Source organism: Hakea prostrata, chromosome 6, assembly GCF_041222555.1.
Source record: "Hakea prostrata isolate BN-2017 chromosome 6, UWA_Hpros_2, whole genome shotgun sequence".
Taxonomy (NCBI): domain Eukaryota; kingdom Viridiplantae; phylum Streptophyta; class Magnoliopsida; order Proteales; family Proteaceae; genus Hakea; species Hakea prostrata.
The window spans coordinates 22,666,438-22,738,526 of NC_142605.1; the positions used below are offsets into that span (position 1 = coordinate 22,666,438).

Here is a 72,089-nt window from a genome sequence, read left to right on the forward strand (position 1 = left end):
TTAGCAAAACCGCTATCCGAATCCGAATCCAGAAGAAATTTAGAGAAGACATTCGAATTCGAATCCGAAACTTTATCGGATATCCGATAATAATTTGATCAGATAAACTATCCGATTATTGATTGGTGATTGTCATTTTTTTATTTCTGATTTCCAATATCCGATTACCAATTACCTGTTTCTAAATCTGATTATTAGCCCATTTTTAGAAAAAAGTGTATAATATTTTATTTTAACTAGATAATTTTCGTTTTCTAATCATCCGGTTACCGATATCCAAATCTGATTATCATCCATTTTCAGACAAAAAAATGTTAGAATATTTTACTCTATCCGGATAAATTTTTATCCGGATATTACCCGATTTGATAAGCAATTTTTCAAATCCGAATCCGGTTGCTTAGCGGACCGAATACGAATATTTTCCGGTAAAAAAATTCCTAATACAAATACCCTTAAACGATTACGAATGTGAATTCGAGAGGTGGATTTCGACTATCCATTTAAAGGTCTAGAAGAGACGTCATTGTTTGACTACTTTGTAAATGGAAACCCAACTTCTTCTCATTTTTGTTAACTAAAATAATTGGTGGTTAGTTTTGTAAAAAAATACATGATTTTGTCTAATCTTATAATTTTTCTTCGTTTTCTTGTGTAAGTGATTCTTTGGTCATTTCATAGAGTGCTTGGGTTTTGTTTGAAAACTAAAACCCCATGTTTCCTTCAAAACTAGGTATGCTCCATTTAAACCTGATGGAATCCGATTCATATGGGCTCCCTTTCTTTCTGTCTTCCTCGTCTTTCTCTCAGGGCTCCAACGACTCCGATTGAATCCAATTAAATATATATTTGTTCTTTCTTTAAGCACTCTTTCTTGGCAAAGGTGAGGTGGAAAAAATAAATATGCAAAATATGTAATGGGATAGGAGAAAAAAAAGAAAATGAAAAGGATTTTGTGAAAAAAATTCAAATGTGAGTCTTATTTTTGTGGTTTTTCACAAATTTTTCATTAACTTATTTAATAGGACTTTGAAAATGAATGGGTGAAAAAGTTAGCATGCTATGTCAACAAACAAGCTTTCTAATAAGGAAGTTTGTCCCTCAATTTTCCCATCTCGATCAACCAAACAAGCCACACTTTGAAAAAATTTTACTTTTTCAAAATTTTTCCACCCCATTTGTCGCACTCGCACCCCACTTTATATTCAAGAAACAGACGGTGCCTTAGTGTTTCTTCGTCTTTCCTCTCAAGGCTCCAAAGCAAGGCAAGTGTATTTCAGCGGCACTCCCTGCATAATCAAGCGAATCAAACTTGATTTCTACTAGCAGACGCCATTCAATGGAAACCCAGTGGAAGAACCCCTTTAGAAGTATGCAATAGCATGCCAAGAAATCATATGAGACTGGTTGCTCAAACCAAGGCTCTTCCCTTTCAACGACTAATGCTTCTTCTTCTCCAATTCTTATGTGTGATCCGGATATATTCCCCTAACAGTTGCCTGCAACCCACATTGAAAAATCTGCAAATCAATACACAAGTCAAACAAGAACGACAGGCTTGGGACAGAAGGTGGGTTAGTAGTTTAGGAAAATTAATAATCCATTTATGCAGAGCTTAATTTTTCAAGTGGATTCTTCTAGTTCTTACTTCCCAGCATTTGAAAATGTTCTTCAAGCACTCTGAACAGTTCTCATGATTATGGCACTCTTCTATTTTTGAGATAATTTGGTTGCTATCTTTGGAGCCCTGAGAGGAATATGAGGAAGACAAGAAGGAAGGGAAAAGATGTGAATCCGATCTATCGGGTCTAAATGGAGCATACCCGGTTTTGAAGGAAAATGGGTTTTAACTAGGCCTGTAAACGGACCGGATTCGGCTCGGAGACAGCAGTATCCGAATCCGAATCCGATTAGCAAATCTGCTATCCGAATCCAAATCCGAATCCGGCAAAAATTTAGAGAAGGCATCCGAATCCGAATCCGAAACTTTATCGGATATCCGATAATAATCCGATCCGATAAAATATCCGATTATTGATTGATAATTGTCACTTTTTTACATTTTTTACTATAAATTTCTAATTTCTGATTACCGAATACCGCTATCCGAATCCGATTACCGGTATCCGAATCCGATTATTATCTATTTTTAAAGAAAAAAATGTTAAATACTTTACTCTATCCGGATATTATCCGATCCGATAAGCAATTATCCGAATCAGAATCCGGTTGCTTAACGGACGGATACAGATATTTCCGGTAAGAAAATTTTCGGATACGGATACCCTTAAACGAATACGAATGTGAATTCGGATGCGGATTTCGGTTATCCATTTACAGGTCTAGTTTTAACTGATGTTAGAAGTAGGTTTTTTTTTACCATCACCCTTAGATAAGAATAAATATGGTAGCTCACTGGGCGCTCCTTGGAAGATTCCCTTCGTGGAGAGGAGCCAATCCCCTCTCTCCTATCCCTTTGGTATCCCTTTGGTCTGATTGGAGACTTTAATGAGGTGTTACTTAGATATGAAAAGCAAGGTGGGGCCCTTTCACTTACCCGCTCTGCTATAGATTTGGATTTCTTCCACCCAAGTGCATGGTACACCCAACTTTCCCTTCTCATAGCCCACCTAACACAAGCCACCCTAGGACCACCTGTGTCAAGTGGGCCATGAAAAGGAAAGTTATGTGCACCGTGCACCGTGCACCCTGGTGTAGAGGATCTAAATGTGCACTCTGCTATTCAATTACTAGACTTAATATTCCAATTCTCATTAGTTGGCATTCATTAACCTGGTCAAGCTTTTACATGGACCAACAAAAAGACAATTTCAGTTGGGAAAATCTTTTAAGGGTTGTTTATTCTATTGTTCTCTAGTTCTTTTTTGGTTTCTAAGGACCTTCATTTTTTTGTATTTTATGGCCCCTCAGAAATTAGCATGTAAAATTTTGTTTCTTGTTTCTGCCCTTAACTTCTATACACTTCGATTTGTACATAGAGTCCAAAACTTTTTAGCTGACTTCCTTTCTGTTAGAGCTCATAAGTTAAGGTTTTCAAAGGTCTGGGTTGGTTCTCCCCTAGCTTTCAAAACTTTTTCAATGCTCTAAAGGCTTTTACCTTGAAAGTTTTTCTATAATTTTATTTTCAGCTGAAAAAAAAAAAAAAAAAAACTCAGCTTCTTGTCATGGATAAGGTTTCACAATTGGGTTATACACTTATAGAGTGAGTAAATGAATTCATGTCAAATCACACCCCTTTGGAGATTTTCCTACATCCACCAAACAAATAAATAACCTATGAGATTTCGTTACGAAATCAAATGGGAAGACCAACCTAACCTTACTAATCAAATCTCCATTGGTTGGACCTCACCTAACTTAGGCTCCCCTTCTTACAAGCTTCATCAAAAGATCAAGAATTGCGCCAAATCCTTAAGGCTATGGAGTAAATATACTTTCATAATGCCTCAAAGGAAATTGTTCAGTTATCCCAACTATTAGAAGTATGTTGGACCAAACCTTTTTCTAAGAACTTTGCTATGGAAGAAATTGACCTAAAGAGAGAAATTGAGAAACAACTCCTAGTAGAAGAAAAATTTTGGTACCAAAGATTTAGAGTCCAATGGTTGAAAGAAGGTCATAGAAACACAGAGGAGGCAGGAGATTTCTATCACTAAAATTAAAGACAAATTAGATAATTGTCTGTGTAGTGCTGGGAGATGCCACATCTCCCTTTGTGATCCAACGGCTGGGAACAAATCGCATGATTCTATATTTTGATTTTTGAACTTTTTAAATTTACATTAAGTACCCAATACCTTAAAAAGGTCAGTGATCCTTGCATGAGAAAACCCTATTTTTCCAACGGTTTCCTTAAATAGTGTGACAAAGAAGCTACTACAGATCTCCAACGGCGATCTGAACCTTAAGTGGCTGCCTAGCAAGGAGAAAACAAAAATATGTAGAGCCCTTGTAGTTCTAGGTTGTGATGATTCACGAGCAAGAAGGGTTGCCTCGAGTTTTCTTGCTGCAATTTTTTTTTTCTTTTTCATTTTCATTTTTATTTTTGGTAACACTTGCTAGCAATTTCACCCTTTCTTTCTTTTCCTCTCCTCTCTTTACTCTGTTTTCTTGACAAACTACATTTGTTAGACACAATGAAGGAATATCTTAAAATCTGCAAAATTTGGTTGTTCATAAGATTGAAGCTCCGAAAACTTGACTCGAAGGGCTTTACCAACATAGAGCTATTTTCTTGATTGAACTGTCCATAGCAACGAACGTAACCACCGATCAGGAAAATTTGGATTGCCACCTGCCGGAGACAAGGGCAGCAAGTACAACAGCTATGGCGAGGGTTTAGAGAAAAAAATCTCTTTTTTTTAGTGCATGGAAGAATGTTGGCCTCATTTTTGTGAATTTAGAATTGTATGAAATCTAGATAAAAAGGGCCTATTCTATAAGGATGTGGTTGTAATTTAAAAATATTTTAAACTCATAAAACAAAACTTAACTGTTGGATTATTTACAGGACACCATTGTAAAACCGACACTGCACGGATAGATATCAACACAACTGCGAACAAAAATCCAATGAAGAACCCTTATCAGGGTCTTAAAAAAACATTTGGACTGAAAGTTTTTTCTTTCAGAACTTCATAAAAGTTGAAGAAAAAGGAGGGAAGAAAGTGCATACATTCAAGGGACTTATCAAATAGACTCCTCCATCTCACATATTAAATATATAATATAATATACTAAAAATGAAAAATAACAAACAAAAAAACTACCCAGAATAGTCTCATAGAAGCTCCATAATAGTCTTTCACTATCAAATTTGAAGGCTGACTAACTAGATAAACATAATTCCTAACCTTTTTTTTTTTTTTTTGTGGGGGAAAAATTTTTTTTTTAACTTAAAAGGAAAAAAAAACAAAAAAAAAAAAAAAAAAAAAAAAAAAAAAAAAAAAGAAAAAAAAAAAAGGGCGGGGGAAGGGAAGAAGCGGGTAAACGAAAGGGCGGGGGGGGGGGGGGGGGGCGCGGCCTCGAGAGGCGCCCCTCACCCCCCACCCCCGCCCCGGGGCGAAAATAATATGCCAAATGGAGAGGAGCAGATGACCATCAACAAGAGACTCCCCCCCCGGGCCGGGGGGGGACCCGCCCCCCCGCAAACCCGGCCCACCCCACACAACCCCACCCCCCCCCCCCCCTTTGTTCCGGGGCCGGCCCCGCGGGGGGCGGGAGAAGGGGAGAGGGGGGGAGGATCGCGTTTTTTTTTTTTCCCCTTCCGGCGGGAGAATAGAAAGAGGAACAGACAAGGGAAACGACGAGCAGAGGAGGGAGAGACGGAGAGGAGAAAAGAGGAACGGAAAGGAGACAGAGACGAGAAGAAGGGGGGGGGGGGGGGGGGGAGAAGAGACGGAGAGGAGGCGGGAGAGAGAGGAGAGAGGAGGCGGGGAGAGGAGAGGAGAAGGAGGCGGAGAGACGAGGCGGCCCCCAAACGGCGAAGGTGGGTGGTTCAGACAATCTAACAAAATATGCCAAATGGAGAGGAGCAGATGCATACAAGAGACTAGATGAAAAAAAAGATCTGGTAAACATGACCACTTTTTAGCAGAGGCGTCTACACAGGGTAACACCATCGCCAATGGAGATTTGTGATAATTCTATACGGGAATCAGAAGCCAAGTAGGTATTGAAATCCATGGTAGCCCGTCTGAGATTCCTGTGTATCCCATGGGCCTTCTCTTCATCAACAGCAACTGTGCCATACCATAGTGTGTTATCATAAGCAATAATCCCACCAATCTTCACAAGCTTCATCAGTCGTTCATGGTAATTAATGTAATTGGGTTTATCAACATCAACAAATGCAAAGTCGAACAACTCCATTCCACTGCCGGTTAGCATTTCATCCAACACTGGTAGAACATCTGAATTGATAAAGTTGATTTTGTGCTCCACACCAGCTTTTCTTATGAAAGGTAAACCAGTCTCATAGGCTTCTCTGTCCCTATCAACTGCTGTTATCTGCCAAAATCCCATAGATATAAAAAACCCTAGAAAGGATTTGTGGTCATACAATAAATTAACATTTTGATGACGAACCCAAGTACCCAACCCACCTTGGCATCATTTGGAAGTGCAAGGGCAGTGGTTAAAAGAGAATAACCAGTGAAAACCCCGAGCTCCAATGTGTTCTTGGGATTCATGATCTTCAAAAGCATGGATAAGAACTGACCTTCATCAGCTGGAATTAGCATTTCGCTCCTATTCAAGGATACAGAAAAAGCAGAGCACCATCAACAAGAATCTAATTAAGTTGCAAGTTTAAAGATGGTTGCAAGAACTTACCGACGGCCATACTTCTCAATGGTCACCTCTCTGATCTCCTTGAGCAGCTTATGCTCTCTTGGGTAAGCATTTGTCTCTAAGATGTACTGCAATTAAAGAAGAAAATGATGAAATGCCCATTATCCATAAAAATAGAATAAAACACAATTAGGGTAACAGATAGACCTGATGAAGAGCTTCAGTTTGAAGGATGCCTTTACGAGGAGCATCGGTGTCTCCCATAGTTGAAAACTCCATATACACTGAGAAACCCTCTACTTTGATGGATGGATTGAAGAAGAGAGTGAGGAAAGATATATATGGCTGAATAAGAAGAAGCAATAACCTATCTCGGTTGCAGAAACTTGGATGAAAGTGAGAAGAAGACTATAAACGAGGGGAAAGTGATGAATGCATTCTTTTGTCATTTTGTATTTGGTAAGACATTCTTTGTCCTTTCGATCGAGTGCTTCAGCTCATTAGCTGTAGGGGTGTAAACGGATCGGATTTGGATCAGATAGTGGTAATACAATATCTGCATCCTATTATATTTGGACGGATTCGGATAATATCCAATCGGATTTCGGACGGATTCAGCCGGATTCGGATGATAATCAGATAGTTATTTTCTTGAATAAATTATTCTAAATGGCAATGAATATAGATTGAATACAAGTTTTCGTCTACCTAGTAACATCTTTACCACTTTATTTGTGACGGTTAGGTTTCAAACTTAAAAATTTAACAACTTTAATAGTTATTTTAGCAAAAAATTTAGAAAAATACTCACATATTTCAAGTAAAAAATACATAAAATAAGAAAAACAAATCCAAATAAGTAACTTAATCCGATGGATAATAATGGGATAGAAAGGGGTATACCATATCCGCATCCTATTAGTAATCGGACGAATTCGGATACCTCTAAACAGATGCGGATGCGAATTCGGGAGCGGATTTCGGTTATCCATTTACACCCCTAATTAGCTGTAGTGTGGGTTTCTTTGGAAATTAGGGTTTGTGCAAAGGGGTTTAAAGTTGTAAAAACATCCCGTGTGCAGCGCATATACCATCTATTTTTCTCTTGACGAAGGATACATGTTCATCAATCACATCTAAAGGTTGAGGTAAGATTTAAAAAAATATAATTTTTTATTTTTAATTTAATCTTAACATTTGGATGTGATTGATGGACATGTGTCTTCCATCATTTGAATTTGACTAATGGACATGTGTCATCCATTTAAAGGAAAATAGATGGTCAATTTATGTGGACCTAATAAAATTCTTAGTTGGAGGATCAGTCCACCGACTTTGGAATTCAACTTACGCTTGCTGATAGTGATTCCATGCCTAGTTAAAAGAGCACACAAATTTTCAGTATGAAAAATAGAAAAGTAAAGAGAATTCAAACATGGGACATGGTGACTAAGGGTGTCAATTGTACACCGAAATCATTTAACCATACCGAACTGTGTTGTCTAAAGTCACACCGTTCAAAATTCGGTACGGTACATACGGAAATCGAATTTTGAAATTCGGTATGACATGATATTGGTTTCAAGTACTCATACCGTCCATATGTGCCGAAATCGTACTGATTAGTATTGTACCAAATTAAGGGACATAAATATAATTTTACAATTAAAACACTTTACCTTTGCCTTATCCCTAATTCCTCTTTTTAGTCTTTTGTTTCATCCTTCACTCCTAAGTTTAGATTTACTTGCTTCGTCTCTATTAATATCATATTCTATCAATTGTTTGATCGCAATTTCATTAGGAACTAAAATGGCATGGGTTTGTTCGTACAAAAATTATACCGCACTAAATACCATGTTTAAACTGTTTTTCGAACAATTTTTGCAAATACCGAAATCGTATTGAACCGTTTATGCAAATACCGAAACCATACTGTACAATATAAATTCAGTACGGTATGATTTGGTTTTCGGTATTCAAAGTTGGTACCATACCGAAAAAGACACTAAATTACTGAAACCGTACCGATTAACACTCATTGGTGACTGCCAAATCACATGAGAGTGAGACAAATGGAAAGTGTCATTTTATTTAGACTTAACATGAGTTACACTAAACTTCAAGGGTCCGAATGAAAATTAGCCATTGATTATCTCACACGTTCTACGTGGAGTAAAGGTGAATTCCAATCAAACGATATCCCATATGATACAAAATTTTCACTGTAGATTCCAATATAACGCGCTTTATTGGCTACCCACAGCCAAGGGTCCTGAAGCACTTTCGGTGGCCACATTGTTCAATTCTGGACGAGAAAATGCCAGAAATACAGAACTGACAGAATCTTTACAAACTGTGTCTGAGAGAGAGAGAGCGAGAGGGGGGGCGAGATTTGAGATGGGTTCTCCTTCTTCGGCTGCTTCTTCCTCATCTTCAACTGGGAAATGCAAACAAGGACTTGGATGGATGGAATGGCTGAGAGGGTGGTTTTATGTGATATACGAATTTATTTTTCAAAGAATTACAGCGAGCCATCTTCAGAATCCAATGCCTTTGTCTCCGCTCAACGATCTCACCTGCATCATAACCGGCTGCACCAGTGGAATTGGCCTCGAAATTGCAAGGTGACTAAACCTCTGCTGTATTCCAGTTAATCACATTTGAACCCACTCATCATTTCGATCACTATCTCAAATTTTCTCTGTTTCTCTTTGTATTGAGCTAAGAGACTATTCTCTTTATTGAACTTATTTGGTAGTGAGCTACTGCGGGTTCGTTTCATATTATTTTTTGCATTCCTTTTTTCGGGTGAACTGTTTTCTAGTGGGTGACATGGTTTCTTCTGCACTGAAATGTGGTGGGGGTTGGATCAATTATTGATATATGGTGATGGTGAAGTTCTAAAATGCGATTCTTTGATTTAACAGGCAGATGGCGGAGTCCGGTGCACATGTTATAATGGCGGTGAGGAAGCCCAAAACTGCTCATGAGTTGATCCAGAAGTGGCAAAATGAATGGTCTGGAATGGGACTCCCTCTTAACATTGAGGTATCTTCTACCCTCAGATTTGTACAAAGTATAAGAACTATTTAAGTTGCATTGGATAGGAGCTTAATTTGTTAGGTACTTCGATTGGCGTGTTAAGTTTCTAACATGTCCTTTTGGATATATTGTCTTGGGGGTGGGTTTTTGTAGCATGTCCTTGATATGCTGCATTTCCAGCTGTCTGGTGACAAAAGATTAAACCAAATATATTTTCTTTTCAACTAATCTGTTTTTTTTTTTTTTTTTTTTTCTGTATGACTTTTAAACAATTCAGTCTCTGTTTTTCAGGATGGTTTTGAAATTTACTTCGATAAAAACCTACTCCAAATCTTCAATGTTTTATGTTGATACGATGTCAAGGCTTCTTGCTTCGAGCATATTTCTGTAAGGTTTTTCATGTCTAGCTGGTTGTTGCAGATGCCAACCAGACAATCTTTCAAGCACACGTGTGGGGAGAGGGGGGGGGGTGTTGGTGGCGGTGGGGGTTGGGAGAGGAGACACTCCTTAACTTTAATGGTCAAGATATTGAGAGTGAGCAACCAATGCACTCACTTTTTAGAGCTTCTCAAAGTCTAAGTAGAAGTCCAAGAGGCTTCCTAATCATGGACTTACTCTGTCAATACTTCTAGCGGCAGTTACCAAGATTAAGTTACCTTCATTTTCTGCTACTATGTTTTGCTTTGCCATAATCTTTCATCCACTTAGCTTTTTCCATCAGATTCTTTCTTCTTTTGGGAAAAGGCTGGGCACACTGCCAGGGCACTCACCATGTGTGATCCTCTCTCCTTCCCATTTTGAAAAGATCCCCTTGCCCTCCTGGGTCAGCCTTATGTTGGTGTATATCACTAGCTAACTGAAAGCCGGTGTTGTGCGCAACTCTCTCGCCTTCTTTCGTTCATGATTCGTTTCTTCCTAACAGCTACATAATTGGTCTAATTTTATCTGTTAACTTTACAATTTTCATTTAAAACATCCTGTGTTCCAGAAAAGTTTGGCAACCCTCTTTATTGAATCAACAAGAGGCTCCCTTGGATTGATCCCATGTCGAATTTCCTGATACCAATTTGTCATCTGGTCCATGTAGCTTTCAGATATCCAAGAAGTAGATGCTGTGGCTTAGATATATGAGAAGGCTTTAGGACACATGTATTTATATTCACCTGTTATCCATCATCAAGGCCTTTCAGCCTGATCTTAGGCCATGACTAACCCTCCATGTACAGACCTTGTGGAGGAACCCTTAGGTTTTTGGGGCATTGGACTCGCAGTTCTCAGTGTTTGCACTAAGTAATTCATCAGCAATCAATTACATGTTCCGTGTTCCAGCTACTGCTGATCAACTTTAATGATGCATTTAGGAGAATCAAACATCTAAACGCAAGCGCCATCAAATTATTGAGAAATGGAAATGCAATGAAATCATGATCTTGTGGCTTTTTCATTATCTGGCCAGTTAGCATGTTCACAATGGGCTGACTGACAAGACTATCATTGATGCTCTCATCATAAGGAAAGAAGCAATTTTTTGCTGAAGAAGACAAATTCTAACTTTTGAAAAGTAAACTTATCCATGGATAGAATTCCAAAACCAAAATTGATGCAGTGTGCTACCAACTCTTGGATTTCACATTGCTCACACACGTTCCCTAGTAAAATTCTATTTAACCATGTAATTTGACAAGGTATATCCTTGTATAAAATTCAAAAATAATGTTTGAGGGGGCACGACTCTTTAAAATCTAAGAGAATTAAATATCCATTGTTATTATGTAAACTAATGGATCCCAGGCTACCCAGGCTACCCAGCTCTTCTAATTGCTAAATTAGCGTCCATGAGATTACTCTAGCTGATTTACTGCACTGATCTTTTTAACTTCCATGACTATTTTAACTTAATGACTGTCTGCAATTTTGCATTGCGTTTCTAATCAAAGCGTTCTAGATGCCTTTAATGTTATGTCCTTGGTAGTTGTACTTCAAAGCTTGAGCATCATGGTCCACAATGAAGTTACTAATCCTGCTCTGTTGGTGGTTGAGTCATTTGAAAAACTATCAGTCAAGCAACCATCTTCAAAAGGTTGGAGAACTTTTCATTTGTCAATTGAGACCATGGGTTTGATTATGTGAAATGTCTGGGAAGGCTCATTGAGTTTCTCTAGTATATTAGGAAAGGAAACTAACCTCTTCTGCATAGCCATGCACAAAGCTCCCACCATAGGGGATCTGGGGAGGATGATTTATGCAGCCTTTCCCCTGCTTTGTGGAGGGGCTGTTTCATGACTCACACCCGTGACCACTACTAGCAGTGGAGGAAACTTATCATAGTGACAAGATCTGTCCTCAGTGTTGCTGACTATTAGATACTTAATTTATGTATATGTTGTACTATCATTTACTAATATGCTGAAAAATGTAATGTTCTGGCAAGGTGATGGAGCTCGATCTTCTCTCATTGGATTCTGTTGTGAGATTTGCTGAAGCATGGAATGCTCGTTTAGGACCTCTGCATGTTTTGATCAATAATGCAGGCATCTTTTCTATTGGAGGTTTGTATGGACTTTGATAATTTCATTATTGAAGGGTATATGTTGAATAACCATCCTAGTTTCTTTTTAGTTCTTTTACTAAAGTAAAATATATTCTTCTTAATTGTTTAAAACTAATGGAGTAGTTCCCTAGGGAATGGTGTTCTCAAGAACCTATTATCTTTTTTCTGGTGGAAACATGAAATACCCGAAAAACTTCTGCAGCTAAAGGTCTTTCCTAGACATAAACCTCAGCCAAAATTGGGATCAGTTTACAGTGAGTTACATTCCCCCCCCTCCAAAAGTTAAAAAGGGTAGAAGAACACAAAAGGAACTGTACTACTCATCTAAGTGGAATCATAATGCTTCTTCATTGTCCTGAAGCCATTCATATGGTAAAAGAATCAAATTTGTGGTCTTTTTATTTTTATTTTTTAAATATTGAACAATCAGAAAATCCAGAACAATTTTAGTTTTGAGTGGTTAAGCATCTGATATAGGGGTTCAGTTCTGGACTTGGTGCCTCATGAATTCTTTGATGATTAGTTTTCCTAGCTAGCTGAGACTTGTGGGCCAGTCACCTTGTGGGATTTGGGCTTGCTGGACCTGTGTCTTCGCATATTTTATTACATTTCTTTTGTTCATCCTGAAGATCATGTTGGATTGGATTGGATTAATTGTACATTCATAAAAGGGAAAATGTATGTTGATGTAGTATTGGGTTGGGTGGAATGATGGAAGTACTTGCTGTTAAGGCTACCAGCGTTTTTGAAAAATACACAGAGATGATAAATTCTAATATTTAGCTACCAGAAATTTCAGAAGTGGAAATCAATCCGGAGGCTTTCTTTAAAATTGCTGGAACTTGTCAAGAATAAAGTATACTTCAAGGGGAGCAAAACAATGTCTTGCGATAGAAAATTTGATGTGTTAAATGACCCAAATACTCAAGAAGTCATTAAGACATTAATCCTGTCACACTGCCTAGTGTGAACTCATGTTGAAATTGGGTCAAATAAAGTCCATCTGGTGCTATGGCACTTATACAAAAGTATTGACACATTAAATTTCAAACCAAGCTGGGAAGTCATTGTTGGCTGTTGCAATTTTGTCTCCTGATATCTGCTAAATTAAATCTTCCTGAATTCTGCAAAGCATCTGAGAAGCTTGGGACTTATTGTTTGACAAAGTTAGCTATGGATCAGATTAACTGCAAAGGTTGAGCTTGATTTGATCCACCAGATGCAGGCCCCAAAAAAAAAAAAAAAAAAGTGGGACATCCCGCAGTTTGATTATTGGGATATCTTCAATATAATGTAAATCTGAAACCAAGTACCTTCAAGTTTGGGGTGCTGCAAGAATATACATCTCCTGCTTTGTTTTCAAATCAAAATAAAAGAGTTTAAGGATTTTGAATCATTCTTTAGTTCAAATCTTGCAGTAGGTAATCTTATAGCCTACATTTAATCTGGCAGACTAGTATTGGCAAATATTATAACCTCATTTGTAGGTAAGAAATGAGAACTTAACTAGATTTTTTTTGATGTTAAATTAAAGCATTTCACAAAATTTCATAATTGCTCCTAATAGGATATTGGAAGCTAATCAAATTAGAACTAGTCTCTTAAAAGTTGGAAACTGAGCTGTTAAGCTACTCTCCTACATGGTTCCTTGAACTGTAACCAAATAGCAGTTGCCCAACGATCACCGAACCCTCTTACTTATTTCTGGAAATTTACAACATGGATCTGAGAATTTTTCATAATAACTCCAGATAATACACTTAGTTTGTAGATCCTCTGCTCTTATTAGGCACTTGGGCAGATGCCCAAGGGTCTCTTGTGCTTTCAGTGGCAGGACTGCCTTTGTGTCTGCAGTTTTGCGTCTTATTTCTGATGATTCTGCTCTTTTCTCTGAAATTTGCACTGAGACAGCATCCAAGGGTTGATCTCCTAAAGTTTAAACTACAGAACGTTAGGTTGGGTCTTGGATGTGGTTGTACCAGTCTGTGTAACCGCTTAAATTTAGTTTTTCCACTAATCACCCAAAGCATCTGGATTGAGAAAATTTATAGAGGAACTAATCCCCCCACAATTTTGTTTCATCCCAAAACCCCTAGATAAGTTCTACCCAGCATGACCAGTTGGTCACTATTGGAATGAACATTGCTCTTCCCTTATAGAACAGGCTTCCTATGATAAAGAATATAATTATGCTTCGATGATACTAAATATATTCTATTATTCAACTTTTCCTCAAATGACTCATTGATGAGGTAACTTTTAGTTTTTTCTGTTAAATTGGTGTACGCTATCATTGTCAGAACCGCAGCGGTTTTCGAAGGATGGGTACGAGGAACACATGCAAGTGAACCATCTTGCTCCAGCATTGCTTTCGATATTGCTTTTGCCATCTCTTATTAGAGGTTCTCCGAGTCGCATTATTAATGTGAACTCAATTGTAAGTTACTTGGCTATTGCATCAATCAGATCTAAATTTGTTGTTCCCGTGTATGCTTGTTCAGTTGAAACTTCCAAGTGCATTTGTGGAACTTCACATGATTTCCTATGTTCTGGAACTTGTTCCTACTTGTCAAAGCTGATGGGCTAGAATTCATCTTTCAAGGCAAAGGTTTCTCAATGGTTGAGAAGCCCATTTTGTTATGATGAGTCGATGGACTGCTGCTAGATAATATTTGCTTAAATACTTAAATACTTGTCTGATGATGTTCTGCCATGCTGGCATTGAATGGTATGTCAATTGTCAAGGCTGTAAATATTATAGGGAACTGCCTGATTTGCCACATAAATTCCCCTCTTCAACCCTAATTACTTGTCAAAGCACATGCATTGGGACCTGATACTTCTGTGCTTGTTTAATGAACAGTTATTTGGGGAGAAACCAAGTGTTACAATCCTCTTAGTGGTTCTCATATTCCCCTATGTTCTAGTAAGATGTCCTTCAGAGTTATCCATGTTTAAAGTATATTAACAGAGTATTTATTCTCACTTGCTGTCTCCATTTTATTGGTCAATAATGTCTTAGATGCAGAAAACTTCTGACTTGAACCACACCTTTAACAGTCCTGGCAAGTTATGTTCTTAATTTAGGAATTGAAGGTTGGTATGGAATTTCTTATTAAAATAATGGAAATGGAACATCAAAATCCTCTCAAGTGCTAGCTGTCTTTGCTTCTCTGCTGTAAAAATTGTGGGATTAGGTGATTGTTATTGAAGATTAAGCTGATTTCTTCTTCTACTGTTAGGAGTCTGTACAACTTACTGTGTCTATAAACTTTTTGATACTTGATAATGTGCTCTTACAAAGGAAGGCTGACATAATTTCTTTTCACTTTCTAGATGCATTTTGTCGGCTTTGTTGATACAGAAGACATGAATGTTGTTTCTGGAAAGAGGAAGTTTACAAGTTTAATTGGATACTCAAGTAGCAAGCTAGCACAGGTGCCTTCTGAGTACATTTTGTTTATTCTGTTGATATTTGCAAAGGATAGACAAATCCTTCTTCACTTTTACTTTCTAATAAGTCCAGTAGTACCATAGGTAAGCCATGGTCATTATTGATAGTTATCATGTTATTTCTGGATGGTCCAGAATGCCTTACAACTTAAGGCTTTTTTTGGTTTCAGTTTTTGTTCTTTTTTTCATGACAAAATAACATTTTTGAAGCGTTTGGTATCATTTCTGAATCTTAATTCTTTTTAAAATTGCTCAAAATAATCGAAAACCATAACAGGGTCAAGGCCTGTTTGTTTATTATGGCTAAAATCAATTTTGGTCATTTATGCGGACACTAAATGGGCACATATTCCTAAACCCTAGAGCTGAGGGTAAAAATAGTAATTTGGCTTTGTTATTGGAAATCCATGCCATAACATTGGTTGTCTTTTTCCTCCTGCAACCCCACTTGTTCCCCACCAATACATCCCCCTGTTCTTGTCTTAATCAGACTCATGCTAAGCGATGATGCAAGAATTGGTGAAACAGAAGAAGAAGCCTGCTTCATGTCAGGAACATTTTGCTGTTTGGAAGCCAAACTGGCAGCAAAACTATGAATTGCCATTGGTGTCTGCTTCAAGGAAGTTGTAACTTCTTTCCCTTCAATCTCCTTCTTTTGCAGTTGTAGCTGCTACTTACGACGGCTCTTAATGTTTGTCTGTCGACAGCATTCCAAAGCTTCTGTTTCTGCGCGGTGTTCATGGATTTCACCTTTTCCTTGTCTGGGTGGAGAATCAGAATTTACTGTTCCGTTGACAAACTTGATTTCTTTGATGAAAATCTTCGTTTGAGATTCTGAGAACCATGTTTAAGAATCAGAATTTGCACTTTTTATTCCAGCCCCACAATAGCCTCAGGACTGCTGAATCAAATGACAGAAAATGATCCGACTCTGAAAGGAAAAATTGCCTGACTTCAGAGTGGAAGAAAGAAGCAGAACCAGTAGCAGGGACAGGGTTCTCTGAAAGTTAGAAGTAGAAAGAGAGGAAGATTGAGGAAGAGTAAGCGAGGGCAAGGAAGAGAGGTTTGAGAGAGAAGGCGGAACTTAGACATCTCAGATTAGAGAGAGAAGAGATGATAGGAAAGGAAGGAAGAGAAAAGGAGACGGAGACGGAGAGGGAGGAGACAAAGTGATGCAAGCCTACCAGCTAGGACCAATTCAAATCAGCATTGGATGCCAGTTCAACCAGCCAACTAGTCAAAATAGAATGTCCAATTGCTCCATAACTTTGACCAGTCAATCGGGATTGTGACAATAGGAGAAAACATGAAGAAAGAAAGCCAAAACACTGTTCATGTGAATAGCGTCACAACCCTTTATTTGGTATTTTGGGAATGTTTCATAGAAGATTTGTGGGTTCCAACATTAGATGTTATGAAGATTTTATTTTGGGAGATTTAGGACCTTAGTTTAGTTTCTATTTTAGTTATTTATGCATATGGCTGAAATATAAAGCCTAGTAGTTTCTAATTTTAATTAGTTTTTATTTCCTTAAGATTTTATTGTCTTTTTTTGGTAATCCATAAGCTATTGTCACTAATTACTAGGATATTAGTTTATATTTTTAGTCTACTAAAATTTTATTTCTTGTAAAGCTTTAGCCAAGCTATAAATAGGTCCTTACATTGCAAAAGAAAGAAGACTTATGGAATAGAAAAAAAGATGAATTGAAGGTTTAGCTGTGTGGGTTTGCAGCTCCCCCCTTCTCTCTCTCTCCTCTTGTCTTCTTCTTCTTAAGAGTATTCTTCTCTTTCTTCCTCTTCTTCAAGACTGATTCTTCTCAGATTTCCCCTTCTTCCCCCTATCTTCTTTATCCTTTTTTCTTCTCTATTCTGGCCCCTCATTACAAAGAGAGATGGGAGTGGGCAGAGAGGAAGGAAGAAAGAAAGAAGGAGATGACAGGTGGAGACAAAGGGAAGAAAGGATATGTGCTTGACAGTGATATCCCCCCCCCCCCAAAAAAAAAAAAAAAAAAAAAAAGCATACCACGACAAAAATAAGGCCTAAGGCATATCCTTTGAACAAATTTCCGTAATTATTTTTTAAAATAGCATACAACAATAAAAATGCAGCCTTATCCTAAATAAGTGGGGCTGGTTAATCAGCTCTACTTGAGGTTATATTGGATATAAGGCCTAAGGCATGCTTATCTTTTCTCACTTCTTGTAAGCTTATTTTAGGTCTTCCCCCCTATTTTAGTTCCTTGAACTGGGGCATATAAAGGCTTTCTGTGACCATGGTTATGCTACCTCACAAGGTGCAAAGTATCAGTATCACGTATCATATTGGTTAGCTTATTTTAAGAGACGCATTGTCTCGTATCGAGTATTATATTGTATTGGCCAATGCATTTTAGTGCAATCCAAATAAAGAGATGCATCGAGTTTGGATGCCTAAAATAATCACCTTGCAGAAACTCCTTATCAAGTTTTACCACCTCATTATTTGCAGAAACTTGTCTCCTTATCAGATGCCTAAAATAATCACCTTGCAGAAACTCCTTATCAAGTTTTACCACCTCATTATTTGCTTAAAAATGTCAAAATTATGCATTAGATATTCCATCTTCATTAAACTTAGCTTAAACCCTTTTTTATTGCAAAGTTGATCCCCATAACCCTGACTTACATTAATTGTTGTTTGTGTTTCATCTAGCAAAACAATATGATCAGCAAAAAAAATACCCCAAAGAACCTTATCTTGAATATCTTTGGTCAATCATCCATGATAAGTGCAAATAATAAAGGCTTAAAGCTGGTTCATGATGTAACCCAGTTTAAAATAGCATATAATCAAAACAAAAAATGATACTAAAACTAGTCTGAATTCTTCTATAAAATAGAAACTATTGTAGAACTTAACAAAATAGAAATTAAATGCTGAATCCCCTATAGGATTTAAATACCAAAGCACTTGGGATTGGAGGATTGGCCTTATTACAATAGTGAACCCAAAAATATTAAGCCATGCTCCAATGCTCCATATGTGATCCACATGAGACCAAAATTGTATATATTTGTCATTTTGTCCATTCTTGGTCCAGTTTTTAGTCCTGATTTGCTGCTTGCCTTCTTGTCTATGAAATGAATCACTATGCCTCATCTGAACTAGTTGGTTCAGCTACTTGAAAACTGTTTGCTACTCCACTTGAATTGATGCCAGACCAGCTGTTGTTGTAGAGAAATCAAACATAAAGATAAGGGAAAGATAGATCTAAAAGCCTAGTCTCAACCAACAAATAGAATTTTGAGATATCTCCTGGCAACACTAACTGCATTTTCTCTTAATTTTGTCACTGATCAATTCACATTGTATCAGTTCACTTCAAAAGTTCAAAGTACAGCCACATGGTCAAAAGTTGTTGCTTTCCACATGTAAATTTTATTATATATCACAAACAAGGTAAGAAAAGCATTTTAATAATCATTGAGGTTGGATATATTTTTTCCAGGTTATGTTTAGCAGCATCCTGCAGAAGCGCCTGCCTGCTGAGGCTGGCATTGATGTTGCATGTGTCTCACCTGGCATTGTTCACACAAATGTTGTAAGTCTCCAAGAATATTTTGATCAATATTTCTATTGTTTCCCCGTAATTCAAATGAAGAGGTCATGCTTTTAGCACTCAACCAATTCAGTGTAAACAGTTAATTCATTTGATTCTTCAAACTCAGAACCCAAACCCCCCTCCCAATTTTTTTTAAAGAAAAAGGAAATTGGTCTGGTTATGTGATCTATCTTTTAGTTGGTTGTTCTATATAAAATGGGATTACAGGATTTGATTGGGCTCCATCTATAATAAATACCTCTTATTTCTTTTACATAGTTATGGTTTATAAAGTGAAAATGAAACATATTTTGATGTGCTGTAATTATAATTGTTCCAACTCCTTGATTATTTTATCCTACTGATTTCTGGTCATGTTCAATCTTGAAAAGTTAACACACTTTCCATGAAGCAGGGGTAAGGCTGAAACTTTATGGGCCTCCTGCAGGACCTGCACTGGATACACCCTTTTTGAGGCGTGAAAGTTTTAGTTTTTATGGTTTGTGCATTGGGATTGCCTCGTATTCTTGTGCATTTTCATGATTTATATGCTGGAAATGACTCGATAATGAGCTATATTTGCTTAATTTTTCCACTGCTCAGATTTTTCTGTTCTTGTGGCCTTGTGTGGGTGGGGTTGGACTTTGTAAAAATGTTCAGAGGAAGATGTAGGTGGAAAATGTTGGAAACTGACACTTTGTTTTAGAGCCTAAATTTCAAATTTTCTTTTAAAGTCAACTTTCTTGATGGATAAAATTTATCCTGGAATTCTTTTTAGTGACTGGGGTGTAGTTGTATACAAAGCTGTAGGACATAAAACACTTTTGAGCTCTGTATTTTTTTTTTGGGGGGGGGGGGGGGGGGGAAGGGGGGGGGGGTGCAGCTGGGTTGGTTTTGGTGGTCTTATTGAATGCAGATTGATATACTTGAGAGATACATCACAATTTGCAAAGTTGCATTGGGAAGGGATGGAGAGAACATTTTTGGTGTGAAAGAGTGAAGTCTTTATTGCAGGGGAGTCACTCAATGGATCTCTTGATGACTTCTAGTATATTCTTTTGTATGTCCATTAGTCAGGACATTGGATTTTATGAAATGGAAATACTTATTGAAAACCTTTTTTGAAGGGGAAGGGTGTCAATGGTAAGGAGGACATGCAAATATGATCTTGTGAAGGTGACAACTGTTTGTGAAGTGCATGTTAACCAACAAGATTTGGAGGCCTAGGCGTCTGTTCCTGAAGGAAGGTGAATAAGGAGTTTCTAGTGTGATGCTGTAGAGGTTCATCCATGACATCTTAGCATCTCAGAAGGAAATACTGATGTCCATGTCTTGACTGATAACGGTGGATGCAACTTAAATGAGATGAGCACACCTGATAAGGTGGCTGACAGGAAAATATTATAATCAGTGACATTTCATACAATATTTTGATGATAAAATTGTTGTTTATGTAGTTAAAGTTACCAGAGTAGAATCTGGGAGGATGAGCAGGTTGGGACTGTCTGCTCTATGACTTGCATCCAATACCATTTTGTCCCTAAAAACTGTAATGTTGAATCACTTGATGGTTTTACCAATTGGACCATATTTGTAATGGTGTCTAGGCGAGCAAGGTGTCTGAGAGGGGAAAAAATCAAGGCGACACCTGGATGTCACCAAAGCTCCTAGATGCCTAGGAAAGTAGGCGACGCCTTGAAAACTATGATTTGGACCACAAAATTTAACGGGATTGTCTTCCTCATTAAAAATTTCAGCTTGCTGCTCTCCTGTGATCCAGAAGCCACAAAATGTTTATAGATCTAACTAGCATTGAATTCTTGTGCAAACTTTGTTCTCGAAAAATCTGAAAAAGAAAACGATGTAGTTAGAATCTGGAGGAGTAATGATTCTCTGAGGGCAAAGATATCTGCATGTGTGGTACTCTTCTTGAGAAGCTGTTAGCACTTGTGATATGGAGAAAATATGACCGAACCTGGTTCATTCTTGGTTCGACCCTCGACTCCGGTCGGGACGAAAGAAATCGACTCGCTTCCGAGCGAGCCGTGTCCAGGAGATAGCTTGCTGAGGAAGAAAACTAACTCAGTCACAAGCACGCACTAATCCGATATGATCGGAATAGGCTAATCAACCCAAAGGCGGCTAGCAGTATTTGGCGGCTGTCACTCATCGCTATTATATGGATAACTACCATATAACGATCGTATTATCAAAGGAGTCATCTACTAGTCCAACCTAGTAGAGATCTATCACTTAACGGATCTATCTGTTAAGATCCAACGACTACCCGAAGAAGGCTCAAATACATCCAATGACTACCCGAAGAAGGCTCAAATACATCCAACGAAGGAGATTCGAAGGTACATTCTATATAAGACATCACCTACCCACAAGGTAGAGGATGGACAAACACACATACATAGATACATACAATCTGAATCGGATTCTCGTTATTCATTCCTTAGCTCTGTGACTCAACAGAGCCGTTTGTGATTAAGTTCATCAACTGACTTAGCCTTCGGAGGTGGACTCCCGATCCCAGCGGTCGGGCCACATCTGACTTTCGTTTTGCAGGTCATTCTCAGGAGATCTAAGGGCTAAGCAGATTTTGGATGCATCATTTGGTGCCGTCTGTGGGAAACGTTTCTGAAAGCTATGGTAACTAGATCAGCGGCAGCTGCAGCAGCTGCTGCGCCCAAGGAGAAGGCTGGCGTCCAAATTCCCAGAGTGAACAATCCGGATATTCCAGAGGGAAGTCGACCCCTTGAAGTAGATGGTGGTCAGGGGGGTAATAATCCTCCAGATCCACTCCAGTATCAACTGGATCAATTGAAACTCTAGATGTTGGAGATAAGTCAGGCACTCCGTGTGCTAACCAGACAATTGATGATACCACAAGCACCCGATCATGGTGATGTAGAAAGGCGTGCATTACAACGGGATCAAAGACTGATCGATGAGCAGAATGTCGGTCAAAATTTCCGGGAAGGTGACCGATTGCGAGAAAGAGAACCTAGGAGAACTGGAGATCTCCCTAGGCGAGACGATCGGTTGGACGGACTGCAAGGAAGTACGACCGGTTCAAATACAAGGTTGGTTGCAGGAGTACGTACTCACTCTCCAACTATCAGGTGCGTTGCTCGAGATAATGATCATGTTGCTCAAGATCATGATCGTGTCATCGGAGATCGGTCGGCACATATTGGTTAAGAATTGGCCAATATCAATCAAAAGCTCGGACAATTGGCGAGAGGGAGAATAACCGATGATATATATTTGGTTATCCGAAAAACTCCATTTGCTGGCCCCATAGCCGGATATCAGTTTCCTCATAATTTCCGTTTGCCAACTTTTTCCACGTTCGATGGTTCGGGAGATCCCACGGCCCACATCAGTTATTATCAGCAGACTATGGCAGTCGTAGGTAATTATGATGAAATCCTTTGCAGGGTCTATGGTTCGTCTTTGACTGGAGCAGCAAAAATGGTTCTCGAATCTCCGTCGGGAAAGATTGTGGATTTTGATGAATTGGCGTGCAAATTCATAGGACGATTGCAAAGTGGAATCCAAATAAAAAAGACCAAGGATACCTTGTTTACTATTAGACAAGGGAAAAGTGAATCGATTCGGGAATACCTGAAAAGATTCAACAGGGTTACAATGGAGATAGAGAATCTAGATGAGCAAGTAGCTAAAACTGCTTTGTTCACTGGACTCACTAACCGACGACTCTTGGAGTTATTACTTCAAGATATACCTACCACTTATGCTGAACTGGTACACAGATGCCAAAAGCAGGCAGAGGTCATGGAGATCCTAGAAGCACGCTGGGGGACAATAAAGCCTTTACAAAAGAACAGAAGGCTCTTGAGAACAAGCAGAAGCCGAAACAGAATGTTCGCGATCAAGTCGGAAAGCCTAATCAGGCGTGGCGGCAAAGATCTCCCGGTAAAAGTGAGTATACTCCACTAAATACTCATCGGGCTGATATTTTAAATATTATCAAGAAACAGAATATCTTGAAGTGGCCTCCAAAGCTTCCCACCAAGCCTGGGGAGCAGGATCGAGAAAGGTATTGCCGTTTCCACAAGGATTACAGTCATTACACCAATAATTGCAGGCATTTAAAAGCAGATATTGAGAGATTAATATCTCAAGGACACTTGTCCAATTTCGTCAGAAGAAGATGAGAGGAACCGCGAGACGTAGGTAACAAAAGGGACCGTTTGGTTAGCCCAGAACAACCGGCGGAGGCTCCTAAATCTAAGAAAGGTAAGGAGGTGATCGATGCTACTCGATCACCCATCCTAACAATATTCGGAGGTCCTGAACCTGATTCATTTTGGAAGCTGAAAGCAAAATCCAAGTTCGTTGGGACCGGAGAAACGCACAAGCGTAAAAGGCCATTCGGTGAGGGTTCGATCACCTTCGGCGAGGAAGATGAAAGAGGCGTTTGTTTACCTCATGATGATGCCATAGTCATCAAGGTAGAGATCTCGCGCCGTGAAGTGCATAGGGTGTTGGTTGACACCGGGTCTACTGCAGACCTTTTATCTTATGCAGCTTATCAAAAGCTTAAAGTGGATGAAGACTTGATGGAGCCATCATCCACACATCTATATGGCTTTGCAGGATCGTCTGCAATAGCGGAAGGATCGGTACAGTTTGGACTGTCAATTGGAAGCTTCCCCAAGGAGGCTACCGTTCGGGTAAACTTCTTTGTGGTTTGAGAGCTCCCGGCTTACAACGTCATTCTCGGGAGACCATCCTTATCAAAGTTAAGCGCTATCGTTTCAACGAAGCACCTGAAAATAAAATTCCTGACAGAGATGGGGATCGGTCAAGTTTCATCTGACCAGAGAATTTCTCGGCAATGTTATGTTGCATATTTAAAAGATAAGGAGGGCCCAAGAAAGGTGACAACGCTACCAATTAAGGTACAAGATGATCGGGACGAAGTAGAAATGCAAAGACCCGAGCCGGTAGAAAAATTGGAACAAATCCAATTGTATCCCGATGATGAAAAAAGAATTACTTATATCGGGTCTGAGCACCGGGAGAATTCAAAGAGGAGTTGAAGTCTTTTCTTCAACAAAATAGTGATGTGTTCGCGTGGTCTGCGGATGACATGCCCGGAATTGATCGGCAAGTTGCAGAGCACAAACTCTGGATAGATCCAAAGGTGAAACCAGTTATTCAGAAGAGGAGAAATTTCTCCATAGAAAAGTACAAAGCCGTTCGGGGCGAAGTTGAGAAACTGAAGAACTCTAGTTTCATTGAACCCATTGAATGCCCAATCTGGTTGGCCAACGTGGTAATGGTCAAAAAGGCAAATGGCAAATGGAGGATGTGTACAGATTACACAGACCTCAACAAAGCTTGCCCTAAAGACTGTTACCCATTGCCCAGGATTGATCTATTGATAGATGCAACAGCAGGATATGAAACATTGAGTTTATGGATGCATACTCAAGATATAACTAGATCCTCATGAACAAAGAGGACGAAAAGTTTACAGATTTCATGACCGATCGTGAGAGCTTTTATTATAAAGTCATGCCGTTCGGCCTGAAGAATGCAGGGGCTACTTATCAGAGAGCCGTCAACAAAATCTTTAAAGACTTGATCGAGAAGAACGTGGAAGCATATGTTGACGATATGCTGGTAAAAAGCACTTCGAGAACAAAGCATATTGAAGATTTAACAAAGGTATTTTCAGTACTGCGAAAATACCAAATGAAGCTGAATCCGGAGAAGTGTGCCTTTGGAGTTTCGTCGGGCAAATTCTTGGGCTTTATGGTATCACAAAGAGGTATTGAGGCTAATCTAGCCAAAATACAAGCTTTGATTGATATGGAAGCCCCCAAAACTGTTCGGGATGTGTAATGCTTAACGGGGAGAGTAGCCGTGTTGAACCGTTTCATCTCACAGTCGGGAGAAAAGTGCCTACCTTTTTTCAAAGCACTCAAAGATTTGAGGGGCAGTAAGGAGGCAAAATGGACTGGGGAGTGTTAGAAAGCTTTCAAAGACCTGAAGGAGACATTGGGAAGACCACCGCTATTGTCCCGACCCGAGAAGGGAGAAATTTTACAGCTGTATTTAGTAGCATCTCCTTCGGCGGTAAGCGCAGTCCTCGTTCGGGAAAAAGACAAAAAGCAGTGGCCAATCTATTATGTCAGCCATGTACTACTCGATGCGGAGACACGGTATTCTCAGATTGAAAAGCAAGCTTTGGCTCTTATGATAGCAACTAGAAAACTATGGCCATACTTTGAGGCTCATCCGATTGAGGTATTTACCACTTTTCCCCTTTGTAAAGTTTTTCGTAAACCTGATTTGTCTGGAAGAATGGTAGCTTGGTCGATTGAACTTAGTGAGTTCCATGTAAGCTTTAAGCCTCGAACGGCAATTAAAGCTCAAGCACTGGCCGATTTCGTAGTAGAGACTACTGCACCGATGGAGGAAATTGCCGAACCCACTATTCCGACCGTATGGGAGGTATATGTGGATGGTTTGAGTAATAAGCAAGGAGCAGGGGCTGGAATTCTCCTGAAGAGTCCAACAGGATTTATTATTCGATATGCATTAAGATTTGCATTCGAAGCAAGTAACAATGAGGCAGAGTACGAAGCCCTTATAGCTGGACTTTGATTGTCAAAAGCATTGGCGATAGGAGACGTGACTATTTTTAGTGACTCACAACTTATTGTCAATCAAGTACAAGTGGAGTATGGCGTTAAAGAACCCCAATTACAGAAATATCAAGAGATTGTGCAAGCATTGCAGAAAGAATTCAGGAATCTGAAAGTATGTCAGATCCCAAAAAAGAAAATACAATGGCAGATGAGCTATCCAGATTAGCCAATGCCAAAGAAAAGAATTTAGACCCTTCGGTCTACATAAAAGAAGTAACCTTCCCAAGTTGTCGGGAGACGGAAATATCCTATATTGAAGCAGAGCGTTGCTGGATGGATTTGATCGTAGAATATCTGAGAGATGATAAACTACCAGAAGATCCAAAAGAAGCAAGATTAATCAAGGTGCGCTCCGCATGATTCGTAATGCAGAATGGAAGGCTATACAGAAGATCATACTCTGGACCCTTGTTGAGATGCTTGGGTCCCGAAGAATCGGAATCAGCCCTAGCCGAGGTACATGAAGGAATTTGTGGTGCTCTCATGGGCGGTTGGGCCCTGACACAAAATTTTGAGGCTCGGGTTATATTGGCCTAAGCTCCAACAGGCGGCTATGGAATATGTTCGTCGGTGTAGCAATTGCCAAATCCATGCTACACTATCTAAATGCCCAGCTGAAACCTTGACTTCGATTCTGGACCCCATCCCTTTTGCGATGTGGGGAATCGACATCATGGGAAAATTCACCAAGGCGTCGGGCGGAAGAGAATATCTTATAGTAGCAATTGACTACTTCACCAAATGGGTCGAGGCAAGCGCCCTGGCAGCCATCATTGAAAGAAAGGTGGAGAAGTTCTTGCTCGAGTCAATCATATATCGGTTCGGGATGCCAAAAATAATCGTGACCGATCATGACACTCAATTCGATAACCCACAATTGAGCATCGTATGTCATCAGTGGCATACCCCCAAAGCAATGGCCAAGTAGAGGTTACAAACCGAACGTTACTTGAGCGGATAAAGAGAAGACTCAAAGCTGATAAAGCCTTGTGGGTCGACGAATTGCACAATGTACTATGGGTTTACCGAACTACGGTTCGAACACCCACAGGGGAAACTCCTTTTAAGTTGGCTTACGGATCTGAAGCATTGGCACCTGTCGAAGTAATGGCTAGAACACTACGGGAAAGAGAGTTCGAAAAAAAGCGAATGAACAAGGACTGCTAGATAGCCTTGACTTGTTGGATGAAGTTCGTGCAAAAGCAATAGCGTGAACTCAACATTATCAACGAAGGATAGCGTCACATTATAATTCCCGAGTAAGGAATCGTCAATACATAGTAGGAGACTTAGTATTAAGAAATACCTTACCTTCAGATCCGCGCCATCAAAAGAAATTGGACCCTTCATGGGAAGGTCCATATATGGTTATTAAACCGGTTGGTTCGGGAGCTTATAAGCTAAAGAACATGACAACTCAGAAAGAGTTGTATCGTACGTGGAATGCCAGGCATTTGAAGAAATATTATCCTTGAAGAGATTCTCATTTTCATTCTTGATGTAACAAAATTCAACTCAATCAATTCAATTCTCAGTTTTCAACATACTGTCTTTTGATTGGGGGCATCACATCACATAACACTCAAGATCAGATCCAGTGACAAAATCAAAAGGCATCGGTTTAAAACCCGAGTGAGTTCTTTCTCAAAATTATTGAATTTCTCCGGAAATTCTTAAGTAAAGGCATCGGTTTAAAACCCGTGTGAGACCTTCTACAAGGCATCGGATTATAACCCGAGTGAGTTCCTTCTCAAACTTATTGAATTTCTCCAGAAATTCTTAAGTAAAGGCATCGGTTTAAAACCCGTGTGGGACCTTTACAAGGCATCGGTTTAAAACCCGAGTGAGTTCCTTCTCAAACTGATTGAATTTCTCCGGAAATTCTTAAGTAAAGGCATCGGTTTAAAACCCGTGTGGGACCTTCTACAAGGCATCGGATTAAAACCCGAGTGAGTTCCTTCTCAAACTTAATGAATTTCTCTGGAAATTCTTAAGTAAAGGCATCGGTTTAAAACCCGTGTGGGACCTTCTACAAGGCATTGGTTTAAAACCCGAGTGAGTTCCTTCTCAAAACTTATTGACTTTCTACGGAAATCTCTAAGTAAAGGCATTGTTTTGAAACAACTAAGAACTACTGCAACAATGACTTAAGTGACTGACAAAGTTCAAAGTTGAAGTTAATTCTTTATTCCTTTAAACGACTAGAAGGGGCCAACCTTTACATTAAGTACACATATGAGATAACAAGTGTTGAGATACAATCTTCGTTCAGTCAAAAAGGAAAGTCATCATCAGTGATCGAAGTAGCTTTGTCAGAAGCAACACAGAGTCAAGAAGCAACACAGATTCAAGAAGAAGAAGAAGAACAGAGTCAGGAAAACATATGTTATCATTTGTTTATCTCCCTCGGGGATTGCGAAGCATTCTGCAAGTACAAAATCCTCCGTAATTCTATGCTCTTTATCCAGCTTTTCCGGAAGAAGTCTGATCTTTGATCAAACCAGCATTCACGGCAAGCTCTTCATAGCTAAATCCTTTAAGAGGAGGATAGAGAGGAGAGTCGTCAAGAAGATGCATTATATCCGGATCTTGAGGTGGAAGATCCGTTGTATCTTTGGCCCAGGCAGGAAGAGGAAGTCCCAGTTTTGCAAACACTTCAGGATGACAATTGGCGCGGTGGGGAGTCGTGTTGAAATAAGGATTTCTCCTTAATATCGATTCCATACCTCGTTCTCACCATCCCGGTATGCCTGCAAGTTATAAGCATTCAGCATGTCAACAAAATGCTTACTGTGCAAATAATTGAAGATGCAAGCTCTGCGAACATCAGTTGAAAGAGACTAGGGCAAAAGGGTAAAAGCTTGCCTTTTGGGCGTTGACACGCTTCAAGACCCTTTCGCCCCTGCTGAAAGCTTTCCTACTTCCCGCTCCAGCTATCGGATCTTCTCCCTGGCATCATCCAAATCCGAACGAAGACGCTCGTTCTCGGAATTCTTCTCTCGGGCAATCTCCCAAGCTTGGTTTCCAAGATGAGCAACCTCAGCATCTTTGACTTTGGATTCTTCCCGAAGACGCAAAACTTCATCACTCAGTCTACTGAGTCTAAAGGCTGCTTCCACTTGATTATGGAAGTTACCAGTGAGACTCCTGCAACAACTTTAGAGTTAGTCAAGAGCAAAAGAAAAATCTTCAGAACGAAAGGTAATGAAGAAAAACTTACATCACCAGTGATTTCATAAAATCCCTGTCTGGGATCGTTTAGAGGACTATGCTCTCGGCAGGCATTTGAACAGCAGTGCACCATTCTAGTGCCTTGTCAAAATCGTCTGTCACCATGTCAGACCTCTTTAGTGACCAAGAAGGATGGAACACGTCATCGGCCAACCGAGGGCGCTTCCTAGTGGCAAAATCCTCCGGCTCCAAGGAAGGAATGGAGGAGGATGCCAAACAAGCACTAGAGTTGGAAATATGAGCGGCACCTGCGGGGACCACATCTTCCTCAGATGCCTGAAGGGTCTTCATCATGGAAGAAGACTCCAGCGTAGTGCCAGCAGGGACGTCAACAGTGCAAGCGACGACGGAGGGAGCCACATCCTCCTTAGAAGACCGAATGGTCTCTCTAGGCAGAGGAAGCGTGGGGGAAGCATCAACAGAGGCAGTGGAAATCTGATCTGAAGATTCACCAACAGCAATCTCCCCACGTTTAGAAGATTCACCAGCAACAATCGCTTTAGAGGGAGCAACTTCCGTTGGTACTAAGGTAGTCTTCTTGCAAGATTTCGCCCTAATAAAGTCCAAGTTAATTCTTGGAGGCACTGCAAATAAAAGAAAAGCAGCATCAGTACGAGAATCCAACAACTTATAGTAGAAAAGGGAAAACCCTAGATTTCTGTCGAACAGATTAAGTTATGAACACCAATCAGGGAACTTCCGTAATGAGTAAACCCCAAGTATGAATATTGTGGAGATTACTCAGGGAGAAGAAGAAGTTCATGACAAAACTGAATGACAGAGCAGAAGACTTATTTGTTCAGGTTCTGATCGAAGATATTGTTGGAGGACAAGAGTACAAAGACAGCAAAGGAAGACAATATATTACTTTGCAAATCTATTAGACAGAAATAACTTATAGATAGCGAGATAAGGATGAAGCACCCTTGAGGAACTTAAATAGCCTTAAGGAGAGATACGACGGTTGAAAGCCCAAGTTAATCAAGGGGCAGGATGGAAGAGACGTTTCGAATTCCTAAAAATGCAAGATCAACGGTCTGGAGATAACGGCGCTTAAAATTCGGAGCTTGAAAGCTAGACTAGGTTTCCACGTGGAACAATGTGCACCTAATACGAGGATACTGCCAAATACCAACTGTCGCACCAGTATTAAATAATAGAGTATTTCCAATTCCTTGGGAAGAGCAATTGGTATACGAATACAAGGAAACGTTTAAGCTTCGTCATAAAGAAAGAGTGGTTGGGAGATAAAGTTCAGGTGTCACAAAAGGTTCGGAAGAATCAAATTGACCGAACACATCTCTCCCGAACGCATTTCCCTGATGTCCCGAACATTGTCTTCAATTAAGGTACAAGTTAATCTATATGATAACTTATATCATTCTTATATCATTCTTAAATATCTCTTATGAGAGGGAATAGACAATTCCCTGGGTATGATATGAGGAAGCATTATGGCAATCATTGGAAGAGTTCGGGAAAAAGAAGACAGATTTCTATTTCATTATAGAACACCGTAGGGGGCCAACCCTTACAAAAAATTAATATATATATATATATATATATATATATATATATATATATATATATATATATATAGTGATGGCTTCCTATTGTTCTTCCTCATTGTCGGCCGAAGAATCTTTATCTGATGCAGGCTTTTGAGGTTCTTCAGGAATAGGCGGCGAATCAGCAAGATAATTCTCGATATTTGGGTCTGCTGGAATGGGGTCCTCTTCCAAAACCCAGTCAGGGAAAAGCAGCTTCAGCTTCTTGAAGATTTCCTTATGACACACTTCCCGAAAGGGAGTTGTGTCAAAAGAAGGATTAGATTCAAGGATCTTTCTCCAGACATCATTTTGCCCCTCTCGATAGGCTTGAAGGTTGAAGGAACCCAATAGATCAATGAAGGGGACGCTGTTCAAATACTTCCGAATGCAGTCCCTCTGAAGACCTTGTGCAAGATGTTCGGGCTTGCTGGGAACTGCCATCTTAGACAGACGTTCGTTCTCCAGGGCTTTAAGCTCGAGACTCTCACCGAACGTGGTAGCAACATTTTTCTGTTTCTTAGCCGCGCGTTCGGCGGCAACAGCACGAATGGTTGACGAGTCAAGTTCTTTCCTCAAAGAACTCATCTCCTCGTCATGTTACTTGAACTCTTTGGCTGCTTTCCTCAGCCGGTCCACCTCAAAATTGGCCTTCGCTAAATTCTCTTCACAAGTCTGCAGCAAGGAGTCGCTACGACCAACTCGACTCAATGCCTCCATGTGTTGATAAAAGCTCAACACAACATTCCTAGAAAGACAGGGAGATTATCAGAAAATCCTAGGAGAGATTACAAAGCAAGTAGTAAAAGCTCAAGAAAAATAATACCTTGTGGAAAGACGAACTAGAACGTTGTCTTGTAGGGTTTCGAAGGCCTGACGGTCGACAGGCATAAGGCCGAGAGAGCTCCACTTGGCAGCCTTCTCGGGATCCTGGGTGACTCGATCTGTTGGCGTCAAAGACCACTGCGGGATGAAGATCTCAGAATCTTTATTCTTCTTGGATTTCTTCGAGGCAGAAGCATCGACCGAGTCATGCTTCCTTTTGGTCCGGATGGGAGAGGGGATTTCGACCTCCTCCACCATTGGTTTCTTCCCTTTCCCAAAAGCCTTAACCACTGGCTTTAGGTTCCTAATACCCTTGTAAGAAGGTCTGGAGGCGACACGGAGGCCACCTGTTCTGCAGTCAATGCTCGAGGAGACCGTTGCTCTGCAGTCACAACGGCCTTGGCAGCCTTTGCCCGAAGGCTATCTGGATTCATTCTTGGAGGCACTACAAAGAAAGACAAAAGTCAGAAAGTTGAAAAGGTTCGTAGTACATTCAAGAAAGTGAAACGTGGTAGTTAGGAAGCTCACGTTAAGCCAACCCCCAGTATTGGAGAATGGAGTTGTATTCCATCTCAAGCCCATGTATCTCTTGATACCATGGAATAGACTTGGTCTTCCTGACAGCAGCTCTGTCTTCTTTGGATAGTTGAGGGACCCGGTTGCCCTCAGAATATGATGTATACAGTTTCCAGATGGTCGGGAAGTTAAGATCTGATTGAGGCGCTCGGCAGAAAAAATACCGCTTGCGCCACCCCTTGTGATTGGAAGGGCAAGTTCCTCTGACAAGAATGCTGCCCAACCAGTCAAGCTCAACTTTGTTGCGCTTGGAAAGCACAACCCAACCAGGAGGATGGGAAAGAGAAAGAACATGAAAATGTACAAAAAGAGGAAGAGAAGGTACAATGTCAAGTTCAAAACATAAACCCAAGAAGTCGACGATGAGACGCCAGCTATTGGGAATAAGCATTCCGGGGCAAATGTCCCAATGATTCAGAATAACAGAAAATAAGGTATTGAAGAAGGGAAAGCGAACTCCGCTTTCCAGAGTATCTATATACAAGGAAAATTCGCCCGGAAGGATCGAATCGACCCTCTCATTAGAAGTGGGAGCCCTAAGATGGTACGAAGAAGGAAAGTCGTAGCGTTGGACGGCTAAAGGAAGGTTTTCCTCAGTAAAGGAGGAAGCAACAGAACCAGGTCCTTCGGCAGACCTGATAGGTTGTTTGGACTGCCCAAAGGATTCGGCAGTCACCTTCGGAGTCATGGATGGTCCATACTCAAGAAGGGTAGAAGAAGCCTCAGCTTTTTCTTCTGCTTTTCTCTGTTGGCTAACTTCTTCGAAGTCATGCCAGAGAGTAGTTAGGGTTTTCTTGTCGCTATCCGACTGCTTAGAGGGGACAAAGGCAAGGGCCTCATCACTAGTATCGCCCTTACCAGTTCTTGAGTAAAGGGGAAATTTCGAAGAAACCCTTCCGCCCTCCATTACTAGAAAGTCTGATTGTGGTTTCTAGAGAAAAAAGAAACCTAGAGACGAAAGTAAACTTTGCAAAGGAGTTATTAAACTTACTGAATCACTAAGGCAGAAAGCTCGAGAACGAGATGATCATGAGGGCGCGAAGAAGACGACGGGGTTTCAAAATTCCAGACAAAGAGAATGAAATCTACGAAGACAACGAACCTCTTTTAAGCACCCGCACGAGTGTTCGAGGACGTGTATGATCGAGAGAATTCGACATCAACGATCGAGATTCAGAGACGGTTCGAAAGTTTGAACTCACAAATCAAAAGCAGGCGTTAAACCGTCGTTTTGATTTCGTGAGCAACGATAGTTTCGGCTGCAGAAGTCGCATGGCGTCACCCCCACAAAAAGTGAGAATACTCACAATGCTCGAGGAAAAAGCGACACAGCCGCATTAAATGTGATATGACATTTAATGGGTTGGGAATTATGCAAAACTATTATTCGACGAAGAACCTAGTTAAAAACTAAGCCCTCGGGATCGACCGAAAGCTTGGTCTGGGGGGATCGTGATATGGAGAAAATATGATCGAACCTGGTTCATTCTTGGTTCGACCCTCGACTCCGGTCAGGACGAAAGGAATCGACTCGCTTCCGAGTGAGCCGGGTCCAGGAGATAGCTTGCTGAGGAAGAAATCTAACTCAGTCACAAGGACGCCCTAATCCAATACGATCGGAATAGGCTAATCAACCTAAAGGCGGCTAGCAGTATTTGGCGGCTGTCACTCATCGCTATTATATGGATAACTACCATATAACGATTGTATTATCAAAAGAGTCATCTACTAGTCCAACCCAATAGAGATCTATCACTTAACGGATCTATCTGTTAAGATCCAACGACTACCCGAAGAAGGCTCAAATACATCCAACGAAGGAGATTCGAAGGTACACTCTATATAAGACATCACCTACCCACAAGGTAGAGGATGGACAAACACACATACACAGATACATACAATCTAAATCGTATTTTGGTTATTCATTCCTTAGCTATGTGACCCAACAGAGCCGTTTGTGATTAAGTTCATCAACTGACTTAGCCTTCGGAGGTGGACTCCCGATCCTAGCGGTTGGGCCACATCTGACGTTCGTTTTTGTAGGTCATTCTCAGGAGATCTAAGGGCTAAGCAGATTTTGGACGCATCAACTTGAAGCTATTAAGAGTGCCTGATTAAATTGTTCTCCTTTGATGCCTTTGTTTTTTATGCTGAGGAACTACTATCCACATGTTCATTGAAACTTAAAAGTGAGATTGCATTTGCACTATGAACTAATTACTTGGGCTTATTTTGGTAATCTACTAGATGTTAGAATGTCTTGGTGGATACAAAGCAGAAGATTAGAAATTTCTTATACAATAAAAAGATCATTTCTAGGTTAGGTGTAAACATGGGTAAACTATTATTTGGATAGGTTGCATCTCTAAGAATTTTGAACGCATAAATAGAGAAGAAGGGAAGATTTTGGAGAGTGGGCCTTGGTGCAATGGTAAGGTTACTCCATTTTGACCAAATTATCACAAGAGCGAGTCTGGGAACAGCCTCTTTGCTAAAACAGGGGTCAGGTCTGTTATGACCCTCCCCTGATGATATGAACACGGTTGCCCCTCCATAATTGGGTCCAAAACTTAGACCAAAGAAGCCAATCCAAAGCTGACTGAATCCCTGTCAAGGGCATTTTGGTCATTTTTAGAAGGCTCAATATGGGTCTAGATTGAACCCCCTCGATCCAAGAGTTATGGATCTAATTTTAGTTTTTTATTTGGGTTAGTAAAGTTTGAGTTATGAAGAGTCCCAATCCATTGTAAATTTGTTAGTTGTGGATAAGATAAGATTCCTCATCCAAGAGGGTTCTTATCTTTAGGAGTTTGCTTTTGAGTTGTCTTTTAATAATACAGTCCAAGTCAAGGAGTTCATGTAATGAGGTGGGATCCTAATCTATAAAGGAACCCCACTTAAAAGTCCGAGTTTTAAGTAATTAGATTCCATTTTGAGTGTTTTGGTCTAAGGGTTGGGATCCTTATCCACTAGCAAATCCTAAGCCAAGTCAGAGTCTCTTTTTGAAGGCTATAAATAGCCCATTAGTTCAATGTACTTTTCAGTTTTGATGAATAAAGATTATTGGGTGTTTATTGCCAAGGTGTTGCAGGATTCCTTTAAGGAGGGAGGGGGACCTTGTGGTGGTTGTCAAGTTGAGCATTCTAAATTTCTAATTTTCTGCATTCAATCTTCAAGAGCATTCTTCAGCATTCAAGCAATCATTCAAGCAAGCATCCACAGCCTTACTAGTTAGTTAAACCCAGCCCCCTTCCGCCTTCCTTACCCCTCACACAAGGCCTCCCCCTGCCCCTCCCCTGTTCTGCGCAAAGTAGAACCCTTCTCCTACAACCCCTGCAGGCCCTAGATCCCCATCCCCTTGCTGTTTCAGACCCCTAACCCCCACCTCCACCTTTCTGCGATCCTCCTGAGCCTTTCCCCCAACCTGTCCAGCCCCTGCAACTCCCCTTAAGCTCCCCTCTCATTCGGCTCCCTGTTTCTGGTAAATTTCAGAAAATAGAAAAGTTTCAGATATTTCTGCAACTTACTAGAATACTTCTGTAATCTGAAACCTACTTCTGTTACAGTTCAGACCCTCCCCTGTTCTAGAACTTTTAAAGGTCTGAAACACAGGGTAGCAAAACTGATCTAGGAGAAACCCTAGAAACTAGGGGACCTACAAAGTGGGCTACTAGACTCTTAGAATTAAACACCTATTCTTGACGGATAGTAAAGAAAGGAATTTGCAGCACTTGAAATCTGATTAATCATGCATGTAAGACAGCTAAAGTAGAGAAATAAACACAATAAGTCCTATTGGTAAGCACAACTAAACCAGAATTAATAGGGAAACAAGGGGATGGGGATCTTGGCACCATAACACTAAATTGAATGCAAGGGTATTAAGAAACTTAAAGAAAATAGAGCTGTCCTAATCAATATCTGATTTCTAAAAAGGAATTCAACAATTAACAATGTAAAGGGAGTCTTGGAAGTTTTTGTTTTAAACAAAACTACTGCCAAAGAATAAATGAGAAATATTTAGGGAGAGATGATGTTACCTGTTGATCTTGGTTGCAAAACAGGGGTTAGAAAGCATTTAGGAATAGATATAAGAGAAAGAAAAAATATTTTGAAGTAGTGGTGAATCCTAGGAAAGGAGAAAAAAAATATTTTGAAGTAATGGTGTATCCTAGGAAAGAGAGTAGGTGATAAGAGAGAGGGAGAGAAAGAAAAGAAACAAAGAGAAGGGAAGGGAGACTAACAAAAGAAAAACTAGACTGCCATAGGGTAGGAAAATAAAAGGAAATAAGGGAAAGAGGGAAGAAAAAAAAAAAAAGAACAAAGATTTTTTTCTGCAAGAAAAAAACAGAACAACCGTGGGGTTTGGGGAAGAAGAAGAAGATTTCCAGGAAAGTAACTAGGTCTTTTTTGAGAAAAAAGAGAGTAGATCTTTGTAGAGGAGAGCAAGGGGAATTTTTCTAGTGGGAAACAAGGGTGAAAGGAGGGAATAGAGGTTGAGAGAGAGAGAGAGAGAGAGAGAGAGAGAGAGAGAGAGAGAGAGCAGCATGAGTCTTTTCTAATTCTTTTATTCATTCATTGATTGCCAAAAACGAATTCCATACAAGGTTTAAATAAAAAAATTGATCCCTCACAACCCTACATGTTTAATTCCCAAAATAACCCCAACTTAAGTTGTAAATATAACCCAAACCCAAAATAATTAAAAATTGGGCCAAAGTAGACTCTAGGCCCAGCCCATAAAGACTCAAACATGAAATTAAAATATTTCAATACTAAACTACTACCCAACCCACTAAGACTAAGGAAAATAACATGACAAACTGCTTATGAGCAGTGTTTCTCATCGAACCATAGGATCCTAGCAATCCGATAACCTCCGAACTCATCATCCATCCACATAGATGCTGTTGTGGGATGATCTCTACCTCGGCGTCGCAGGTAAACTCGGAACTACTCATTGATGTCCTCATCAAAAACCCACCTATTCTCCTCCCATAGCCGAACCCTTTACAAACCCTAATTTGACTTTAGTTGAATTTCAGATCTGTGTTACCTGTTACAGCAGGACTTTAGAGCCTTAAGAATACCCTGAAACCCCCTGATTTCAGCCTCCTATTTGCTGGAATTTCCTGGGCTAGCCTAAATCTAGGGAAATTACCTCTATACCCCTAACCCTAGATCTTGGTGTATCACCTGACCTCGATGTATTGGGAGCATCATGTACTGGGTGTGGCCTGCTAATTTTTTGTTGTGAAAAAATATTGGTGACATAACAAAAGTAAAGGATTATGTACATTAGAAATCATGACTTTATGAAGTAAACCAGCGAACCAAAATCTCATGAAGATCTAATATGTATCATATTTTCTAATATATTATAATATCTAACCTTTTGGCACTTATTTAAATTACTATTTTGTTATAAATTACGGTTTGGATGTTTGATGTTGGGATATATTGTAGCTAGGTATGGAGTAAAATGCTTTGTAGCCAGTTTCAGAGAAAAGTATAGTGCTTAGTGGATCCTTTAGAACAGGAACAGTGTCTTGAAGGGACAAAATGGAGCCTGGAGAGCTGATCTCATGTCACCTTTTCGACTCATGATCTGTGTTAATTGGGCCATCCCTTGGTGGTTTTTAGCCCTTTCTTGTATTCAACTACCCTCGAAAGATGTCATTGATTTTACCATTCAATCATTTGGCCAGTTCTTGGACCAGGAATTATTTGACTGCCATTCTACTTCAGACCTTATTCTTGCATGTTGATTCATGTTTAAGTCTACCATTTTGATAGCTAATATTTGTATGATTGGCCTGCATTTATGTGGGGTTTTGGGGTGGGGCATGGTAGGCAAGGCTTTGAAGTGGGGATGAAGATGGGATTGCTGGGGTATACTGGAACTTGTACTGAATCCTAAAAATATCAGAACTGGAACATCAATTCTTAAATCATCTAGAATCACCCAGTGCACAAGTCTTTACTAATGATCAATAATATTCTATGGAAACAATTAATTTTAGGACCTGTCAGATACTACTTCTGAATTCTGATGGATGGTAGCATCTCTCTGTAGTCCACATGAGAGAAATTTCTATAAAATTCACTAAACATAAGTATCTCTGGAAATTGCTTATACTATTGATTTAAATCTCTGGAGACTTCTACAAGGATAAGAAAACTGAATTTAGCTTTATCCCCACTAAATGGGGTCATCAGCTACATGGATCCTTTCCCTCCAACCAACTATATTTGAAGCTGTACTTTTAACGAGGCTTAAGCTAGGCATGTCTTTGATCACTGCTTCTACAGTTATCTTAGGTCTACCCTTGGCTTTTTTAGCTCCTTCAATCTACAACACCAAAAAAGCCTTGTCCCAACTAAATGGATTCTTGCCTTACAATCAACTCCTTCAATCTGAGTCAAATTAACTCCTCAACAGTAGAGCATCTAAAGGCCTCTATTGCATATGTGAATGCCACTTCAGAGGACATTTCAAGTCAGATCTAATATAATTGTTCCTTATTGTATATTTTGTAGTTTTACCACTCACCCATCTCGGCTAAGTTTATCTACGTGATGTTTTTTCTTGTCTAACTTCGGCTCCGTGCATGTTTTTTTCCTGTCCAACTTCAACTCCATGCATCATATTGTGTCATATGGCTGTCCTATAAAGTCATCCGTAATCGTTTTAAAGGAGTACAATGATCATGCAACACTTTGAACATCTCTCTCTTCTTAATTCGTTCTAGTTTAAATCTTTGTGTAACATTATCCTCTATTTCTCATTCTTTATTTTTTATTGAGCCCATAAACCTAAAGTGGTCACCCTGCAGTATCTCCCTCTCATCTGCTTTTACTACCCAAGTTACACACCATGTACTCTATCTTGATTCTTCTTATCTTAAAACTTTTTGACTGCAAAATTGATCTCCATGACTCCAACTGGTGTTATTATTGCTTAGTTTCATTCACCAAAATAATATCATCAGAAAATAGCATAATCCAAGGGGTTTGATCTTGAATATCTCTAGTCAATTCATCTATGATTAGCAGAAACACATATAGGCTTAATTTTAATCCTTGAAGTAACCTGATTGAAATTGGGAATTCACTATCTTGTCACTCTCCCCAAACACACTGAAACAATATCCATAAGTTTTTCTAGGTCATTAAGCACCATAAGGAAATCCTTCCTACATTCTCTACATCTAAGTTTTTCTAGGTCAGTGAGTACCATAAGGAAATCCTTCCTGCATCCTCTACGTCTATGAGTCTCCTAAGTAAACAAATAGCTCTGTCATTGATATTCGTGGCATAAAACTGAAATAATCTTCCATAACCGTAACATTAGTTTCTTGTCTTAAGTTCTAATGATTCTCGCCCATAATTTCATGGTATGACTTATAGGTTTTATGCCCCTGTAGTGATTACGAGTCTGGGGTTTAAAAAAAGGTTTAGGATCCCAAGGTTGATCTTTTGCCTGATACTATTATGGACTTTGGGAGTTGAACCTTTTTCAATGAGACACCAGCCCAGCTTTATTCATAATTGATATTATAAGGTACAAGAACTATAATGCCCCTAGGGTGGCACTAATAATTCTTAATAGACAATTATGCCTTTGTACCCATTTTACAACAATAACTTAGGATACCATGTTCATTTTTTAGAATTTGGAAAACTGCAATACTTCTTCTCTATTCATCTTAGCATTTTTCTTTCACTGGTATAATCTTATTAAACAGCTTTAGCCAAGATAAACCAAGCATTCCCAAGCCCTTGTTGCACGTATAGGAAATTTAATGCAAATTTTGCGATCAAAATAATCAGTTAGCTAAATGGAATCAAATTCTATCATTTTAGAAACTTTTATTGCTGTATCAAACTTGTGGCGTTTGAAAAGAAAAGTTTTTGTATGGGAATCTCTAAATTTAAGCATGTACAGAGATTTACTATAATTTGTCTGTGAAAAAAAATTTGATTAGCGCTGTCATTACTTCACTATATTAGATATGATTACCTTGGTTCTTTAGGAATTCTCATTATTTTATGTATGAATAGCATAATGCAGTTTTGCACTTCTGAACTTATTGAATTCCACCTGACCCCCATTCCTCCTTTCAAATGCAGGCAAGGGACCTTCCTAAAATTGTTCAGGTTGCCTACCATCTGATACCTTATTTCATTTTTAGTCCTCAAGAGGGTAAGTTCTCATGACTGGCATTCTATTTGCTGAACTTTTTTCATCTTTTGTATTCTAAGGTCATAAATTAAATAACTCTCTTAGGATTATGACACATAATAAACCACCCTGTTGCATCATGCATGAGCTTCTATGCGATAGCATTCATTTCTCCAACTTCTGGGGTGGGGGTTTCGTTTCTAGATTAAAATAAACTTTCTCCCTGGGGGGGGGGGGGGGGGGGTTGTTTTTTTTATTCTCCTTAATTGGGGAGGTTTGTTACTTCTTTTTTTTTGTGGGGGGGGGGGTTTTGTTTTTTTAAAATGTGGGGGGGGGGGGGTGGTTTTTTTTTTTGTTTTTTTTTTTTTTTTTTTGTTTTTTTTTTTTTTTTTTTTTTTTTTTTTTTTTTTTTTGTTTTTGTTTTGGTTGGTTTTTTTTTTTTTTTTTTTTTTTTTTTTTTTTTTTTGTGGGGGGTTTTTTTGTTTTTTTTTTTTGGTTTTTTTTTTTTTTTTTTTTTTTTTTTTTTTTTTTTTTTTTTTTTTTTTTTTTTTTTTTTTTTTTTTTTTTTTTGTTTTTTTTTTTTTTTTTTTTTTATTAGGAGTCTAATAAGAGTTTGTATAGGAATTAAATTAGAGTTTGCATTCATGTAAACTTCTATTCCTTGTAATAGTCTACTTTCCACTTTATTATAAATAAAGGGCTTGAGATCATGGATCAATAAGCCATTCTGCCAAACATTGTATTTCAACATGGCATCAGAGCCTAAATTCGATTTGGGAAGCGACCTACCTTCTTCTTCTTCTGATTTTTTTTCAAACCCATCGCCAATCTTCAGTTCTAGGCAGTTTTTCAGTACCATCTTGGTCGCCAACTGAAACAGAAAAAAAAAAAAAAAAGAAAGAAGAAGACGATTCTGTTCCGTCTTGATTCAATGAATAAGAACAGAAAACAGAGGAAAGAAGAAGGAAGAAGAGAAGAAGAAATCAGCAACTTCCACGCTTCGCAACAACTTTGGCTTCAGCTCTGCAATTTTTTTTTGTCCGATTCTTCATCTAAAGCCTGCGATTCTGAAGCTTGGTTAGTCATCTGAAACCTTCGATTGGGGTTCTGCTATTAAGGTTCTTCGACTGGGGCTGTTCTCCTTAAGCCTGTGAAAGACCATAACGGATCTGTTATGGTTTGAATTTGATTTTTGAATTCAAGTTTTTGAATTCAATTTTTGAATTTAAGTTTTGAATTCAAGTTTTGAGTTATTTTGAGTAAGATTTTGCTACGGGGACTTATATGTAAATTTGTATAAGTTCTAAGATTTATTTGCAAATTCCGTTTTTTCAAGGACATATTTGTCATTACAGGAAAAAAAAGGAGGTAGATCTGTTTGGGTTGTTTGGCTATTGCATTTGCGACATTTCTGTTACTTTGAAAGGGTGAAGACCGAAGAGCTGCTGAGATAATTTTGTCAACATGACAACTATTGATGATATTCTTGCTCCCCACTTTGGATCCGAATATTTTTCCACTTTTCATTCTCTTTCGGTAAGATTTGACGGCACAAATTACTTGATCTGGTCTCGATCCGCTTACCGACTATTCTTTGGAAGAGGACTAGTTGGATACATTACGGGCACTACTATCAAACCCACTACCGCAGTGTTTTTGAGAGATAAATGGATATCAAACGACTCTCTTATTATGTCATTCCTTTTGAATTCCATGCATCCAAATATTGCCCGGGGTTACCTATTACTTGATATCTGCAGCCCAAATCGGAAGGCTACTCTTTGAAACATATGGACAGTTGGGGAATGATGCACAGGTTTATGAGCTACGAAAGAAGCTTCATGAGACTACCCAAAAGGAACTAACTTTGGCCCACTATTATGCTGAGTTGCGATCTCTTTGGCAAGAGTTGGATCATTATGGGGATTATCACCCCACTAATCGAGATGATGTGGTGACATATAAGAAGTAAATTGATAAGATTCGAGTATATGATTTCTTGGCAGGTTTGAACGTGGAGTACGATCAGATCAGAGTGCAAGTCTTAAGTCATTCTCCCTTTCCTACACTAGAACAGTCTTATGCTCTTGTTCGGTGTGAGAGGAAAGTCGTCGATTAGTCATGCTTCATACTCCTATTATGGAGAAATCAGCCTTACGATCTGTTCGCACTAAATCTGATCCGGCTAAGGAGATTATTAAGTGTGAGCACTGTCACAAACCATATCATACCAAGGAAAATTGTTGGAAACTGCATGGGAAGCCTGCTGATTTTGAGCAAAAATGAGCACAAAGACAGGGAAAACAAAAGGCTAATCTTTCTGAGACAGTTTCCACCACACCCTCTGCAGACGTTGGTTTTTCGCAGGAGGAGTTTGCTACTCTGCGACGTATTATGCAGTCTTTTACTGCCGGTACAGCCTCAACCACTGCTTCCTCTACTACCCCTACCAACTCCTACCTAGCTACTTCGGGATCCGGGGGAAGGAGATTGGTCGTGGTAAATGGACTTTATTTGCTCGAGCCAATTGGAGGATCTACTTCTACTTTGACTACATCTTCTAAACCAGTCCATTCGGTAATATCAGACCTTCATTAGTGGCACCGTAGGCTTGGTCAACCCCCTTTCAAATTTTGTCATTTTCTCTAGATTTGTTTTCCTGATACTTTTATCTTACCATTACAATTTCTTCCTTTCCAAGTTTCCCCATTGGAATTTCCTTTGTTATAATCTTCCCACGTGTAACGCTACACGTGAGGGGGAGATTGAAGATGTCTACAATTCAAAGCCTTTCATGTAGACTTCCTTATGCAGAATTTGATCTTTGTTACCTTTGAAAGTTTGTCCCTTACCTTCGCAATCTTCTACTCCTTTGAAAGTTTGTCCCTTACCTTCGCAATCTTCCACTTTGGAGATCTAACATTGCTATAGATCTATCTTTTTGACTGTGCAGAACTTGATCTCTGTTAACCCTGGAGATTTGCCCCTTAACTTGACATCTTCCCTTCAGAGATCTAACCTTGCAAAAGACTTGTCGTTTGACCTTTGCAGAACTTGATCTCTATTACCTTTGGAGATTGTCACTTATCTTGACAAATTTCCCCTACCTTTGGAGATTGCCCCTTGGCAAACTTTCCCTTTAAAGATCTAACATTGCTACAAATCAAAACTTTCACTTTGACTGTTTTACCCTAGCTATTGTTACCCCAAAAATATATTTTCCCTCAGATTTGTGCAGAAATTTAGTCTTCTCAACATTTGAAGATTCTACTTCTTTACTTGGGCGTTCTTCCTTGGAGACATAAAGTTGCAGTAAAGATGAGGACAAATCAAATGGAAGTCTGTAAGGCAGACGTAATCTATAAGTTTGAAGATCAAATTGCTGATGTTTACCTGGACAGATGTTTTATACTTTTTTGGTCAAGTTGGACATGTGTGATATCCATGCCTCAACTTGAGGGGGAGTGTTGGATTCTATTAGGAGTCTAATAAGAGTTTGTATAGGAATTAAATTAGAGTTTGCATTCATGTAAACTTCTATTCCTTGTAATAGTCTACTTTCCACTTTATTATAAATAAAGGGCTTGAGATCATGGATCAATAAGCCATTCTGGCAAAAAATGGTTTTAAAAGAGGGAAAAAAAAGAAGGAAAAAAAAAAAAATATTTGGGGGGGGGGGGGGGGGGGGGGGGTGTTTAGCGAGAGAGAAAGGAGGGGTGCTGGTTCTGCAAGGCAGAGAGGCTGCGATGAATGTCTTAGGGTTCAGAATTGGTTTAGGTAAGAAGAGATGAGGTTTAAGATGTTTCAGAAATTTTCTGGAATTTTTAAAAATCCTGCAACTTGTACTTGAAGAAGACGAAGTGCAGAAAATTCAAAAACCTAAAAAACAGGGCTGCTTTGGGTAAACGACTCTGTTCTAGGCTTAACGGTGACCAAAAGGAAAGGGTAAAGGGAGATTAGGGTTGCTCCTAAATCTGAAACTAACGGGAAAGGGGTTGGGATAGCTGCGGACAGAAGGAGAAGTAGTCCGGGGTTGGGGATGGGGTTTGACTTACTTGTATATTGAAGGAACTGCAGAAAACTCTTTGTAGGATGCTTGACTAGGTGATTGAAGATCTTGAGGTTGAAGACAGTGCAAAAATCCAGCCGCATGTCACCCTCCCAGGGATCCCCTTCTATATATAGACCTTCAACAATGATTTAAAAAAAAATTAATTATAGTTTTAAGTTATATTTACTTAAACTAGATAGAATAGGATATCCATTGGCATTTAGTAGTACCAAAATAGAACACAATGTAAAGAAAGAAAAATTTGTATGACATGGTAAGCCTTATACGAAGAACCATGAAATGAAAGCACATGAAGTGATATGAGTCTTCTTTATACTTGTAATATGGTAATGCTGCATTCTATTTGGACACATAGTAGTCCTTGTCATCTTCTTTATCTGGTTGCATCAGGAGGTGGAAATTAAATAAAAGCCAAGTAATGCGTTGGATTCCTTTTGATCCACTGAAAGCCTGCAAAACAATCGTCAAATGCAAGCCGACTTGTCGGTCAGGAAGCCGCCTTTGATGGATAAGTTAGCAGATGCACCACACCAATGCTCTGGCTCCCCAAATGCAGAGCTCAGAAATTGAATGACAAATTAGAGGGAAGAACGATTCAGTTACCTCCTCTTTGTGGTAGACGAGGGTTTATATATCATACTTAGTTCGGATCTGTCTCTGTTGGTTCCTTAGGGTGAGCTCTTGATGAGCCGTTCGATTCTATGTCTGCATTCTTTCCGCTCTACCCATTTCCTTTCCTCCACGATCGTTCGGGTATCGTGGCTCCCCCCCATTCTGCTACAGTTAGGTTCTCTTAGATTGAACCCTCAGGTTTGAGCTGGTTTGCCATATTCCAGGCCCCCGGCTGAACCCAGTTGGACTAGGGCTTAGTTCACACTCATCACGAGCCCCCTCGACCTTGTAGTTTGGAGGCGGGCTCTGATTGCATGATCTATCAAGCCTGATTGGGCGGGTCTCATCATTACCACTCTTCTCGAAGCCGAGCGACTCTTCTTCTTGGTGGGACTCCAATAGGCACATTTATTGACAAGACCGTTGCGTCCCTTCAAGTCGCCTTCGAGTTGCACGAGACGTGCAACTCTCACCACATGCCTGTTGGGAACAGGTGCCATCATTATGCCAAGCTGTGTGACTTGTCAGCTTTTCTTGACCGTCAATCTTGCTTAATCTAAGCCCTTGTTTGAGTATTTCCTAGAGGATTTAAACCCGAAAATGGGGGGCTTTGTCTTCTTCATCTGATCACTCTTTCGTGTTGGCTCTTGCTTCTTTGAGTTTTGGCCTTGCTAGCACAAGTGTGTTTGTGTTTAGCGTGCTTCTTGCTTGTATTGCAATCTTAATCTTTACGAACGAGTAAGTCCTGGTCATTTGCAGTTACTTGTGCTTTCTTTCATTTACATTTTGCTTGTTGTCGTGTTCTCTTCTTCTCTTTCTTGATTTTACTGTTGTTTCTTATCCTCCTTCCATAATGCTACCTGTTCATCTTCCTGGAAACCCTTCAGGGTTTTTACATATTTTATTTTCTTCAACCTTACCCCTCCACCGAGGGTTTAAAGTATTGTGTATCGGTAATGTATTGGTCGGCTGATTTTAAGAGACGTTTCGCTTTGTATCGTATCGTTTTGCATATGTGTATCGATAGGTGCAGAATTGAATAGAAATGATCAAAATACATAAGGAAAGAGTTTAATTCAAGCAAAAAAATAAATATACAGCTAATAAATAATAACTTTATCATGCAACTATTACTTAAACATAAGTACTCCATGACCACCAAGAAGACATAGCTATTAAGTCTCTGACCTTGCATAAACCAAGTATGAGGGCATTGTAATTGTTGATATCTGGCCTAAAATAATTGTCTTCCATTACTGTAAAAATCTCCATAGCTTCAGCTAGCATGCGGACCTCTGATCAAGTATGAATTGGTATAAGAATTAGGAGTAAATCCATCCTTTGTCATCTCATATAAGAGGTGGAATGCTGCCATAGTGTTTCCCTTCCCACACAAGCTGGATATGAAATTCCTATAGTGGTCATGCATGGAAGAGTTTGTTTTGTTACCCAAGCTTTGGATAATAGAGAAGGCTTCATATCATCCCTTCATTGCAGAGGACAGCAAGAGCATTATATGTCCCCTCATTAGGATGGCAGTATCGACACATCATTTGTTCTAGAAAATTGATAATAAGAAGACATAGCTAATAAGACATCTACCGGGGGGAGAAAAAAAAGGCTATATTAGTATTGGCATTAAATGCATCAATACTAAATTAGCTCAAAATTGTTTATTAACATTACAAGACAAACCAATAGTTTCCTTTCAAATAGCAACTAAAAATAACCACCACTTGACAAAGAGTGAGGAAGAAGAAAAAACAGTAAGGAAAGTTCAGTGAATTCACAAAGCGATAACTTGTCTCAAACCAGGGAAGAAAACCAACTAACAAACAAAGATGAAACTACAAGGAATGTGTTGCCAAAAGAATTAAACCTTCGTAGCGGGAAGACTGTAAATATGTGAAGACTCTTGAGAGCTATCCCACTGGGACTTGAAGGTAAGAGAAGCTGCACTCTTAACATGACTAGAAGCTAAAGGACTCCTGACAGAACCTCTAAAACAACTGCGTTGAAGTGTGAAACAGAGCAACCATATTACTATGTACGAAATTACAATATTCCCATTACTCAAGAACAGCACGAGTAAACACTAGGGTTGACAAGAAGAAGAAAATTTCAGACAACCTAAAGAAGAGCAAGTATTATATATTTTCAATGAGAGAAATGATTTCACAGATTCAGAAATAGATATTGATAAGAAACCCATTAAATATTCAGCATCATCATTAAGAAACAAAATGGGAAAGGAAAAACCCACCTAGTAAACCCTAGAAACAACAAAGAAAGAAGAAAAATTCAGAAAATGGGGTAAGGGGTTGGTGGAATAAACTATATAGAAACCATATATGAATATAAACTGTACGAATCGAAAAAACCCAGAAACACAGCATCTCACATTCTTCTTTTATTAAAGCTTTTGTAGCATACCTCAAAAAATTCGAAACAGTGGAAGAGAATGTAAAACCAGAAACCCTTCTTTTGAAACCCTACAACTTGTCACGAAAACCCTTTTCTTCCCTATTTTATGATGTAGGTTCGATACGTATCGAGTATATCGATATGTATTGGTTGGTATCACTATGTATTGATCCGATACATATCGATACAGTCGATACACATCGTTAGTGTAATGTGGTTTTTAAAAATATAGAAATGCTATGTATCTCTATATCGTATTGTTTCAATCTGTATTGACCGGTATGTATCGATGTGTGTCGCTTATTTTGAATTTATTTAAAATGATAAATTACATATAGACCCCCTGAGTTTGCAATCAATTACATTTGTTACCCGTGAAAATAAATTAATTACAAATGCACCCTACTATTAACAATTGAAATTAAATAATGATATCATCACTAGATAAATATCTTTACCATCCCAATTTAACCCCCCGTTATTTTATTCTCTCTCCTCTCTCAACTCTTGTTCATCAGTTCCGGCAGCACCAGTCTTACCACCACCACATTATCAACCTCCCAATGAAATTAATATCCCATCCTCCATGGAAACCAATTAAGAGTTTCTAGGCTCTCACGTGTCTGCAACTCCACCTAGAGACCCAACAACTCCACAACCTCCTCCTCCTCCTCCTATCATTTTGTCTTTCAAAAAAACGGGTTGGAGTATGGCTTCATCCCGATCAAGCACCACATAAAAAACAAAGCTCGTTTCAGAGGAAAAAAACCTCTAAAATCCAAACTCCATGATTTCTCCATCTCACTCATTAAAATTTTCTCCCATCCGTTGATTTCTCTGTCAATATTTGAAGCCATGGGGTTAGGATTTCTTTTGGTGAAAACTTTTTGTAGGGCTTACTCCAAAATTGATAATTTTCTTGGAAACTGGTACCTCTTATTGTATCATTTGCAGGAGAGTTTCAGTGGTTGCTGATTTTATAACTCTAGATGAACTGGGACGAGCTGTGACCTTTTATTATTGAAAGAATCAATCACAGAAACTAACCAATTGGAGCCATGATTTCCATTGCCAATGATGTTGTTAAGGCCAGAGTGCTTCTAATCAAAGGTGTCTCTGCCCTTATCAAATTCATCCCCATCAAGGATTGTATGCCTCCTTTTTCAAAGATCTGGCTCTGCTTCTCTACTCCGTAACCAAATAAGGGAAATATGATGCTCCATTCTCTGTCAATACCACAGCCTCAATTGACCAGCAATAGTGATTCTGTGGAGGGTGAGGGGAATTTCGCTGCTTCTGTTTCTGTAAGGAATAGTAGTAGAGCTGTTCACCAGACCTTTTTTGCTTTGGAATCAACTAAGGAACAAGACCTTGCCTTGTTCGTGGCAAGGCATGACATTGCGAATCAGGGAGGAGGATGACCGAAGAGAAGTATGTGGTGGTGGAAATTAGTGTTGCCGGAGCCGATGAACAAGAGTCAAGAGAGGAGAGGGAATAGAATAATGGGGTAAAATCGGGATTATAAAGATTCTTTGAATAAAGAAGGGTAAAAATGGTATTTCAGATATTTGTCTAGTGTTATCACTATTTAATTTCAATTATTAAGAGTAGGGGTGGGTTTGTAATTGATTCATTTTCAGGGGTAGTAGATGTAATTGATTGTAAAATCAGGGGTTCTATACGTAATTTGCCCTATTTAAAATTATTTTTTTACACAAGAAACATCTCTCTGTATAGTATCGTTTTGTCTTGTAGCGGCCGATACAACGAGAGATGCAAGAGATGATATGGAAAAATAGAAATCCAGATAATTTGCTCTATTTAAAATTATTTTTTTACACAAGAAACGTCTCTCTGTATCGTATCGTTCTGTCTTGTAGCAGCCGATACAACGAGAGATGCGAGAGATATGGAAAAATAGAAATCCATAGACATATCGGCATGTATCGTACCGCTGGTTTGCGATACCGATAGATATTGACCGATATGAAACGATACAGACGGATACTTTAAACTTTGTCCTCCACCATGGGTAGTGATAGAACCACCAAGGAATCAAATTCCCAAGGAGATTTAGTGGACAGAATGGCTGAGGGCATAGAATTTGCCGAACAATCGGATAAAACTCCCTCCATTGAACTTTTGGGGGACAAAAACATCAAAGTCACCGAGCAGTATTCCGGTCCCACCCCTCACACTACCAAAATGGAGCAGCCGGGGAATTTAGGAGCTGATGATGCCGCTGCATCTCCTTCAGCACCCTAGAGGAGGAGGGCTAAGACTAGGGTAGGTGTGGGTGGTTCCTCACCTTCTAGGAGACCATCGGGGGCCCTAGTCATCCTGTTTCCCCATATCAAACCTTCTAAAACTCAAGGGGATTTGTGCTAAGTACTCCATTCCCCTGAATTACCTTCTTCGAGTCCCCAACCGTGATGAAAGGGTCGACTTTGACCTTCCTGAAAGAGTTCGCGATTTACACCGACACCTTGAAGGGTGGTGTGAGGTTTTCTTTCTTCTTGCCCTTATTTGCTGCTATCCTAAATCATTGGGAAATTTGCCCAGGGATGTTGTTTCCAAACAGCTGACGCCATGTTATCGGGTTCTTGGGCCTTTGTTTCTCTTCTGAACTTCTACTACCTCAGTAAGTCTTCACCCCCCAGGTTGGATTTTCTTCTCCAAGTGTCAGGGGGGAGTTAGGCTAGTCGGGCAGCATTGTTGCGGAAGGCACTTGTCCTTCTAACCATAAGGGTTGGCGCTATTGGTATCTCTTTTTCTATGCGCCCCCCGAGGATCTCAACTTCCCGATTCCGTCGGTTCCTTAGGGCTAGTTCTCGACAAGCCGTTGAATTTCTATGTCTGCAATCTTTCGTCTCTACACCCGTTTCCTTTTCCTCCACGATTCCCGAATCATTTGGGTACTGTGACCCCTGCTCATTCTGCTACGGTTAGGTTCTCTTAGATCAATCTCCTTGGGTTCAAGCTGGTTCGCCATATTCCAGGCCCCTGGCTGAACCCAGTTGGACTAGGGCTTATCACACTCATTACCAAGAGAGGAGAAGGGGGGGGGGACAAGGGAGGAAAGTTGAAGAGCACAAATAGTTAGTGTTGGTTTATTTATGGTACCTGCTTATATTTCTCTCTACTTTACAACCTTCTCTATGTGGATCCCTTCTGTTTTTGTTTTTCATTATTTCATTCTAAGATGTGTGCATAAGGCTTGTATAATCATGGGTCTTACCATTCTCATTAAAGTACTTGAAACCAAATAGAAACAAAAGAAGATAACAGCATACTACTGGCAGTACACCCATGATATTAGGTGTCCAAGTTATTGAAACAACCTCTCAGCAAAAATTGCTGGGTAAGGCTGTGACCCAGACTCTGTTTGCACGAGGGCCTTCGGCATCAGGTTTGCCATTATTCAGGTGTCTTTGTAGAACTTCCCCTCCCTGTTCTATTTTAATTTCTTACAGCAATGGGGTGAGTGAGGTATCCTTCCTAGCCCCAAACGTCTTATGGTAGATGAATGCACTTTCAGAACTTCCCTTTGCCCCTTGGTATGCAATATTCTCTTTAGGTGACACTATTTTGGTGATTAACATGAAATTATTGGATGGTAAAATTTTCCTGCTTTGACTAAATATAAAATTTCAGAGATACAAGTGTTTTTGGTTCTTGTGGCTGCAGGTTCCAGGAGCGCACTTTTTGCAGCCACTGATCCTCAGGTCCCAGAGTACTGTGGGGTGTTGAAGTCAGATGATTGGCCTGTTTGTGCTTTCATTTCTCATGACTGTCGCCCAATGAATGCCTCTGAAGAAGCACACAACTTAGAAACTTCACACAAAGTCTGGGCTAAGACATTAGACATGATTGGGCTTCCTTCAGATGCTGTAGAGAAGCTACTAGAAGGGGAAGAAATTCGATGCCGGTATGGCCCCAGCCGAGAAGAGAGTTCTGGCGAGTAACATGATTGACTGCATTACAGGTATGGTGGCTGGGTTAGAAAGTGGAAGAAATTTTGCCTTAGCTATCTGTGCCTGGCTCCATCTCAGTGTAGGTAGCTCAAAGTGGCATTCAAGGCAAGTGTTCTACTTTATCCTTGCTGTTTCAGATGTATTTACTGTCTTCAGAAAAGGCGGTCTGTTTCCTCAGCTTGCTCATCTGATGATGTTGAAATCTTTCTTCTAATGTATTAGAAGGTTCATTGATCCACTAAAATTTTCATAGGTTTTCTAGAACTAATGTTAAAAAGTATTTATTAAATTATGATTGTAATACATGTTTAAAAATTAGTTCCACGAATTTAGATGCATTCTCAAGTCTACTGGAAAAAAAAAAAAAAAAAGATAGACCATTCAAGGTTTGCTCTTATAAATTACCATGTCTCAGAACTCTTCTCATGAACTGAGATACATGCTGAAAGCTATGGGAGTGAGTATTTTTTATTTTTTTATTTTTTTATCATTGTTGAACTCCTATTGATGGAATTGAAACTATCCTTCTTATAGCAATATGATGGTGCCTATTTTTGGGGTGAGGGTAAACTTTGTTTACAAGAACATAGAAGGCAGAGCTTCGTCCCTAGCCCTGGGAGAGTTCAAACTCTGATCTCCTACTTGGAGGTGGTGGTTTTTTCTTTTTATCAATTGAGACATCCCTTGGGGTTAAGAGGGAGCTTGTATTACTGAAGTGAATAAATGTACAGAAGATATAAATAGATTACAATTGATTGTAATCTATTATCTTCCGTTTGCATCATCCCCCATATGGCCTAGGAGAGCATCAAGAAGACTATTACAGTTTAGCTCAAATGTTGAGTTCCCTAACCTGGTGATACACAATACACCTCAAGAATTGGGACGACCATTCCCAAATATCCTCAACAAGCTCTAAGGCTTAACAAGCACAGTGAATGGCCACCCACCCTGCAAGATGGAAGGCCAGGTGCAGTACACCTTGGAAGGCCTCCATCATCTAGACTATTCCCAGTTAAATCCAATGATTTGAGATGTTATAGTTCACATAATGCTGCATCTTAGCAATAGTAAATGTTTATAATGAAAACTCAAAATTAATTAAGATACAAAAAAAATCTCATGATCTATCAAGTGAAATAAAGGATCAATACGTACCTTGTGGCATAATCCAACCTCCAATTTCAGTGTATTGTAAAGATAGATATTGTAACTCCTTGAAATGATGAAATAAAGAAGCATTTTGGTACCCATTTCTCAAGCAGTAGGAAGAGCATAGATACTTGGGGAAGTAGAGGTCCCTAACTTTTGTGGAAGGTGAGACCCCTTAATATAGGGGTCGTAAACGGATTTTTGTTCGCGCCTCCGCGGATATCCTCCGCGCAGGCACACTATTATGACACCTGGCGCTTAAAAAAATAAGTGGTTGGATGAACGGGTAGTTTGGTAATTAGACTTATTAAGTTTAAACTTTTCTTAAAATTACAAAAACGAATCCTGATTGAATCGAAATTCACAAAAAGTGGGCCGTAAGAAGCCCTAAACGTATTCCTTGGTTTCGTCATTTTCAGTGACTGTCCTCTCTGTCTTGATTGCCTTAGATGCTTCAGGTATTTTTTGCGGTGGCCTTCTCCGCGGTGCCTTCGACGATTTATATTCCACCCGCAAGAACCTTTGAATCTTTTCATTGTTGCGACGAAATACTAATTAAACATAGTTTCTCCGCATATCCAGTTAGTCTTTAACAAAATTGCTACTGTTCTTCGATAGGAGGTTGATTATCCAATAATCATTATTTGATTCAAATCTTCACTGCCGATGTAATTGCACGTCCTATTTAATTTATGTTTTGGACTTTGTAGAGCAAATTTGGGAAAAAATTTATGACATGTTATTGCTCTTCTTGTTCGTGTTCATGTTCTTGGCAGATTTGAGTGGACTCATGAAGGCTAATCATTCCAATTTAAATTATCCAGTGACTGGTTTGAGTTGTAGCTTTTGTAGAAACTCCGGCTCGGACAATAACGCCCAAATGAAGAAAAGATCTGTAAAACTCATAGTTTTTGTAGAAAATCTGTTATTTTTTTCTCTCTTTTCTTCCCTCTGATCTTTTCTCCCTCTGAGGAGATTGATTATCACCTCTTGAAGTTGATGAAGAAAATAAAAGGAACCTCGATTTTCATGAAGTGTCATTTAACAGAGGAGGCAACCAGGTACGAAGAGGATGAACCTATTCACGGAAATGAGAAAACTAAGTAATTTAGGGTTAGGGTTCCTTAGCAGTCTTATTTTGTGTAAATTTTAATTTAATCAGGGGTTAGTTTTTGTAATTCCAAGAAACTTGTGGATTTAATGAATCTAATTACTAAAATACCCGTTCATCCAACCACTTATTATTTTAAAGCGCCAGGTGTCATAATAGTGTGCCTGTGCAGAGGATATCCGCACAGCGCGAACAAAAATCCGTCGTAAACAGGTTAGTCAGACCAGTATTTCGAACTGGAAGAGAAGGCTAAGGGTGTCAATTCATACTGTATGATATTTTACCAAAGCTGAAACTGTGCCATTTCTACCATACCATCAGTTGTGGAGCCACGTGCCTCCCGCGGATTTTTTAAAATTTTAAATTATACCTATATTTTCGGTTATTTCTCTCACTTTACATGTGAAATACCAATATTTGGTTCCCTTTCAAAAATTAAAAATAAAAATTTAAAATAAAGATAATGGGTACAAATATCATTCTTAATCGTTATCTAATGGTTTTCATTAAATCCCTAATTTTAAGGAATAAAAGGTTAAATTCTAATTAAAAACTAATTCACAATCCATAAATTTCTCCCTATATATTCTCATATATTTTCATTCCTATTTATTCTCGCATGAATCTCCTCTTTTATTCCTATTTTTTCTCTCTTTTTATTCTCACACGTCTCACAAAATAGTGGAGTAGTTAGCAAACATTGGAATTTTCCTAAATCTTCTCCACAGTTATCAGATATTCACTTACTCACTCTTTGTTCGAATTATTTTTCTCTCTTTCACACACTCACAATTTTTTTAGTATTTTTTCATAAAGAATAATTTTTTTCCGTTGTTCTTTCTTTCTCCTAAATTTTTTATTCTACTATTAGCAATTTAAATCTCGGTCATTGATTTGATCATATCTAATCATTATCATTGATTTTTTTTTAATCCTAATTTTTCACCTAAAATTTCATTTCCTATTAATGGAAATTTAAATCTCGTTTAGGATTTCAGAATTTTATCATATCTAATTGAAATCATTTAATTTTATTTTTGAATCCTTAAACTTTCTAATAAAGTTTTGATTCCTATTAATAGTAATTTAAATTTTAAGTTTAATTAGTTCAATGTTTAAATTTCTGCCATTAATATTATTATATCTAATCATAATTATTAAATTTTTTAAAATTAATTTATGATAAATTGAGTGTTTATCCCATATTTAGTTAATATACTTCAAATTTATCTTTTTACCTATTGTTCTTCTCCAATTTCTTTTTCACCTTTTTCTTTCATGATTTTTTAAAATTTTTCTCCCACAATTTTAGTCTTTACTTTATTTTAATATATTTTTTATAATTTACTTATAATTGTGGGACCCACCGTGGGTCCATCATTGGCCCATGTATATTTGCCCTCAACATTCAATCCTGGCTCCGCCCCTACATACCATACCTTGATATATGGAATATGGTATCAATATGACACTGTTGTACTGTTAATAGATGATATAGTAATCGTGTGGACTATAAACAAAAAGATGCAAATGAACCTTACCGTACCGATACCTCGGTACCATACTGAATATCACAACCATCTTGTACCGAATAAAAATGATACGATAATGATATGACATATTTAACTGTCTAATATTCAATATGATAAGAAGAAATTTATTAAAAAAAAAAATTTAAGATGAAATTTCTTAGGGGCAACATTGTAAAGGCATAAGAGATTAATGGTAATACAGGAATTATGAAATTATTTAATCATAACTTAACAAGATTTGCTAACGATGTGTACCACTGTGAAAATTTAAGAGACATTTTGAAATGTCTTTGAAATTTTCTCTTTACATTTTGATAATTGGTTGATTATGATATGAAAACAAACTTTTGTTCTTAGAGGGAGTACACTGATGTTCATAAAAGTGAATCTTTGGATCATGGATGAATCAAACGGTATTGCTTCTGTCAACTCATAAAAATGCGAGTTAGTCAGGCCTAATCTTTTTTCCACCTACTTTGTTGTTCTATGTAGCAGCTCTCCGCAGTATTGAAACGCATAGGGAATAAATTTGTTCCAAAGAACTTTATTGGATATTCAAAATTGATACATCTTACCAAAAAAAAAAATGATACAAAGAATTTTATTAAATATTCCTCAGTGTGTATGTTTGTGGCATTAAATGACCTATTTGATAACTCACCAAGTGTTTATCTTTTGAAAAACACCAAAAATGGCTTTAAGTGCCAAATTCCATAAATAGCCTTTCTAAAACTATCTCACTTAAACTCAATCTGCACCTAATTTTGCTTCAAAAAACTAGATGCACTAAAAGTGTTTCACGAAGAAATTTTTTTCATAAATTTTAATTTATGTTGTAAAAATCATATGAAATGAAATACTTTTATCAAATGGTTGTCGGTCAATTTTTCTACTTCTGAAAGCAAGAAATAGCAAAAATTGTCTTTTGGTGAATTATCAAATGGGTCCAAAATCTCTTCACGTGCAGGGCACCCATTTTATTACTAGATCTAAGTGGTCACAAATAACCTAATAATCAATTGAACTAAAACAATAATAATGTTTTAAAAAAAGAAAAAAATATTAAAAATGATACAGAAAAACAATTACTTTGCTTGTTACACTGTGATGGAATGAATATCTTGTATGTATTATGAAAGAGTAAGTTCACTATGTATAGTACAGAGAGAATACAAAACATATACTAATTATTAGCACTCGATTGAGTCACCTCCTGGGTGGAGGAATGAGTTGAGGATTGAGTCGAGGACTCTCTAACACACCCCCTTAAACGTAATGGGTCTAACACCGTAAACTTGTCTCTCAAATGACAAAACTGATCGCGAGAAATACCCTTTGTAAGTAGATCGGCCAACTAATCTTGTGTAGAAATATATTGCACAAGAAGCTCATGGGTAGCAACCAAATCATGCACAAAATGGAAATCAATCTCAACATGCTTGGTGCGTGTATGAAAATTGGATTGATGGTCATATACGTAGCACCAATATTGTCACACCAAATATGAGGAGCACTGGACAAAAAGGCCCCAATCTCATCAATTAAGGATTTTGGATCCAAAGCAATTCACTAGCAACTGCAGCAATAGCACGGTACTCTACCTTAGTAAAGGAATGAGCAACAATACATTTTTTTCGGGAGTACTCAGGATACAAGATGTGAACCAAGAAAAACTGAGAAACTGGTAGTCGTTCGTTGATCATTCGAACAACCGGCCCAATCAACATTCGAAAAGGTAGACAAAGTCACAGTAGATGTTGAGGAGAAGAAAAGACCCATGGTTGACGTCCCCTGTAAGTAGCATAAGATACGCGTAACAACACTCCAATGGACATCCATGAGAGCATGCATACATTGAGCAACCTGATTAGCAACAAATCCAATATTCAGTCTAGTATTGGCAAGTTACTGAAGTGATCCAACTGTATGTCTATACTGTGTACCATCAGATAACAAAGACAAAGGAAAAGACTAGCCCCATAAGCAATAGGTGTTGAAACCGGTTTAGCAGAACTCATATTTGTATGGGCCAATAAGTCTGTGATATATTTTTGCTGAGACATGAATAAACCCTCAAAAGATTGTGTCACCTCTGTACCAAGAAAATAATGTAAATCCCCCCAAATCCTTAATAGGAAACTCTGTGGCAAGAGCCTTTAGGAGAGAGGAAATAGTTGGCAAACGATTCTCAGTCACAAGGATATCGTCAACATAAATGAGAAAGTAAAGTGTCACAGGTCTTGTTCTAGAATAGAGAAGTATCAGTCTTGCTTCCACAAAAACCAAGATAACAAGTCAACCTTGTGTACCAAGCTCTAGGGGCTTGTTTGAGACCATAGAGAGATTTCTTTAGTTGACAAACATGTGAAGGATAAGTCGGATCAACAAAACCCGAAGGTTGTTCCATAAAAACAATCTCATATAAATTCCCATGTAGAAATGCATTAAAGATATCCAGTTGTCTAATTGGCCAACTATTTCGGATAGCAATAGAGAGAATAATCTGAATAGTCGTATGTTTAATCGGACTAAACGTATCCCCAAATTCATATCCAAGCCTTTGATGATAATACCTTTTGGCAACAAGCCGAGCTTTATAACGCTCAATTGACCCATTAGGATTCCTTTTAACCCGAAACACCCATTTACATCCAAAAACATTTTGTGAGGGAGAAGAGGGTAAAAGGACCCAAGTACCATTTTGTACCAAAGCATTAAATTCCTCATGCATGGCATGACGCCAATGTGGACAAAGCAAGGCTTTAGACTAACATGTTGGGACCTCAAAATCTTCAACAGAAGTGCTCAAATTCATCCTAACAATAGGTTTAAGTGCCCTCATCTTAGATCTTGTAGTCATAGAATGAAACAAAGCCATAGTAGTAGAACCATCATGAGATGGAACCAATTGAGCCAAAATGATCCATTAGTAACCGGATCAGCTGAACAGTGGACCAAAAAACCTTGACTAGGCCCATTAGTAACTACCGTACCAACACAAGGTGGGGGTGGGGTATCTTCATTAGAAGTTATTGGTGGGGTTGGGAATAATACATTAATCCCATTACAAGCATTATTCAGCCCAACAACAGTATGAGGCCCATTAATATCCAACCCATTATTGAATCCCTAATTTACAGCACTAGAAGAACAAGGTAAAACAACTGCAGGAACAACATTAAGCCAACCAGTAGATAGACAGTGAAGCATGAGACACCATTCCTTTGTACGGAAACACTTGTTCAACAAATTTAATGTGCCGGGAAACATAAACTCTTCCAGTTTCAGGCTACTAAACAAAGATACCCTTTGTAAGAAGAATGATATCCAAGAAACACACATGGTTTAGATCAAACATCAAGCTTTGAGCTGGTATAAGGCCTAAGCCATGGATAGTAGGGACTACCAAAAACCTTCAATGAATGATAATCTGGCTTGATAGAGAACAACATCTCAATTGGAGACTTATAACCAAACCTTACACGCAATGTGGTGTTTTCAAGAGTTTCATTGTTGCTCATGAGTTACCAAAATACCTTAAAGATCTGAAAAAGAAATTGTATTTGCACGCAGCCTGACAGAAGTGGAAAAATCATTCCAAGACTCTCCAAGACCACTCAATGTCGAAGGCACTAAACCTATATTATAAACCGATAATTTTGCCGCAGCCAGAGCTTCAGCAAGACTTCTGATCTGAAGCAGATACTCGGACACAAAAGAGGACCGTCACTGAATATGGAACAACCAATCTTTGAGATTCAAGGATTCTTGGTTTCGAATTTGACACATAAACTCTATTGAGGATCTATCAGGCCTCACAAGACGATTTTGTAGACACGATATGAGGCAAGGTACCTTCAGATAAAGAAGAAATCATCCAGCCAAGAACTAGCTGATCTTGATGATTCCAAAGCATAATCGAGGAAGAAACCACAGCCATAACCTTAGGAGAAGAAGATTCAAAAGCAGGAAGGATCGGACATGGAAAAGAGCCATCCACATACCCTAGGAGATCAAACCTCTATGAAAGGGCAAAAATTGGGCTCTCCAAAGAGGAAAATTAGTGTTGTTGAGCTTTATGGGAAGATAAGCAACAAGATTTGGCAGACCCACAAGCGAGGAAGACACCAAAGCATACTACAAAGCCAAAGGCGTAGTTGCCGGAGCAGAAGTAGTGGACGCCATAGCCAAGATCGAATAGAATGAAGAATGAGGACAAAGGCCCTAGAACACACATGATACCATGACAAAATGAATATCTTGTATGTATTATGAAAGAGTAAGTTCACTATATATAGCCTCAACTGAGTCACCCGCTAAGTCGCCTGCTTAGTGGAGGAATGAGTTGAGGACTCTCTAAGGGCCTGTTTAGTTACTTGAGTCTGGAAATTTCAAAAATCTAGAGATTTTAAATCTATAGATTTCAAATTTATGGAGTTATGGTTCATCAAATTAACTGTTTGGTTAGCCTGAATCTTTGGAATGAAATCTGTAAATTCATCCTAAAAAGACATCTATGGAGTCATATTTCAAATGTTTAATGTTTTTATAGTAGGAGCGAAATCTCTGGATTTCACCTCATACCCATAAATCTACAGATCACGTTTTTAGTGTAAAAATGTGAATCCTTAGATTTCATGAATTCAAGAATTCACACAACCAATGGGTATAAATCTCCCATTTGTGAATCCAGAGATTTGAAATCTCTGGATTCGTGTAACCAAACAGTCTCTAACATACTGGGAGAAATTAGGTTCGAATATTGCTCATCATTTACTCACTAAGATTGAAAATAATAAATATTTATTCAATATCATTCCTTTAAAATAAATTGCTACAAAATTTTACAAGATTAAGTAAAAGAGAAGAACTTGCAATTATACTTCTTCATTATATGAGTAGCTGGCAAGTTATAAGTTTAAGACCAAGTTAAGCTAGAAGCTAAGAGATCTTGATTAACTATAATTACAACCCCTATTTGGTTCTTGGTTCCGCCAGCAGTGGCAAGAGGAGATTGCAGACAGCCTTTTTCAAAAGAAGAAGATAATAGATGAAGATTGAATGTTAAAGAAGGCAATTGCCATGGAGGAATTAAGGAAACTAAGGAACAAGGGCTAGGGTATTGAGACAGACACCCATTTTGTAAAATTTAATTCAATAGAGATTAGTTTTTGTATTTTGAAAATTTTCTAAACTTAATAAGTTTAGTAACTAGTTTACCCACTCATTAACCGTTGCATTTTTGTCATTAACACACTTACATGGACAATATCCGTTTTTTTTTTTTTTTTGCCAAAACTGGACAATATCCGTTCAAATGCGAACAAAAATCCATGACAAATAGGGCATATATCAACTTCTTAATTGACTGAAACTCACCCTTAAGAAAGAATATTTGTTTACCATAATAAAATCAAAATTTCACATAAAGCTAGGGTCAAATTAAGGTCAGTCTGCCCTGGGTGCCCTCATTGAAGTTCAATTAAGTGTATCTACATTAACTTTTCAAGAAAAGTGAAGCATTTCGTCATGACTCACCTATCATAATGATAAATGGCTTGTCTCATCATGATTTGTTCTGGAGTTCTCAAAACTTCTATTGGTCCATCTCCTAGGGGCAGAGAATTCATCATCGTTGTCTCAGTTGTGCTTCCAGGCCTCTGGGGAAGTTGGAATATGATAGCACTCATCTTAGATGGGCTTACTACTTAGATGCTTTTAACAGTTATCTACTCCATACTTGGCTACCCAACATTTACCATGTGTACAATAATTGAATATTTGAATTGCATACTTCATGGTCCTCTCCTACTAGGGAAATGTCCTCTCAGTGTTCTAATGCCCACATCAGACATGAACACTGTCTCATGACATTCTGAACTCAACTCACTTACCACTTTAATGTACGAATAAGCCAACCCTTGGAACATACTACATCATTGATTCATTGGAAATAATAATAGTGTTATTACTTTGATATGTTTTCTCCTTCTACCAGGAAAAAAAAGTTAGTTTTCTCGGTATCTTAGTCTTATGCACTCTTACAAAAAAATAAATAAATAAATAAATAAGAAGTCTTCTGCACTTGAAATTCTATCATCACACCTCTATCCCATATTATTCTCACAACTTTATATTTAAAAGATTGTAATTATGTATTCGCAACCATATTTTATGACAGCTCAGATTGTGTGTGTATTATTCCTAGTTAAAGCATGCCTTCTAATAGGTTTTTTTTTTTTTTGAAAGAGGCACAACTAAGGGTGTGTTTGGTAAGGAGCCAAGGAACAATTTTTTACATTCTTTCGTTCGTAGAACGCCAAGAAGTGTTTGGTAAAATGTGTCGTTTTTCTGTTTATAGAAAATGAATTGGTCCAATTTTATTGTCCGAGAATGTTTTTTTATAAAGCAACTTTAACTTATTTGGTCGTTTTAAAAAATAAAAAACATGTCAAAATTATGTCAAAGATAGATAGTCAACTCAAATTTCATTCACATTCAACTTTTAACTCATTTCTTCTATAAAAAAAAAAAACAAAAAAAAAAAAAAAAAAATCTTCAATGCCTTCATAAGAATTTAAAACAAAAAAAAAATCTCAATCACCTCAAGCTTTCTAAGCACAAATTTTATCAAACCGTCAAAATTGTGCACAGACCAGTGTTACCCAACATGCCCTAATAGTGTTTAGCTCTTCAATTTTGAAGAAAACTCCCCCACGAGTTTATTTAGTCATGTCTAATATTTTTAATCCATTGGTGATTATTGGATTTACCTTAACCCTTAGATTAAAATATTTCATATGACTGAATCTTATAATTCATTGGATAATCATTTGGACACCACTCTACAAAAAGATTGGGTTTTTACAATCTTGGTCGGTTGGTCCACAGTTGGACCAGAGTTGAAAATCATGGTTCTTAGCTATCCGGTTCATGGGTTTTTCTTTTTGGTCCGACCAGTTTTTACTGGTCCAGTAGTGGCTTGGCAAAGTTTGTCAAACTAGAAAATTGATCTGCCGAATGCGCTAACATCGATCTCTCTGCAACTCGATCTATCACGTTCTTGTCGATCTCTCTGGTGTTTCTGATCAGAACAGACGGAAGCTTGGACAGCTTCGATAACTGGTAAAAGAATGTCTATAGTGCTTCTCACTCTCTTTCTCCCTCTCCTTCTCCCTCTCCAATCCTGATCAGAACAAATGCTATAATATCATGACCTCCCCTCCCTTTTTTTAAAGGTCTGTAGTTAATTGACATAGTTTTCTTTTTCTAGGCACATATAAATTTTATTCATTTTGTACTTACTTTTGGAAGATCACAAGTTTGGGTCTCAGCCGTTCTTTGTTGTTATAGGGTTTAGATTTGTGTTTGTGTTACATCACTTCATTGATGAATAATTTTAACGGATCATGGCGCAGCCTCTTTTTGTTGGTTAATTCTAGCCTTTTTTTTTTTTTTTTTCAATTTTTTTTCATGGAATGGGCAAAGGAGGATTAGGTTGAAAATGTAATTTTTGTGTTAGATGCTCTGACATTCTATTTCTTCTGTTTGATTTTGGTTGGAGTTGATATAGGCTTCTACCTCTAAAGGGTTTATTTACTTTTTAGTGATAGTCGTACAGAAGAAACAATGTTATGATGTTATCTTTATGCAGTGATCAAGTTGGGTGTCTGTGTGAACCTGGAATTTTCTTTGAGTTCAGGATTTGATACGTTATTTGTTACATTTGTCTGTGCAGCCTCAACTTCATGGCGAGTCCAGGAAGCTCCATGTTGTACTCTTTCCTTTTATTCGCTGTCATTCTTTCGCTTCAGGAAATGTACAGAGCGAAGTTGGCATCGACAGAGTTGTTCACCATTCTTGGAGGCTTCATTAGCTCTCTTTTATTTCTTGTATTGCTTACAGTGAGTTTCATAGAATCTTGTGTCTAATTTACCTGGCAACTCTTATCATTTAGCTTGTTTCAGTATCACAAACTCTAATATATTTGCTTCTATGCAAGTCTCTGATTGTACTTTTGGAATTTATGTCTGTATAATTTGTATGCTAGTAATGTTGAAGATTGTCTAAAAGTTGATTTTTGCAGGAGGGAAATTACAAGGTGAATTATGTAAACTAGAACTAAGGGAACTTTATGAGATTTTCTCATAAGAAAGGGGAAATTACTTCCCCCTGTATTTTAGGGTTGCTAACAACCAACTCCATTCTGTTAGTCAATTATTGTTTAATGATGACACCATAGGTTAAAACAAATTCAAGAATGCCCAAGAACCCTTTAAGGGTACTGAAGCGACCATAATTTCTAAACTCATCCTGGTTCATGCATTAGCCTTTTTCTTCATCGTCATCTTCTTCTTTTTCCACTTCCTACTACTACTGCAACCTTCTTATTGCTAGTCCTGCCCCTTTAAGGAAATTTCATTATCGAAAAGTCTAAAAGGCCTATTAATGTTGTTGGTAGACATTGAAGTGAGCTAATCATCTTCAAAGCTGCTGGTCTTCGACCATGGGTGAGGCCATTATTGAGAAGAGGGAGAAAGGTTGAACTTCGCTCCTTGTATGTGTAAAACGAGAAACATCATCATCTTCAGCCTCAGCGTAAAACTGGTCAAATGCACCAGATCAGACAAGACATTTGACAGGCATGAAAAGAAAGAACATGGAACAAGGATATTAAGAAAAAGGAAGGAAAGAGGCCCAAAAGGGAATGGCTAGTTCTTGTCAGTAAATATCAAAAATGAAGAACAGAATGGAGAGTGACAATAGCAGAAGTGACAGCCTAGACTTAGCAATTTCGTTGGGGAATGTCGCCATTGGCTCTCCACATCAGATCAGATCACACATTTTCGCTGCAACCGATTTTTGTGTACTTAATGGTTCAATCAATTTGAAAATTTAGTTTTAAGCCTGTTTCATTGTGACAAACATAGTGGAAAGGGAAGCTTTTGTCCTTTGCGGGCCGAGTCGTGCTCATCCAATCTGTCCTCCAATCTTCGTACTTGTATTGGAGTGGTATTTTCTCAATCCCGAAATCTATTATCCAATCCATGGAATCTCTCTTCTGTGCCTTCCTTTGGAAAGGCCAAGAATCTTCCCAATTCCTCCATCCCATCGCTTGGGACTCTGTTTGTCGTCCCAAGTCTGAGGGAGGTCTCGGGATCCGCCGTATTCTTGATGTCAATTTGGCCTGCCTTATGAAACTCATTTGGAAGATTGTTTCTAAGCAGGATTCGATATGGGTTTTGTGGGTCTACTCTTACCTTCTCAAGCAGGACTCCTTTTGGATAGTTTCTTGTCCCTCTAATCCATCCTGGATTTGGAGGAAGATCCTTCTCCTCCGTCCTCGAGCTCTTACTGCGATTTCTATCCAAATCTTGGTAGGATCTACCATTCTTTTTTGGCTTGACCCTGGCATCCGTTGGGCGTTCTCTATTCTCTCCTCGGCCCTCGCGCTGTCTACGAGACTCGTATCCCCAAATCTACCACTTTTGATGCCTTCATTTCCAATGGGTCTTGGTCCCCTCTCCCCCACCCCAGTCTTGCTCATGTTTGGAATGCACTCCCCCCTATCCTTAGTCAGTCACGTGACTCCACCATTTGGTCCCCATCCCCCACTAAATCTTTCACCACTGCCTTTGCTTGGAACCTGCTTTGCCCCCACCACCCCCTGTCCCTTGGTCTCGGCTGGTTTGGTTCAAAGGTCACATTCCCACCATACCCTCACTCTCTGGAGAGCTCTAAACCTTGCCCTCCCTACCCAATCATTCCTCATTAGCCACCATATCCATGCCACCCCTAACTGTTCCCTTTGTTGGAATGCTTCAGAGGACATTGAACACCTTTTTTTCACCTGCCCCCTTTCTCGGTCCCTCTGAGATAGAGCCCTTGCCTCCATTTGGCCTTGTTCAAGACGATCTTATGGCTTTGCTCGGGATTGTTCTTGGTTCTTAAGAAAAATTTCTGGTCACTCCATTTGCGATCGCCTTGGCAAGTTAGTTTTCGGTGCCACCATCCACCATCTCTGGTGGGAGCGCAACATTAGAAGATGGACTTCCAAATCTCGCTCTCTTGACTTGATTTAGAGTGCCATCTACTTTGATGTATCTTCTAGATTGCTGTCTATCCCCCATCCCCCTGTGGTTGACTCCCCCAGAAATAGGTTAATTGTTAGTTTCTGGGGTCTCAGCTCTTCTTTTACTCCCCCCTCTTGACCTCTTGAGTTCCCTTGTGTGCTTGTCCATTTTGCTTGTTGTTTTTTAATATAATTATTTATTCATCCAAAAAAAAACATAGTGGAACTGGAATTACAAGATTTTTATGAACCTTGATTGAGTTTTAAGATAAAAATAAAACTGTTTGGAAGGAAGAATGGTTGCAAGAAGTCTTTAGTACCTTTTTTCCTGTTTCAGTAATGAAGTCTTCAGTTTCAAATCAAATCAAGCTAATGAACACCAGATTGAACTGTTAAGACTGGTTAGAGAATAAACAAACAGTAAAATACTGAAATATCCAAAAGCTCCAAAAAGTCTAGAAGCGCTGGTGATGTTGTCAGTGGATGCTGAAGCATGCCAATTGTCTTTGAAGCTGCTATCTTCAACCATTGTGGAGTTGCAGCAAGAAGAAGGAGAATAAACAGCAGGGGTTGGGGGTGGACTTGCGGAAGAAAAAAAAGAAGAGACAGAAGCAGGGGCAGGAGTGGAGTTGCAGGAAGAAGGATAAAGGTGGAGAAAGATTTTCCTTTGACTTTGTAAGTTTCAGTAGAATAGCCTAGAAGGGTAAGATGTACATTTCATTTCAACCACTAACAGAAGACTTACACCATCAGGTTTAATGGGGCTTCAAATAATTATTTCAGAAGTTGGTTGATTTCAAGCACTTACAGCATAGTACAGTGGTGTACAAGTAATTTTCCCTATAAAAGAATTAGGGAAACCTCTGTGTCTGAAACTGTACTGAGGCCCCTCCCATCTTCCCATTGGCTTGGTAGATTTGATTCCACACCAAGAGCGTGTAGAGTGAAAAATAAGATTAGAAGTTAGAAATGCTTCTTTATGATAGGACATTGAACTAGAAAATGGCGCTCTAGAATTTAAGTGTATAGCTGTTTCAAAACTTATTTGGGTAATAAAAGGGCGTACCCAGTGCCGAAGCTCCCACACTGTGGGGTCTGGGGAAGGGATTTTCTAGGCAGCCTTACCCCTGCTTTTTGCAGAGAGGCTGATTCGAACCCGCGACCTCCAGCGCGCAATGGAGAGACTCCACCATTGCGCCAGGCCCGCCCTTCATCATTTGGGTAATATTTTCATCATTTCAGAATTCTCAAAATTTCAAATAAAATGTTGTTTAAGAACCTTAATAATAACCTGCTTGGGGCAGAATATACGATTTGGCTTCAGTGCTGCGCAATTAATGCGCAGCACTGAGCTGCGAATGGTCCGGATCTAAAGTGGTCTCAACCACCCTTTTTTTTTGGGTTTCAGTGTAGTTCAAAAAGTGAAAAAAAAAAAAGAAAACCAAAACAGACCACCAGAATTCATCCACACCATTCGCAGCTCAGTGCTGCGCAAAGCAATTTCCCAGAATATAACTGATGTTCAATTTCTCAAAATGGAGAAATGTTATTGTTTCACCTGGTGTTCCTTCTGCAGAGCCAAGTATACTTGTAAGACGTCATCTGTTGTGTATCCATTAAGAGCAGAATTGCTATAGACTTCATGAGTGAGAGAACATTTAATCAATATTTATTGGTTTTACTGGAAGCTGGACCTTTGTAAAAAGGAACTTGTTGACTTTTACCTAACTGTATTTTGATTTCAACTTTGAACAAAAGATAAACCTTCTACAACTTTTAACCATGCTACACTCTTATTTTTCAAACTATTTCTAATTTTGGAAACAATTTTGTGCACCATGTTTCCAAAATTTTGTGCCTTGGCTGCAAGGCAAAGTCACAACATGGGATAAATGAGAAGAAAAGACACTCTCAGTTTGAAGTAATCTGCAAAACATCTTACTGCATCACCAACCTGCTGGAACAGTCGTTCAAAGTTACCGGTCATTGGATTCTCGAGGCCATGATAATCTACAGAGGGAGAGGGAGAATTAAGGGAACTGTTTGCTGTCTTTTCTGTCTGCAACTCCAGGTTGACCATTGTGCAAGTTCCATTCTCTAGCAATGAAAGGAGGGAGGAATATGAAGGAGATAGAAAGATATGGAGAGAGGAAGAGAATTGGTCATCACAAAGGAGGTAGAGCCATTAGGGCTGAGGGAGGATGAGAGCTTTACTTATTTAAGGCGGATGTCAGTGAGTGAGGCTCTTTTCTAGGGGGTTCCACCGGTGTAGGTGTTCTAACAGATAACAGAGGCAAAAAATGCCTCACCAAGGTGGAGGGAATCTGAACAGTTCTTAAAGTGCTATACATATTTGCAATCAAATCTGTTTTTGATTGAATGGAGGCTTAGTTATGAATTAGGCCTCCCTTCCCCCTCTCCCTTCTTTATTCTGTGGGGTCACTGGGATGTTTGAATGGTGTAAGACCTTGAGCTGGCGGTCATCTTCTTTTTACCTAATCATTTCATTTGGGAGGCCTAATTGGACTTTTTTGTTATTGGATGATGACACTGATGTATAAGGTAGCTTCTATGTCGAACACACCATTCTAATGGAACCCAGACCTTGCAGTGGCTGGAGCCTCATGCTCTTGGTATCCATACAGCTTTACTGGGGATGAGGTCAATGACCCTTATGCCTGAATAGTTTTGTGATTTTGTTAACTAAATATGTTCTGATCATTATTCCAGGCAGGTTTTTTTTTATTGATGGTGACAACCCATTTTCTTAGTATTTTTGTCTGATAACTAATGCGTAAGCATGTTTATTGTTGGATTTTGAGTTCAGCTTTTTATTTTCTTTGCAGTTCATTGGAAACTTCCAGGAGACATGTGGTATGAGAACTGGTTGGGGTGCGGGTAAGGGAATTTAACGCATATTTGCTTATTTATTTGTATCCTATCTATGTTAAGAATATTCAGTTGGAAGTTCATCCAAAAAGGTTTCAGAAGTACTTGAGTTCTGTTCCTTGGGCACTGAGATTATTTGGTGAATACGCCTTTTAATTAGTGCTTCTTGAGAAAATGAGATTGTGGCATTGTACATTATTCAAAGATGAGGAGTATATGGAGACCTCTTCTCTTCACATACATGAAACTAAACTATCGAGAGAGGTTGGGGGGGGGGGGGGGAGCCGTTGGATGTTCCCTGTCTTGAAGCCTATGAGTAGCACTCCTATAATCACCACCTATGGGTGTTCCTGGAGCAAGAGGTCAAAGGATTAGGTCTCATATGCATTGCAGAAATCTATATGGTTAGGTTCAATTTCTCAAATATAATTAGATGCAACTTTCAAATATAGTGCTGTTTATTTCCAGATGCTGCTACCTACCTGTGACCACTTTTTGATGTGCTATAGTCGTTGTTTAGGCTTGTCAGGGGACCTAGAAAAGAGTTGAAAAAAAAAAAAAAAAAACTAGTTTCTGTATTCATGTTCTAAATTTTTGTTTCTATTGCAGTCCTATTGGCGGAAGTAATTGCTCTAATTGCTGCTGGCACTGTGCATCGAGTTTGTATCACAACATGGTAATGCTACCTGGTTTATACAGCTTTTAGCTCTCATGTTCCAACTTCCAAATTTCCAAATACTAAACCATCTTGCTTCAAAGCATTGGTGTGATTGTTTCTGGTTCATATGACATAACTTTGTGGAGGAAAACCATGGAAGAAAATTAATTACAGCATATTTATTTGTTTTTTGCACTTTGCATGCTGGAGTTGCTAGACTATGTCCTGTCATGCCACTTGGGAACCACATAACAGAATACCACGCACCTTAAATGACTGATTGAACCAACACCCAAGCTGATTTTGTTGTGAATAAACCTTTTGTGGTAGGTTACTGGATAATTACATCATCTTGTAAATGTTGCAGTCTCTGCAGAGTAAAAAGTTCCCTCCAGACTGTAGCCAAAACAATCGAAACAGAAGCCCCTTCTCTCCAATTGCCTTGTGAAATATTGCTTTCTTCCTTTGTCTATCATCTTAACCCCATCATATCAAGTCCTGTCTTCAAAGCGTTGAAGAAGCACACTGTAGTGATGCCAGTTGTTCGTCCATAGCCAAGTTAATCTGCCATCCCTATAAGATGCCTTGTACATGGTTCCACTACCCTTCGAAGCTTAAGGATCTTCTCCACCCTGAGGAGCTAGTCTGGGTTTGTTGAGCCATCCTGGAGGTATCTAGAATAAATGCATTTAACCATAGGCTTTTATCCCTATAAGAAGCAGTCCACCATAGTTTACATAAATAAAACTGCAACATTCATTTCCTTGATTCCTAATCCAGCTTCAGTTTTTGGGTTGGCAAGCTTATCCTAAGCAATTTAATCCATTTTTCCACTCCAAATAAAGTCCCCGTCTATAGGAAATCAGAGAGCATGGTCTCCAACTTGGTCACAACCCTATCAAGCTAATCAAAAGTACCAGGTGAGTAGATGTAGCTTCCCTGTAACACAAAATTTGGAAGTTGAAGCTGTCCTGCAAAAGATAAATATCTAGCCTACCATTTTCGAGCTTCTTCCAAACTGAACCAATGATGGGAGAGTGATCTGCCATTGGTAATTTTCCTGTAATAAGAGGAATGCCAAGCTATTTAATAGGTAGCCCGGTCTCCCTAAATTCCATGAACTTCAGAAGTTGTATCCTAGCTGTTTGAGTAAGGTCCCCTATAATAATAAAGGACTTAACTCTATTGAGTTTCAGCCAAGAGTATTATGAATCTCCTTTAGAGCCCCCAAACAAGTCATAAGAGAATCACAGAGCCTTCACAAAAAATCATTGGAACATCAGCAAACACTAGATGAGAGAGCAGAAGCTCTACAGTGAGGCAGTAGCTGAATCTTTCCTTCCACAAATTTCTCACCATCCTAGAAACCTTTCCATGGCTAGAATAACCAAATATGGGGAAATGGGGTCCCTTGTCTGATCCTCTCTTTTCCATAAAATAGCCTTTTGGACCGCTACTGATAGGATAGAGAATGTTGGTGTCTCCACCCAAGTTCAAATCCAAACATTGATGTAAAAACTATGGTTCTTGCATGTTAAATGTCATAAGTGGATAACCAAAAATCGGAAGAAGAAAAAAGGATCCAGCATACTGCAGCGACTATAGAGGTCGTGCTGAACATGATAGAGCTGAATAGTATTTGGTGTGTATTTGTATGTTATAACTTTACTGATAATGGACATAAAAGAACCTCAACTAAAACTGGGGTGAGGGTGGATCATGGGCAGGGTCATTTCAGAGATTCACAAATAAAATAAATTGACTTTGAAGAATAGAACAACAATTGCAAAATATTCAAAATAGAAAATAATATACTAGCAGTTTAGATTAACTAGGACTCTTAAAGAGATTGAATCATTCCCATCAGTTCTGATGGGTGTCTCCTCCAGAGACTAGAAAAGACGTGCAATTCGAAGAATCAGTGCTAGGTGGATAAGAGAGGAGAGAAAGAACCAAAAGGAGAGAAAAAGGATCAGAAGCAGGAGGTGGCCAGAAACTCAGCTTTGTTTTCTGGAACAAGTTTTGTATTTCAAGTGATTATAGTTGTCTTATTTGATCTGAAAATAGACTAGAGATCAATGACTTTCCGACTGCTGTCAGCTAGATAAGGAAACCTTGGATTCCCCTCACTTATTTATATCTACTCCCATCTTTAGGTTTAAATCTTCCTTCAAAGTTGTAGAAAAATTCATGCTATCATAGCTCCGTTGAACAGACTCTTCTTAAATCTGACCTTAAGTTGCAGAGAGCCTGTTCACTCCTCGCTTTCTGCCCTACTTCAAATGTTGGGTTGTATTTCATGGTTCTCATTTCACTCCTTATCTGCTTATGATGACGTGGCTGAGAGAGTCTGGTTGAATTTGATTATCAAACAAGTAAATGTACACTAGGTGAATGTGCAACATGGGCATAATTGGTTGAGAAATGACAATTCTGCCATAATTTGAATTCATTTATATCTTGCTTAGCCACTGAAAACGTGAAGTTATATAATCAACAATCTTTTGATCTGCTTCTAATATTCAAACACTGCATAAACATCAGTAAAGGTCTTCACTGTCATGCAGTAGTGAGCTGAGTGATTACATTCGTTCTTTTTATTGCATTTATATGTGAATCTTGGCTGGAAAAATTGATGCTTCAACAGAAACCACAAGTAATTCTGGCTTATCACAGAAGCAATCCCCAGCATGAGCTAATGCCTCTAATTTTGTGGTTGCCATGTGATCAAGGGATTCAGATATAGCGATTTTTGTACTACCTTAAAATGGTGAAATGGTTTTAAAGTTTTCATGCTTTGTTACTGTTGGACATCGTTATCTTTTAACGACCATAAGAATATACATGATGAATGCCAATCTTGGTATAATAAAAGTGACAGTCACGTAAGGGATTTAGGTCATGATTAAAATCTGCAATTTGTAACTGGCTCATTGGATCCTTGTTTTGTAATTTTTCCAGGCAAAAATGACATGTAGCAAAATCTGTTGTGTTCCTTACTGTAGAGGAAATGTCTTTCTTATTGTTCTTTTTATTCCAATGCAGCTTCTTGTTCTCTGTGGGATTGCTGTATGAGGTTAACAAGATTTCAGGGGTGATGCTTTCCACCAGTGATGGCAAAACGAAGAGGCATTAAGCAGAGAGCTATGGGTTAAACTATAGTAGCCCATCTATTTCCATTTTTGGTAGACATCTTTATGTGAACCTAGTCTTCTTTCCCAAATTGATTCAACTTTGTCATTAGTTAATGTATTAGAATCAGTTTTCCATCAGCAGAATTCGAAGATATGCTAGTTGAAGTTTATATAGTTCCCAGAGTAACATGAATCCTAGTTGTGTGAATCCAGTGCCCTTATGTTGAAGCGCTAAGCTTTTGGAATTGAAGTCATGACTGTCACTGGTTGAGATACTTTGCCCATGGGTGAGCTTAATCACTGACCTACTTCGCTCACAGCCTCCTTTCTTCCCCCAAGAAGGGTTTTTTTATGCTTTTCACTTGGGTTGCAGGGGAAGAAAAAGGGAAAAAAGAAACAGAAAGGATGCTAATGATGTTGGAAGATTCGAAGAACCATTGAATTTAAACTTG

At 38.9% G+C, this 72,089-nt stretch overlaps 3 protein-coding genes across 4 annotated transcripts in view; 2 read left to right on the forward strand and 1 right to left on the reverse strand.

The window, feature by feature from the left end:
* Nucleotides 1–5,540: 5,540 nt before the first annotated feature.
* Nucleotides 5,541–6,765, reverse strand: LOC149012667 (putative caffeoyl-CoA O-methyltransferase At1g67980). Its single transcript, XM_089158690.1, has 4 exons — nt 6,520–6,765; nt 6,355–6,440; nt 6,126–6,270; nt 5,541–6,030 (listed from the first exon to the last, which is right to left on the reverse strand). The coding sequence occupies exons 1-4, from the start codon at nt 6,589–6,591 to the stop codon at nt 5,611–5,613; spliced, it is 723 nt and encodes a 240-aa protein (XP_089014816.1). The 5' UTR covers nt 6,592–6,765; the 3' UTR covers nt 5,541–5,610.
* Nucleotides 6,766–8,604: 1,839 nt separating this feature from the next.
* Nucleotides 8,605–52,355, forward strand: LOC149012668 (dehydrogenase/reductase SDR family member FEY-like). Its single transcript, XM_089157949.1, has 8 exons — nt 8,605–8,939; nt 9,243–9,363; nt 11,789–11,906; nt 14,209–14,345; nt 15,245–15,346; nt 18,853–18,945; nt 39,956–40,028; nt 50,803–52,355. Exons 1-8 carry the CDS (start codon nt 8,713–8,715, stop codon nt 51,078–51,080), a joined length of 1,149 nt encoding a protein of 382 aa, XP_089014075.1. The 5' UTR covers nt 8,605–8,712; the 3' UTR covers nt 51,081–52,355.
* A 9,531-nt stretch (nt 52,356–61,886) lies between these two features.
* The window catches only part of LOC149012669 (keratinocyte-associated-like protein), a 10,519-nt gene continuing 316 nt past the window's right edge, over nt 61,887–72,089 (forward strand). Inside the window, exons 1-6 of one of the 2 annotated variants that reach the window (XR_016174019.1) lie at nt 61,887–62,009; nt 62,623–62,788; nt 67,803–67,854; nt 68,455–68,521; nt 71,549–71,924; nt 72,011–72,089. The exon at nt 72,011–72,089 is cut by the window's right edge and continues 315 nt beyond it. Coding sequence is in view for 1 of the 2 variants with exons in the window: in XM_089159120.1 (XP_089015246.1) it covers nt 62,633–62,788; nt 67,803–67,854; nt 68,455–68,521; nt 71,549–71,639 (366 nt within the window). In the remaining variant the exon portion in view is untranslated. Of the gene's footprint in view, nt 62,010–62,622; nt 62,789–67,802; nt 67,855–68,454; nt 68,522–71,548 lie in introns of both variants that reach the window. The other variant, XM_089159120.1, reaches the window with a different exon arrangement.

What these genes read in the sequence shown, in the direction of transcription:
- LOC149012668 (XM_089157949.1), top strand. Translation starts at nt 8,713, where the DNA reads ATGGGTTCTCCTTCTTCGGCTGCTTCTTCCTCATCTTCAACTGGGAAA. An exon ending in GACTCCCTCTTAACATTGAG is followed by an intron (nt 9,364 to 11,788) that starts GTATCTTCTACC and finishes TGTTCTGGCAAG; the next exon opens with GTGATGGAGCTCGATCTTCT. An exon ending in CATTTTTAGTCCTCAAGAGG is followed by an intron (nt 40,029 to 50,802) that starts GTAAGTTCTCAT and finishes TTGTGGCTGCAG; the next exon opens with GTTCCAGGAGCGCACTTTTT.
- LOC149012667 (XM_089158690.1), bottom strand. Translation starts at nt 6,591, where the DNA reads ATGGAGTTTTCAACTATGGGAGACACCGATGCTCCTCGTAAAGGCATC. An exon ending in AAACTGAAGCTCTTCATCAG is followed by an intron (nt 6,441 to 6,519) that starts GTCTATCTGTTA and finishes CTTTAATTGCAG; the next exon opens with TACATCTTAGAGACAAATGC. An exon ending in CACTTCCAAATGATGCCAAG is followed by an intron (nt 6,031 to 6,125) that starts GTGGGTTGGGTA and finishes GGATTTTGGCAG; the next exon opens with ATAACAGCAGTTGATAGGGA.